Below are 68,809 nucleotides of genomic sequence, written 5' to 3'. Positions count from 1 at the left end.
CAGATATCAATTTAGGTCACACTCGGACCAAGGCCGTTCATCCTCATTAGGTGCTCTGGCCAATATGTAGATTATTTTAAAATATGCTTGTATTTTATATCGGATGCAATTATCTTAAAGAGCACGACACCTGGCGGATCTTTTATTCTATATACCATCTTTTCTTGTGTGTCCTTTTTGACATTCAAATTAAAGTTTTGATGATGTAAGATATTCCTTTAGATTTTTTATGTCGTTTTTATATGCAATTATAGGTGGTTTTGGGAATAGTTGCTTTGTAGTTTTATTTTTCTCAATGATGTGATAGTGTTTTCTTATCATTCTTCCAAGTTGTTTAAACAAAGGATTGTATCTAGTTGCCAAAACTAGAGGTGGTGCTATACGTTTTTTCTTCTTTTTTATAAATCAATGTACCATGTTTGGATCTTTTTAATGTTTCCTTTATAATCGGTTCAATTTCGCTTTCTTCATATCCTCTTTGTATTAATTTATTTTTGAAAAGATCTATAATTTCCTGTTGTCTGTCGATTTGATTGTTTGACGATCTTATTATTCTTATTGTTTCCCCAATAATGAATCCTTTGAAGACAGTATAAGGATGAGAGGAGGTTTAGTCTAGGTATTGGAAGTTATCTGTAGGTTTCCGGTATAGTTTAACATCCAAAATGTTGTCTTCAAAGAATCTCTTCCCCTTATATATTGTTACGTCTAGGAATTGTATTTCAGTATTTGAAATAGTATGTGTGATCAACTTAATGTGTGGATGAATGCTATTAGCAATTTTTTATAAATTCCATAAAATGTCTTTCGGATTTATTAAAAATAATAAACCCATCGTTCCTGTACATTGAAATCATTAGGATGTCCTCCGAATATTGGAATCGATTTAGTATGTCTGATATTATTTCAATCATTCTCAGATCTGTTAGGCATGGTGCGGCTGATATTCCTATTGGGACACCCACTCTCTGCCGAAAAATATTTCCGTGAAATTCAAAAATATTATTTTCAAGAACTACTTTTAGTAGTTCTAAAATTTCTGTTTTAGGTGGAAGTTGGATTTCATATACACATTTATTTAGTTTAGGCCAAGTACGATCCACAGCCTCAATAATTTCTTCATGACGCCTATTTGTGTACATAGAAGAAATACCAAAAAGAACACATAATTATTTCATGAGGAAGTTTGATTTTTTCTAGTTTGTTAATAAAGTCAGTGGTGTCTTTAGTGAAAGTCCAATGTTGTTTTACCACCGGGTCAATGAAATAATCGAGGAATGTCCCTATTTTTTCAAGTGGGCTATTGCATAATAATACAATAGGTCTTCCCGTAATATTAATATTGTCCAGCCACTCTTTGTTAACTTTTAGTTTATTTCTGTCTTGGTCATTCACTTTGTGCATTTAAGTTGGAAAAAAAGTCTTCCCAGTCTTGTATTTTTAGGAATTGATAGATATTTTAGAGTAGTATCGTAAATGTAAGATTTCCGGTACAGATTATTTATTTTTTCATTGAGAATCTTTATAAGTTCTTCAAAGTCGGATTTATCCACCTGTTCACACTGAATTGTGTCATTCAAATGATCCATGGCTAACTTTTCATATTTATTTTTGTCAAGTATCACTGTCGATTTTTTTTAAATTATGATATTCTTGTTATTCCTCAAAGCCGATAGTGCTATTTTTTCTTTAATTGGACATGTTTGATTTGATTTTTTTAGTATTTATTTTACCAATTTCAATCCTAGTAGCAAAGATGTAGTCTTCAATTGCAGTATTAGCAAGAGAAGGATTATATCCTGCTTTCTGTTGAAATGGATGAGGGATAAATTTATTTGATCCGTCGTCAAACTGATATTTGCATCTCATTTTTCGGGCTAGTTCTTCAAAATCAATGAGAAGATTAGCCTTTGCATTTTTTATGTTTGGGTTAGGAACGAATTTTAACCCTTTAGCAAGAACTGATATTTCGTTCTCGTTCAATATATCTTTCAGTTTTCTTTTGTTAGATTTCCTACGTTTGTTGTTTTTGTTTTTCCTTTGTTTGTTTTTCTAAAGTTTCCTTTTTTATCCTGGTTTCTCGTGCGTCTTCTTTTATTATTAGGCATATTATGTAATGTAGCACAGATGCTCAAAAGTCTTTCGCTTTTCAATCCCTTTTATTATAAGTATATCTATATTTAATTTTTCTGTATATTCTGTATATGTACTTGAGTCAATAGCTAAATGAAGATGTATTCCTAAACTCATGTATTCTTTTCTTCAATATTTTCCTTTAATATTGCTTTGTAAGATTATATAAATAGCTATATATTTAGATAGTTAATTGATTGTTTGAGGAGTTTTTTTCTTTTAAAACACCTCTGTCTGTATACAACATTTAGTCCTAGATGTTTTCTGTAGCTCTATATCTGAGAAGGTTATTGATTGTTTGAGGTGTTTTTCCTTTTAAAACACCTCTGTATGTCTACAATTTAAAGCTATGTGTATCTGATCTGACCATCGAAGTGAGTTATGTTCCCTTAAGCTTGGTGAAACCGAACGCAGTAACATAGACAGTTTTGATTGGATTTGAAATATTGACATCTTCCCAGAAGTAACGCGTTTATATACGCGTATCCCAGTCAACAGACTAACAGTGGGCCAACGTTGGAAAATTGTCGGTCTGTTGGTCGACCGTTGGTGTTGGCTGCACAACATTGTCCCAACGTTGGCAAATTGTCGGTCCGTTGGTCGCAAGTTTATCTTGGCTGCGCAACATTGGCCCAACGTTGGTAAATTGTCGGTACGTTGGTCGGACGTTGAATATCATTACTGTAATAAAAAAAAATGTATATCGTAAACATAGATACAACTGGATAGCATAGCTATTATCTGATTGGTCATTGATATAAATTTATTGATTGACAGGAAGTAACGAAAAATCTTGGTAGTTTAACACATCTTTATATTGGTAATTATCCCATATGAAAAATATCAAAACCATAAAATTCTTTATCATTTTCATCATGCGTTATGGAACACAAAAAGCGACTAAGTAATGTCTGATAAAAAATGTCTGATAAAAAAGGTTAACATACCATTAAATAAAAAATCAATCTCAATGTGAAAAAAACATAGTCTGTCAAATAATCACGTTCAAAATTTTACGCACTCATCCACTAAGTATGAACAATATGTTCATGTTTACACAGTATATTACACAGTTAATTAGTATGGTATTTCTCTCCTGTTGTTGCCCTTTTCGAAATGGATGTTGGAAGAGTGATAAAAAAGGTTAACATACCATTGAATAAAAAATTAATCTCAATGTGAAAAAACATATAGTCTGTCAAATAATCTCGTTCAAAATTTTACGCACTCATCCAGTAGGTATGAACAATATGTTCATGTTTACACAGTATATTACACAGTTAATTAGTATGGTATTCCTCTCCTGTTGTTGCCCTTTTCGAAATGGATGTTGGATCTCTTCCATGTAGGGATGGGTTGTTTGGCACGTATGTCGGTTTTGAACTCTGATATATCCTTCTCCTGGCGTTCCTTCATGTCCAAGAATCTCTTGGCTAAATCGGATCGAGCTAAGCTGCCACATTTAGTTGCTACACCAATGATAGTTTTGGTGTTATCTAGTTTTTTTCTTAATTTCCCATTCACTGTCAGAAAGTTTATGGTTTAAGAATTTGACGGACTCTGTAAGGAGGGTCGTTTGGTTTCCTTCAGTTTGGTTGTCCATATTTCTACGAGTTCCTTTGAATAATCTCTATTCAGGAAGTCCAGTCTACAATCAAGAAGGATTTTGCAGAATGGAGGAATGTTCCCATTCTCTTGAAGGCCACAGTCCCTCTCTGGTCTTAGCTATGGCCAGTTTGCTGTTCATAATAGTCCTCAAATCCCTGACAGCGCCAGATACCACATCCGAGAAGTCACTTTCAGTTTTGTCCCCCTCCTTCTTCGGTGCCGACGAAATATTTGTCAGGGGAAGAGATGGGTCAAAATCCCCCGTATCAATAGAGTCCTTGAAGGCATCCTGTGTTGGGGGAATTTCCTCCTTTTTGGATTTTTTTAGAGACAGCCTACTCATCTTCTCTAAAAATGGCGTACAGTACATTCAACGTTCAAAGTATAAATGACCAAAGTCTACTAGTGTCAAAGATCACTAGAATGGCAGGAAGTACTTTGTCTTATAGGATCTCATAAATCTTATGAGGGTGAAAGGGTGAAAGGGGGACCGGCAAAATAGACAAATTTTTCAACTTGTTGGTAATAATAAATGTGTTGCGGTTGAAATTTTCAAAGGCCACCGAGGCACTATCAGGTTGGTTTGAGCAAACAATTAACTGTAGTAAATTACAGTCATGGAGTCTTTGTTAAAACAATAGAGCTTATAACATGGTTTAAATGTGTATTCTGATCTCTTTGTACATATTACAATTCAATGACATTAATTGAGTGAAGTATGGGAAAACCGGATAATCAACTAAATGATTGTTCTCGGGTAAGTTCCGGAGGGCAAAAACCCAACATAAACAATTAAAATAAAGCGAAACCAAACGTCCACGACATTACCCGACCCCAGTCTTAACCATACTTGACTGTACTCATTTGTACTTGACCCTTATCGTTGTCATTGACAATAGTTTGAACTATTACTCGACCAAACTGAAACAGTCTTAACCCATTATCGACCTTGACTCGACCTATTTTGTCAGTCTTAACCATACTCGATGAAAGAACTGAACAATACTCGATCAAAGGACTGAACAATACTCGACGACAAGTCTGAACCAATAACCTCTACTTTTCTTTTTTTCAAATTTTAACTGGGTTTTTTTTCTGATTAGTGGTAAAGTATGAAGTTATGTCTTCTGCTGGGGACAAACTCACTAAAAAGATCACATCTAGTCAGAATGTAATACATAACATCCATTCAAAATTGCAACATCCTGTAAAACTTAATTCACCAGGCCTTTTGTAATACACGAGTTTAAGAACTAGAGGCTCCAAGGATCCTGTGTCTCTCACCTGATATTTTTATTTACAATTGATGCATGATATAATTCAACCGTTATACTTTTTCTTTAGTTTCAGAGATATAAAAAAACTGAATTTTACCTCAATGTTCTAATTTTTGCCATGTCTGCCATGTCGGTGGGCACGCAGGGTCATCGGACACATTTTTAAACTAGTGATGACTGTGGCTAGGTATGGTTAAATTTGTCTCAGTTGTTTCAGAGAAGACTTTTGTGAAAGATTACAAAAATTTTCGAAAAATTGTTAAAAATTGACGTTAAAGGGCAAAAAGTAAAATCACAAAAATACTTAACTTAGAAGACCAGGTGTGATATCATAAATACTCCTTATGGGGTCATTTGATCATTTTGGTCATGTTGACTTATTTGTAGATCCTACTTTGCTCAATACTATTGCTGTTTACCCTTTTTTTTCAAAAGGCATATTTTGTTAATAATCAACAAAAGGGAAAACATGCTACACAGAGGAACAAGTGATCAGTATGCTGGGGTTTCTTATAGACAACATATTTGTTGAATTTGAAGGTAGACTTTTTAAACAAATTGACGCAATTCTTATGGGAACGAACTGTGCGTCTCGCCTTCCCGACCTCTTTTTATTTTCATATGAATCGGAATTTCTTCAGACACTTGTAAAAAGCAAGAAGATCAAAGAAGCCAGATTATTTAATTTCACTATTAGATATATATATATATATATATATTGATGATGTTCTTTCCATTAACAATCCGAACTTTTCTGATTAAGTTCAATTAATATATCCCACCAGAACTAGAAATTAAAGAAACAAAATAGACACTGCTTCCTCCGCCTCATTTTAGACTTATATCTTGAATTTGACATACACAGTCATCAAAGTACCAGAATCTATGACAAACGAGACATTTATTTTTATTTTGGAATTATCAATTTCCCCCACCTTAGTAGAAATATACCAACTTCACCTGCATATGAGATAAACATTTCTCAACTTATTCGATATTCCAGAGCTAGCAGCTTCTACTCAGACTGTGTGAAGTGTCACCAGTGTCGAAGCAGAAAGTTGACGAACCAGGGGTATGTCAAAAAACGTCTCGTCCTTTTTCTTAAAAAAAGTTCATCGGAAGGTACCAAGACCTTGTAAATAAATATTCCTTATCAACTTCACAAATAATACATGATGGTCTTGATGTATAGATTTTGCGTACTAACGTTGTTTATCATTTTAATAATGTGTTATATTGTTCTTTTATTTGTCTTTGTTATATTATTAATATTACGTTTACTGTTGGGTCTGTTTTTTCTGATATTCATTTGACTTGGCTCGGTACTTATACATCCCGTCAATGTGTTGTTTGTATTATCTTTCATTATTTGTTAGCGTGTTTCGTACCTGTGACTTTTTGCGGTCCTGTAATACATATGACATTGCTCTGTACTTTAAAAGTTCCGATTATGTGTTTGTTCTATTTAAATGCCATAATGGTATTGTTCTATAATAATTTTGAAAATACTTTGAGCGATAAAATTATTTTTCTCGCGTAGTGGGATTAACCATATGTGGATTCTTAAAGATTCTTAAGAACTTCTGGATAATTTTAAATCTTGGTCTTTTTCTCAAATTAGTTCTAACAAAACTTTTGACTTTTCAACCCTGTATACCACCATTCCCCACGTGAAATTATAATTTTGAAAATACTTTGAAAGAAAAAAAATATTTTATATTGAATTTTACATTCTAACACCAAATACGAGACTCGAAATGAATGTGGTTGTTTTTGATAAATGCTTCTTGTGCTTTTTTGTTAAATATTTGTCTGTTTTTGTTCTAATTTAGACCATGACACAGTGATGACTGCTGTTTCCCGATGTTGAAAATTTTACCTTGACGTCTGTTTTGTTCACTCATCGTTGTAAATATAATGGAATATGATGCTACTGTCCTACAAGTGAGAGGGTTAGCGCTATACAACCAGGTTCAATCCACAATTTTCTACATTTGGAAATGCTCGAACCAAGTCAGGAAGATGACAGTTGTTTTCCATTCGTTTAATGCGTTTTAATATTTGATTTTGCCATTTGATTAGGGACTTTCCGTTTTGATTTTTTCTCGGAGTTTATTTTTTTGGAGATTTTACTTTTTACTATCTATAATTGTATTCAAGATAATAACCAAAAAATTGCAAACTTTTCTTAAAATTACCAATTCAGGGGCTGCAACCAAACAACGGGTTGTTCGATTTATCTGAAAATTTCAGGTCAGATAGATCTTGAACTGACAAACAATTTTACCCCATGTTAAATTTGCTTTAAATGCTGGAGTTTCAGAGATATTAGCCAAAATTTTCAGTTTACCCCTATGTTCTATATTTAGCCATGGCGGCCATCTTTGTTGGTTGTTCGGGTCATCGGACATATTTTTGAAACTAGATACACCAATGATGATTGTGGCCAAGTTTGGTTAAATTTGGCAGAGTAGTTTCATAGAAGATTTTTGTAAAAGTTAACGACGACGGACGACAGACGCCGGACGCCAAGTGATGAGAAAAACTCACTTGGCCTCTATTGGTTCAGGTGAGCTAAAAATAGGGCTTTCTTTTTTTTTTTTATCTATAAAACATATGTACTTAGATAATTAAACCTTATTAAAGGTCTTCTTATGCCATGTCTTTAATTTTTACAAAACTTATTTAAATCTAATCATATTTTATTTACAGTTATCAAGGATTGCTATGGAAGTTCTATTATCATGATTAAGTTAAAGTGTTTAGTTTTACAGAACTAAGATATCAATTTTTGAATATATTAAGTTGCTTTATATACTATTTTATATATATTCTAATAAGAAGAAAAAAATCACTGCATAAAAAACTAAAATAAACTGACACAATTAATCTATACCAGGCTTTAGTTAATGGTGAAAGTTGTCCAGTAATCATAAAATATATATGAAACATTCAAAAAATTTTGAATAACATTAAAAATATTTGTTACAATTCAGGTTTGAGATTACTTGATCATCTTGTTTCATCTTTATTTTAAAGGTGATATATATATATATGTCTGTATATAAGGGTTGATAAACATGGTGTTTAATTCCAAAACTAAACGAGACTTACCTTGGTAAAAGTTGAAGTTCAGTTGGAATTTAACGTAGTCATCTTTAGTTGTAGGGATCAGATGAGATGTTCGTGCGCATGTGTAGCTTCAGTCTTCAAAGTCGAAGGGTTAGTGCATACAAAAGTACTAAGTACAACATCACAAAAAAGAGGGAGGGATATCGGGAGGGCATCTGATCCCTACAACTAAAGATGACTACGTTAAATTCCAACTGAACTTCAACTTTTACCAAGGTAAGTCTCGTTTAGTTTTGGAATTTAACTACGTCATCCCGTTTCCGGGACCAGATGAGACTTCAAAGAGCACAAGCCCTGAGATAAGTCAAAAAGTTATATTAAAAACCTCCAAAAAAAAAAAACAACAAATATATCCCTCCTATATACAAAGTTCATTTACAAATAAAGTTCTATGTACTCAGAACAGCTCTCTGAAAACATTGTTCATCTGACTCGATCGGCTTCTTGTAGAATTTAGCAAAAGTCTTTTCACTGGTCCAACCAGCTCTTCGTAAAATACATTCCACAGGAATCAGATTATGGAAAGCCTTAGAAACAACTGCTGATCTAGCGCTATGCGAAGAATAAGATTTTAAATTAATTCCTGATTTAGACATCACAGTTTTGATCCATCTGCTAATTGTTTCTCTTGAAACGGCTTTAAACGGTTTCACATAACTTATAAAAAGTTTCTGACTATTACCACGAGCTTGAGCTGTTCTCATCAAATATTCTTTTAAAACAGTAAAAACACACAATCTCCTATCTGGAGGATAAGCAAAAAGTTCAACAAAATGTACATTAAACCCAGGTCTATTCTGTTTTAATAAACCTGAATAAAACAAAGTATAACTATCCTTTCCTTTAACTAAATTGTCTAAACATAGCAAAAACAACGACTGTGTCCTACAAGCCGTGGATAAAACAATTAACATTACTAACTTCAATGTTAAATCTTTCAAATAAATATACTTTACGGGAGATAACTTCCGTAAAAAATTAAAAACTTTAGATACGTCCCAAGTTTCACTATATCTAGGTTCTGAAGGTCGCAAATTATAAACACCTTTTAAAAATCTGATGATTGTAGCGTTAGAGCCAACTGTCACTCCATTAAACATTATTCCTAAGGCTGACAATGCAGATCTTGCACAATTTATCGTACTATAACTTAATCCTTTATCAAAAAGCACTGTTAAAAAATCTAAGACTTCATTTAAAGCTGGTTGAAGTGGATCAATTTTCCTTTTACTACAGAAACGGAACCATTGCTTGACATAAGTTGAGTATTGCTTTTTCGTACTGTCTCGCCAAGACGCCAAAATGATTTTGGAAGCCTTGTCTGAAATGCCTTGGTTTTCCAAATTTTTCCTGATAACCGACAAGCAAGAAACTTTAACTGATTGTGAAGAGGATGAATCTTTTCCGTTCCTGGAATGGACAGAAGTCTTTTCTTTCGAGGCAACATTTTTGGAAAGTCTATCAACATTTCTAGTAAAACTGGATACCATGCCTGAGTCGGCCATAATGGTACAATCATCAGAACCTCTGCACTGTCTTTCTGAACTTTCTGTAAACATCTACTAATTAGAGAAAAAGGGGGAAAAAGATAATAAAATACCTCATCAGACCATAAAATACTAAAAGCATTTACAAATACTGCCTCAGGGTCAGGTTTCCACGACGAGAAACTCTTAACTTGACAATTTAATCTAGAGGCAAATAAATCATGGTCTGGAGTACCCCAAATCTCCACTAATTTATGGAAAACTTGCTTATCAAGCATCCACTCTAAATGATCGTCAATTTTTCTTGATTCAACATCTGCAGCGTTATATTTACCAGGAATATGTTCTACTGAAATCCATAAATTTCTTTCAATACACCAAACCCACAAAAGTTTGGTTATTTCATTCATTTGCTTGGATTTTATACCACCCATATTGTTAACATAAGCAATTGCACTAGAATTGTCACAAAAAATCTTCACATGTATATCTGAATAATTTTTACAAAAAGCCTTCAGAGTATAAGAAATGGTTAACAATTCCAGAACATTTATGTGATAAGTTTGCTCAACATCATTCCATCTTCCTTGAATTTTTTGGTCTTTAAATAAAGCACCCCAGCCTTTTAATGAGGCGTCAGTTGTCATAGAAAAATCTGGATTTTTCCTATTAATGACTCTTTTCTGACAATGTAAGTTTTCAACCCACCATTTTTAATCTGCTTTCATGGCAAATGTTATAGTCATATTTTGATCAAAATTCCCAAATGAAAATTTTAAAGCCTGAATCTTTTCAATTTCTAAATTTCTGTAATATAAATGACCAAAATCCACAGCTGAAAGAGTGGATATTAGCAAGCCTATAACATGGGCAACTAACCGTATACTAGCTACGTTTTTCTTGATCAGATTCTGACATTCTAATACAATTTTTTCTACTTTTTCTTTTGGCAACACAACTGTCATAGATACAGAATCAATAATATTGCCTAAAAAGACAATTTGTTTAGCAGGCTTGAACACAGATTTTCTTTCATGAATTATAAAACCAAGCCACTCCATTAAATCATTAGTATTTTGTACATTTTCTATGCACTCATCTTCAGTATCTCCAAGCAAAAGAGAGTCATCAATATAAGCTACATTCATATAACCAAATTGCCGTAAAGTTGCAAAAACAGGCTTCATTAACTTTGTAAAGATTCTAGGTGCTGATAGCAAACCATTTGGTAAACAGGTATATTGAAAAATAGTGTTTTTCCATATAAAACGTAATAGTTTCTGATGTTCCTCTGCTATAGGAACAGAATAATATGCATGACGCAAATCAATTGAACTGAAAAAACAATTTGGTTTCACCAATTTTAAAGCCATTTCAAAAGTGTCCATCTTGAAATGATGGGGAATAATAAATTTATTCAATTCTTTTAAATTAAGAATCACTCTATGCTCATTTGTATTTTTCTTTGGAACTGTAAAAATTGGAGATATATATTGATCTGTATCAAATTTAACTTCCACTATTACACCTAATTTTTTCAAATTTTCTATTTCGTCATTTATAATCTTTTCCTGGCCTTTATCAAAAATTCTTTGATATGGTGTGAGACTTTGAGTGGGTATTGAATTATCAATAAATTCAAGGTGACAATGTTCAACTGTATCCAAAATAAATTTATCAGAAGTAATTTTTTGCCAGTTTTCAACATAATTTTTCAATCTACCTGCTGTAAAAGGTTTAATATCAGAGACACCCGCTAAACTTACCTGTTTAGCATAATTTACTTCCTCAGGAAACTTGGAACACCTCTCAAGTTTTTTGAACCACCTTGATCATTTGAATACTGGCCTCTACCGCCGTAACCACGGCCTCGACCACCTCTGTATCCACCACGACGAGACCCTGCACGGCCTCTACCAAAACCTCGTCCTCTACCAAAACTACCTCCTCGAGAAAAACCATTTCCTCTACCTCTTGCATTATTATTATTATTTAAATTTCGACCAAGTCTGTTCATGTCTTGAATTTCTTTCGACTTTTGATGGACATTGTCACCATAAAGCATGTCAGTGAAAGGAATTGAGGGTGAACTTAAATGATGATATTCAGGACTTAAATCAAATCTTTGATATTCCTTTCTTTTTATATTAGTCATCTTGTTATATTGTGACAGTAAAGCTATGGAATCAATCCCCAAATCTATGCAAGACTGCATTTCTTGTTGACAGTCGTCACCCAATTCAGATTTTAGTTTGCACAACATATTTAATAATTTTGTAATGTTACATGATGCTTTAACAACAGTCTCTTGATGTTGTTGTATGACCGAATCAAAAGATCTAGTTTGAGGAGAGAGTAAATCCCAAATGAGCTGATTTACTCTAGTCCTTGTAAGAGAAACACAATTCTCTGGTCTAGCTACTGATTTCATCAGTTCATTGTATTTTTCATCAGATATTCCCTCACGGAAAAATTCATTAACCGTGTCAGCTAAAGTGTCATCTACACTTGTATCAACATTATCTTTTGACCTATAAGCTTGAGCAGCAGCTTTAAAAACATTGTCACCCTCTTTGTCAACAGTTTTTTGTTTTTTAGCTGGAGGTTCTGCAACCGCAGTATCACCAACATGATCATTATTGTCATTATTATTTTCATCATAAACCTCAGGGTCTGCACCCTGGCTTTCATCGTAACCCTCAGGCTCAACGTAATACAATTCGTCGACCATCGACTTGAGAGACACAAAATCAGTTTTTTGGGAACTCTGTTCCTGTTGCATGTTCTTCAGAACTGAAAAAACCTCAGCTAAAGTGGGCTCTTTACTAGCTTCGCCAGTATTTTGACTCAGACCTTTAAGTCTTGAAGCAACAGTTCCGGCCTCGCCGGAGCTGACAATTTTTGCACCACTACTACAACTATTTGTATCGTCATTCTTTGAACGAGAATCATCACCGGATGATTTTCTTTTAGGATTTTTACCTTTTGCCTCATTTGAAGCACTTGAACCTTTCTTCAAGGATTTTGAATCAGTTTTCGAGAGCATGGCATCCGCCATTGTTTACACCAAAAAATATCAACTGCCGTAAAACGGTCTATTTATCGTAAATTTACAACAGAGAAAAATATAAAAAAATTAATATAAACAATAAACCCCTCGAGTTTATTTACATATTAAACAACAAAAAAAATAACTACCTCGTAGTTATTGTGATAAAATATTTCATTATAGAAGCTACAATTACAGACCACGTCTGCCTTCTATGAAATAAAGCTACGAACTGAAGCTACACATGCGCACGAACATCTCATCTGGTCCCGGAAACGGGATGACGTAGTTAAATTTATATTATGTTTATTGGGGAGTTTTGATATCAATTCTATATTTAATATATTTTCAATTTCAAATTGTTGTTAAAACTTCTAGCCAGGGCAAAATAGGTGTTGATAAAACAGTTCCTAAATTTATGAAATACAAAATAGATACATACAATAGGTCTAGGTTGGTTGAGACTGACTTGGTCGAGCGTAGTTCAGACTAGGTCAAGTTTGTGTTAAGACTAAGTCGAGCATGGTTCAGACTAGGATTGATATGGTCAAGACGTGTATAAAATGGTTAAGTACTGGTTGAGTAAAGGTCGAGTATAAGTTCAGATTGTTAATAGATATAGGAAGATGTGGTATGAGTGCCAATGAAACAACTCGTTATCCAAGTCATAGATTATAAAAGTAAACCATTTTAGGTCAAGTATGGTCCATGTAAAAGGTAATCAAACATATATATTTGGATTACCTACCTTACACTGCTTTCTAATTGTCTTAACAGTACACTAACCAGGAAACCTCATTTTCCCTTCTTTTTTGCCCCTTATTTCTAACTTGTGGTATAATTCAGAGAGATCCATACACTTAAACACAAGCTAATGTCTGGAAACTAAAAAATGCTTATTTGTGCCTCTTTTTGGCCCTTAATTCCTAAACTGTAAAGACCATAACCCCCAAAATCAATCCCAACCTTCCTTGTGTTTAATTTTCATAGATTTCTATTTACTTACACTAAAGTTATTGTCCTGAAACCAAGTGTCTTCGGAGGATGATGAAGTGATACCAATATACCACCACAAATTTTATGCCGTAGTATAACCAGATGCTCCGCAGGGCGCAGCTTTATACGACCGCAGAGGTTGAACCCTGAACGGTTGGGGCAAGTATGGACACAACTTTCAAGCTGGATTCAGCTCTAAATTTGGACTGTGATTAAATAGTTGACACAGCATAGGTTTCTGACACAGAATGAATGTGGTCTAATGAACTTAAAATGTTTGTTTTGCCTTTGAGCAATTCACTATGCTGTTGAATATTAATCCTCTCAAAAAAATTGAAGAAATAGCAATAACTACTCATTTAAATACATCATAAAATATTAAAATGTAAAAAAGTGCTTGTTATCACTGAATGGTAAAGATTGTTTTAATTTATCAGTTGGTAGTAAAAGTAAAAATATACATTGTATATTGTATAAAACAATGATTTAAGTTGATTCAACTACTATTCTGGACAAAGAAAGATAACTCCAATCAATTGAAAATTTCTTGCTATTGCACAATATTGTGCAATTAGATATTTCTTGCTATTGCGCAATACTGTGCAATTGAAAATATTTGCTATTGCACAATACTGTGCAATTGAAGATTTCTTGCTATTGCTCAATACTGTGTAATTGAAAATTTCTTGCTATTGCACAATACTGTGCAATTGAAGATTTCTTGCTATTGCTGAATACTCTGCAATTTTTTGTTAAAATCAAGCTAAGTTTAATTTTGGACCCTTTGGACCTTTATGTTGACCAATTTGAAAACGAGACCAAAAAATAAGAATCTACATACACAGTTAGAATCGGCATATCAAAGAAACTTAATTATTCAATTTTTGATGAAATCAAACAAAGTTTAATTTTGGACCCTGATTTGGACCAACTTGAAAACTGGGCCAATAATCAAAAATCTAAGTACATTTTAAGATTCAGCATATCAAAGAACCCCAAGGATTCAATTTTTGTCAAAATCAAACAAAGTTTAATTTTGGACCCTTTGGACCTTAATGTAGACCAATTTGTAAACGGGACCAAAAATTAAAAATCTACATACACAGTTAGATTCGGCATATCAAAGAACCCCAATTATTCAATTTTTGATGAAATCAAACAAAGTTTAATTTTGAACCCTTTGGGCCCCTTATTCCTAAACTGTTGGGACCAAAACTCCCAAAATCAATCCCTACCTTCCTTTTATGGTCATAAACCTTGTGTTTAAATTTCATAGATTTCTATTTACTTATACTAAAGTTATGGTGCAAAAACCAAAAAAAAAGGCTTATTTGGGCCCCTAATTCCTAAACTGTTCGGACCTCAACTCCCAAAATCAATCCCAACCTTCCTTTTGTGGTCATAAACCTTGTGTTTAAATTTCATTGATTTCTATTTCCTAATACTAAAGTTATTGTGCGAAAACCAAGAATAATGCTTATTTGGGCCCTTTTTTGGCCCCTAATTCCTAATCTGTTGAAACCAAAACTCCCAAAATCAATCCCAACCTTCCTTTTGTGGTCATAAACCTTGTGTCAAAATTTCATAAATTTCCATTTACTTAAACTAAAGTTATAGTGCGAAAACCAAGAAAATGCTTATTTGGGCCCTTTTTGGCCCTTAATTCCTAAAATGTTGGGATCAAAACTCCCAAAACCAATCCCAACCTTCCTTTTGTGGTCATAAACCTTGTGTTAAAATTTCATAGATTTCTATTTACTTTTACTAAAGTTAGAGTGCGAAATGAAGTATTCGGACGACGACGACGACGCCAACGTGATAGCAATATACGACGAAAAATTTAAATTTTTGCGGTGGTATAATAATGAAGCAGAAGAAACCGTCTTGTTTCTTTTAATTTCTAGTTCTAGAGGATGTATTAAAGGAAACAAATCAGAAAAGTTTGGATGTTCATGGAACAAACATCAATTTATCCGAATGTGATATTTGATGGTCTTGCTTCTTTTATCTTCTTGTTTTTGACAAGTGTCTGAAGGAACTCAGAACCATATGAAAATAAGAAGAGGCACACAGTTCGTTCTCATAGGAATGCTGACAATTGTTGAAAAAGTTTACCGAATTCAACAAATGTGTTTTCAATAAGAAACTCCAGCAGACTGATCACTATTTACTTCCTCGGTGTAGCATGTTTTTTTTTTTACTCACAATTAACAAAATATGCTGTATGGTATATCAAGGTAATGAATTTATAGCATATGCTACCATTTTTATGTTGAATACCATTGTGTATTTTTTCTTTAGACAATTTTTTTTTAATTTCACATTGGGAATGGTGGTATACAGGGTGGGAAAAATTAAAGTTAGAAATGATTTCATAGAAAGATCAAGATTTAAAAATATCCATTAGAGTTTTTTAGAATCCACAAATGGTTAATAATACCACGCACTGTGCCAGTCAACAGTTTCACAGTATTTCTGAAGACCCTCATTTAATGAGAGGAATCTTTGTCAATCTAATGGACAATTCTTTAGTCTAACATGCAGATGAGCCAGCAATGTACTGTTGTGTGTATGGAATTTTGTAAAGCTTAGGTATCCAATAAAAAAGTCTAAAACAAAGAACCCAATTTGGTAGCAGACAACAGAATGTAAGAGAAAGATTACTTAAGGGCTATTCTAGAAAAAAAATGTATGGGGGGGGGGGGGGGGGGGGGGGGTTGGAAGGCAGTTTTTGTCAGCACCCGCCACCCAGACAATTGTAATTGAGAATTATAGTGCATTATAGTGTGAAAAGTTGCTCTGATACCCATCACCCATGTATTATTAATACAATGTGCCTTCCAACCCCCCCATACATTTTTTTCTGGAATAGCCCTAAGTAAATAACAGAATATCAATTTTTTTATCATAATAAAGACACAACATAATTGGTAACCTGGAGAAATTGTTCAGAAAAAATACGAAAATGAGTAACATTTTTTAATGTGTAAGAGATCAACAAATTATATACACATTCATCTTGTTTCTATACAATTTGTGGTATTGAGATCAAAATGTTTATTTATTGATCTGTTGTTTATAATATTGCACTTTAAAAGTAGACCATTGTTTTGCCCAGCAATGATTATCTTATATAAACAAAATCAATCCAATTTGAATTATATTCTTAAATTCATCGGGAAATTTATGTCAGTAGATTTACTTCTACATGATCTTCATTATTGTAATCTTCGATTAAAAATATCATAATTCATCTTCTGTAAACCTAACATCTGTTTTTTATGCACAATATAGCACTGAAGAATTTAAAATTATCACAGTCTTATAAAATTTCCATGTCTTGGGTTGTCATAAAAATTGTTGTGTCAATATATATCTATAGCCTCATGCCAATAATTCATCAATTTCCCTGAGAAGGTCATCATCGTCGGCAGGTTCACATCCTGTCATGTCTAAATCTTCTTTACTGAACTCTAACCATGAGTCATCACTTGTCTTCTTGGTAGGTGACCTGTAATGTTATCATAGTCACATTAATTGATATATTCATTGTTGAAATAAATGTAAAATTTTAGTATATAATAACAATGACACAAAGATTTGTACATTCAAGCAGTTGTATACATTACTATTATTGATGTTTACCTCATCTTTTGAAGTCAAATTGTAAGACAAGTAATATGCTCAATTCTAATGAAGGACCTAATATATGTCATGCAAGTTCTTTTTTGAAGAGTTTTATGCTCACAAACACTTTACACCTGCCACATTCTGCAATGCCTATTGATGTCTGAAGCATTTTTTCAGTGGTTGTTGTTGACTGCTGTGAGTTATATTTCTTTATACTTTATTGTTTTCGTCATAATTCAGGCAGTTTGTTTTGTTGTTTCACATTTTGTTACTTATCATGTCTGTTAAAAGATAACTATAAGATTTGACAATGGAATTTACAACATGTACAATGACTACCTAAAACCTTTGCAGATATAAAATGGTCTGGATGGAAGGACCTTCATTTCTTAATTCATTAATTTTTGGATGATTTTTTGTCATTGTGCCTATTATTCTCTTTTCTATACATTTTAGCACACCATCATTCTCTATTTTGTATTTTTTTCGTCTATTTTTCTGCTCTCTTTGTTTGTCTCAAATTCGAAATATTTCTGTACTTTTTTTCCATCAATCTATTCGTTAAACCCTAAAAAGACCTTCATATAAATGCTTAATAAAAAAAGGTTGTAAAAGTCACCACAAACTGTATGTTCAATTAACAATTTACAATATGAGTGTAAAAATTCTTACATTTCAAGAAGATCGTCAGTATCTTCTTTGGAATTTTCAGGAACTGAAGTTGAAAACAATTCTAAATGCTCTGTAGAACTATCAACTTGGTCAGACTGAGCTGGATTACTAGTATCAGTGGTTTCTTGAAGAGTAAAGCTGAATGAGTCCAACAAACCACTCTTTGTATCTGGTACCTCTGTTTTTATTGGAGACTTCTTTGGTTCTGCTATTTCATTCAAAATCGTTTCTGTAAATAAAAGTATTAAAAGTTAGAAAGAAATAAAATATTAAACATACATGACACCCAGGGAAGGAACTTTAATAACACAGTAACCACCCATAGATGCAATTTGAGAGTCCTGCATACATTTTAGGTCAGTCCACAAAATATTTCACACCACCAATTGTGGCAAATTAAAGTTGCCTTCCCTGGGTCCCATGTAAATTATTTGGAACAACTCTAAATCTGTTTTCATGGTTTTGCGATAGTTAATACTTGTATATTTGTAAGTGGTTGAACATATAAATTTGATTCTGTGCCAGTTGATCTCTTTATATTAAAAGTTGTTACTCATTATCTTATTTCCTCTTTTCAATATCTCAAGTTTACCAAACATGTTTCTGTTCTATTTAAGGAGGTAGACCTTGGTTCAGGGAGATAACTCTTTAAATCAGTTATGTGTTTGTTAAAGTCAAGTTTCATCAATGAATTTTAAGCATTTACCTGAAACAGATTGAAAATAATCTATGTAACCTAGAAGCTTAGAATATATTTTTGAAAATGGTTGACACAAACGTATTGATGATTTTAAGAGTTGTTTCCCTTAACCTAGGTCTACCTCCTTAAATGGTGATACTTTGTTATTCTGTAATTTACAGTAGTACAGTCATCTTTCTCTTATGCATCTATATAAAAATAAAAGATGATATGATTGCCATTGCGACAACTCTTCACTAGAGACCAAATGATAAAGTAGTAAACAACTATAAGTCAAAGTGCAGCCTTTAATAATGAGCAAAACACATACAATATAGTAATAGCAGGTCCAGAAACGACAAATCTCTGGTATCCACGAAATCAAACAAATACCACAGTAAATAAATTAAAAAACGTAAGGAACTTTACCCTTTTTCACCAACAGGTGTATGACAGAGTGAAATTACAGGATTTGATAAATGAGAGTAATATGAGTTTCCGTTCACATGTGTTCCTACAGGATTTTTTTCCATACATGTATGTGTAATAATTCAGTTTTTATTTTACTTAGAAAACAACATTTCATTGCAACCAATGTAATAAAACATTGATCTTTTAGACAAAATTTTCTTCGTGAATTTGTATCGGAACCTTTGACCTATAACATTTAACATTTGACATGTATAAATGTTTCACTGTGCAGCAATTTAGAGATAGACGTACTAACAATATGTACAAGACAATAATGTCTACTTTTGAAAAGACTCAATATATAGATAAATATGTGGAACAAACTTTATAAGTGTCCGAAGCCTATAGAGTCAAAGAAAGGATTATTTAGTCTTGGAATAATATTTACAAGCAGAAGATTCTTTTAAATCTATCTAGAATTATTTATATACAGATTAACAGTAAGACTATGAGAGAAGGGGTTGTGTATAAAAAAAAAGAGTTACCATTTTCCTTATCACTGAAACCAATAGGAGTAATTTTCTTTCTTTTAGACTTTTCTTCAGTTTTAGCCTTCTTTTCTCTTTGTTTCTCAAGTTTCTTCCTTTTTTCTTCCATTATCTGAGAATATGTCTTGATACTTTCTGGCTCAGATTTCTGTAATAAAAAATGTTAATCAGTCAAAAATTCTATACTGTATACTAATAATTGAATATTCGAAATACAAAATCTGCACTAGGAGCAATACAACTTTTTTTCTATGCAAAATTAAGTGCATATTCACATTATAAAAATGGAGGCTGTTGGGGTTAAATAAATATTTATTTTTTTCCTAAAAAGAGATGATAAATGATATCTATGATTTCTGAACCTATTAAAAATATGCATCTTTTTCTTATTCTTATATCCTGTTGGGGCTGTAATAATATGACCACTGCCCAAAATACTGTTTTTGCCTCCAATGGCTCTTTTAGAGATTAACCTATGATATGCATTTTGAAATTGATGCTTGTTCTCTCAACCATAAACTTTTCATTGTCATGTTTCTCAGGTTAAAGGTGCAATTCGAGCCCAACTATGAGCTTCAAAATTGAAATTCGAACCAGATGCTTTGCAGGGCGCAGCTTTATACGACCGCAGAGGTCGAACCCTGAACAGTTGGGGCAAGTATGGACAAAACATTCAAGCGTGATACAGCTCTGAATTTGGATTGTGATCAAATTTTTGACATTATATGGGTTTTTTACACAAAACAAATGTCAAGATTTTACAAATCAATTAAAGATTTCTTCTTCAAACTTATTTAAATCTAAAATTAAATAGTTGACACAGCATAGGTTTCTGACACAGAATGAATGTGGTCTAATGAACTGAATTTTTTTTTTTTTGCCTTTGAGCAATTCACTATGCTGTTGAATATTAATCCTCTCAAAAAAATGTTTGAAGAAATTTTCTTTTTATTTATGAAATCTGAAATAAGAAAAATTTAACCCCCCACCCAGTTTTGTTTTCACATCCCCCTTTCCCTTTTTCCAAAACTGATATCAATTCAAATTTCTAATGGAGTTTGCAACAATAACTACTCTTTTAAATACATCATAAAATATTAAAGTGTAAAATAAAGTGCTTGTTATCACTGAATGGTAAAGATTGGTTGGTAGTAAAAGTGAATATACATTGTATATTGTATAAAACAATGATTTAAGTTGATTCAACTACTATTCTGAACAAAGAAAGATAACTCCAATTAAAAATTTCTTGCTATTGCACAATATTGTGCAATTAGATATTTCTTGCTATTGCGCAATACTGTGCAATTGAAAATATTTGCTATTGCACAATACTGTGCAATTGGAGATTTCTTGCTATTGTTGCATACTGTGCAATTGAAAATTTCTTGCTATTGCACAATACTTAATATAATAATTTTGGATCCTGATTTGAACCAACTTGAAAACTGGGTCCATAATCAAAAATCTAAGTACATGTTTAGATTCAGCATATCAAAAAAGCCCAAGAATTCAATTTTTGTTAAAATCAAACTTAGTTTAATTTTGGACCCTTTGGACCTTAATGTAGACCAATTTGAAAATGGGACCAAAAATTAAGAATCTACATAAACAGTTAGATTTGGCATATCAAAGAACCGCAATTATTCAATTTTTGATGAAATCAAACAAAGTTTAATTTTGGACCCCGATTTGGACCAACTTGAAAACTGGACCAATGATAAAAAATCTAAGTACATTTTTATATTCAGCATATCAAAGAACCCCAAGGATTCAAATTTTGTAAAAATCAAACTAAGTTTAATTTTGGACCCTTTGGACCTTAATGTAGACCAATTTGAAAACGGGACCAAAACTTAAGAATCTACATACACAGTTAGATTCGGCATATCAAAGAACCCCAATTATTCAATTTTTGATGAAATCAAACAAAGTTCAATTTTGGCCCCTTTGGGCACCTTATTCCTAAACTGTTGGGACCAAAACTCCCAAAATCAAACCCAACCTTCCTTTTATGGTCATAAACCTTGTGTTTAAATTTCATAGATTTCTATTTACTTATACTAAAGTTATGGTGCGAAAACCAAGAATAATTCTTATTTGGGCCCCTTTTTGGCCCCTAATTCCTAAACTGTTGGGACCTCAACTCCCAAAATCAATCCAAACCTTCCTTTTGTGGTCATAAACCTTGTGTTTACATTTCATTGATTTCTATTTACTTATACTAAAGTTATTGTGCGAAAACCAAGAATAATGCTTATTTTGGCCCTTTTTTGGCCCCTTATTCCTAAACTGTTGAAACCAAACATCCCAAAATCAATCCCAACCTTCCTTTTGTGGTCATAAACCTTGTGTCAAAATTTCATAGATTTCTATTTACTTAAACTAAAGTTATAGTTCGAAAAACCAAGAAAATGCTTATTTCGGCCCTTTTTGGCCCCTAATTCCTAAAATATTGGGACCAAAACTCCCAAAATCAATCCCAACCTTCCTTTTGTGGTCATAAACCTTGTGTTAAAATTTCATAGGTTTCTATTCACTTTTACTAAAGTTAGAGTGTGAAAACTAAAAGTATTCGGACGACGACGACGACGACACAGATGACGACGCCAACATCATACCAATATTCGACCAAAAAATTTTCAATTTTTGCGGCCGTATAAAAATCTAAATACATGGTTAGATTCAGCATATTGAAGAACTCCATATATTTAATTTTTGTTGAAATCAAACAAAGTTTAATTGTTGACCCTTTGGACCTTAATGTAGACCAATTTGAAAACGGGACAATACTGTGCAACTGGATATTTCTTGCTATTGCGCAAAACTGTGCAATTCAAAAGGACAAGGTTCACTAATGGCACAAAATGGCCTAAAATATCAACTTTATCATAAAACACAACAAAGGTCTCAATTTGATTCGTAAATGGTTGTATTTCAAAAGTCTAAATGCTAAATATATCAGTTCTTTTCATAAGAGAACATAATATTCTCCAAAGTAAGCCTATTTTGGACATTTTGTCAAAATATGATGGTTTTGTGCATTTTTGAAACCTCAAAGCTTTAAAAACACCTTGGCCGCCACCTACGATCCAAAATGTGTTGTAACCAAAAGATTCCAATTTTGATATAGATTTCATCAATATAAAAACTTTTTGGATCGTAGATGGCGGCCAAGGTTAGTTATGCCAAAATCATTTGAAAATTATGGAAAAAAGTACCAAAATTGACCTTTTAATACAAATTATGTTTATTTAAGGGGTCATAGCTCCATAAATTGTAAAGGAAAGTGCTAGAAACTTTTTGTTAGTCTTAATAGTATTATCACAAGTATTTCTACGTGAAATTTGTAATATTTTGGCCCGATTTAAAAAACATTAAAAATTCAGGGCCAATTTAAGCCTTCGTGAACCTTCTCCTTTCTTGCTATTGCGCAATATTGTGCAATTAGATATTTCTTGCTATTGTGCAATACTGTGCAATTGAAGATTTCTTGCTATTGCACAATACTGTGAAATTGTAGATTTCTTGCTATTGCAGAATACTGTGCAATTGAAAATTTCTTGCTATTGCACAATACTTAATATAATAATTTTGAAGCCTGATTTGGACCAACTTGAAAACTGGGCCCATAATCAAAAATCTAAGTACATGTTTGAATTCAGCATATCAAAGAACCCCAAGAATTCAATTTTTGTTAAAATCAAGCGAAGTTTAATTTTGGACCCATTGGACCTTAATGTAGACCAATTTGAAAACAGGACCAAAAATTAAGAATCTGAATACACAGTTAGATTTGGCATATCAAAGAACCCCAATACTTCATTTTTTAATGAAATCAAACAAAGTTTAATTTTGGACCCTTTGGGACCCTAATTCGTTGGGACCAAAACTCCCAAAATCAATCCAAACCTTCTTTTTGTGGTCATAAACCTTGTGTCAAAATTTCATAGATTTCTATTAACTTATACTAAAGTTATTCTGTTATTGTGCAAAAACGAAGAAAAATGCTTAGTTGGGACCTGTTTTTGGCCCCTAATTCCTATACTGTTGGAACAAAAACTCCAAAAATCAATCCCAAACTTCCTTTTGTGGTCATAGACCATATTTTAAAATTTCATAGATTCCTGTTTACTTATACTAAAGTTATTGTGCAAAAACCAAGAAAAATGCTTATTTGGGCCTTTTTTGGCCCCTAATTCCTAAACTGTTGGAACCAAAACACCCAAAATCAATCCCAACCTCCCTTTTATTGTCATAAATCTTGTGTTAAAATTTCATAGATTTCTATTTACTTTTACTAAAGTTACAGTGTGAAAACCAAATGTCTTTGGACAACGACGACGCCAACTTGATACCACTATACGACCAACAAATTTCAATTTTTGCGGTCATAAAAAAACTGGTATTACTGCATGGTAATAGTGTTTGGCACACACAATACAGAGGCTTAATACTGCCAAAACAGTGCAAAATCTCGAGTGTATAACTACTAATTGAGTTAATTATAAAAATATGCTTTGGGAGTGAATAATCTCAGTCAAGGTGAAGCCAAAAATTCAGTAAAAATTGGAAAGTCAGGATTTTTTTTATGGAAATGACCTTAAGTCTGCTGTACCCAAATCACTTTCACCCTACTTTCATGGCTAATGTTTTTATTGGATGCACAGTAGGATATTCTATTAACATCTCTCAATCTTGCAGGTCAAGAAATATGACAGAAATTGTCAAAATTGATGTTTTTTGCACTAGATTAACTATTTTGGGGCAGCAAGAACCAATCATATGGTGATGACAGAAAGGTTTGGCTACAGGGAGACCACAAAATAATTGGTTTGTTTTTGTTTTTTTCCTTCAAGAATCATTTAAAATTTTGAAAATTTTATATCGTAGGCCATATCGGTTTTCATAAAGTGAACCCAAACTCCTTCTTCCCCACACACATGACACGCTCATCCTATTATGGAACACCTCTTACCTTTTCCTTATGTTTTTTATGAGATTTTTTAGGAGGTGAAATACTGCTGTCATCATATTCTTCTTCATAAGAAGTAACTGAAAAATAAATCATGATCATGAACATAATTATCAAAACAACATGGTAAAAACAATAGCATTAGATGAACTTATATTAAATCAGACCTCAAAATATTCATACAAAATAATATAGGAAAACATTATTTTATATGTTTACAGCCATATTCTGTCACTGAAAAACAAATCAAACAATAAAACATGTATATCAAATCCTGACTGCTACAGACAATATCTTAAGAACGACTCTTTGTTTCTTTTCAGCTGAGGTACTTTATTGTGTTTACCCTCTTCTTTTTTGATATATGCACATGATGCATTACTCTTGATTCATTCATTTTTTATGGATATTCGATTTCATGGTTTTGCCATTGCCTGCTTACAAGCCTATGAAAAATTTGAAATTCTTTGAAAATTTTAAAAAGTTTATGGTTCACTCGTTATATTGAAATCCAGATAATAATGACTCCACAGTATACCTTCTTTCATTTGTTGGTCGTATACCTTCTTTTACATTTGTTGGTAAACTTTTAAAACACATATATTCATTTTTTTCTTATCTTACATGTGTCTATAGCTAAGGCAAAGAAAATCTTAAATCCATTGTTTTAATTACTACACAGTCTGATAAATATTTTGTATGTTTAAATACCTGTACGTTTACGAGCAGGAGGAACATATAATGCCCTTTCTATCTTTGGACCTTTTTTAGCTTCCTTTTTAAACATTCCAGGCTCAGCAGCCAAGGAATCATTACTGGAGGAATCAAACAGATCTACAATAAATTATATTAATACAATATTAATTTGATTTTTTTTACATTTTCCCCCAAAAAAATCTTTTTTTCAAAATCTAAACACCATACAATCATGACAATACTCCAATAAACCTTACGTTCTATTTTTCTAAAACCAAAGAAATGTCTGCCTCAAATTTTTTTGAAGTGAAAATCAGTTTGACCTTTACAGGGATCCTGAGGTCATCAAAACAGAAAGTAAAATAAATGAATGTCAGTCACTTCCTTGAAAGCAAGGCTTTGACACATAATCTGTGTTTTAATCAAATTGGTCTTTTCTTCATACATTAGTTGTCTCCCATTTGTGTAAAAGTTAATTTTCCATTACACACTCAACTACATCTATTTTTTAAATTACTGTAAATTTGATCATTTTCATCGGAAACAATTTTTGCGTTTGAAGTTTGAAGACATATCTGATATTTAGAAGGACTCAAAAGTAGTAATCCATCATGTATTTAAATTTGTGGTTTTCTACTTGCTACAAATTTATCATCCCACAAATATTTCTTTAAAATGACGAAACCAAAGCAGTGTATGCATGATACTACATGTATTCGAAATGCGTCAATTTAACATGTGCTTCTTGAAAGGTTTTTACTTAACAGTACCAAACCATGAAAATCAAATTATCACATACCTATATTTGACTCTTTCTTTGTAGGTGCAACAGCTGCAATAGTTTCTGACACTCTGGAACTCCAGACATTAAGTTTACCTCGACCCTTGTTAAGGGTCCCAGGTTCCTGAGTCACTTTTTTGTCCTCAATGATTTTATTGATACGAGATAATGTACTTTTAATCTGACTTGTATTTTCATTGGACGATGATTGTACAGGTTCCCTCATCTCTCTTTGTCTATTTCCGTCTCTAGAACTGTCCTCGTCACTTAAGTTACGGACAATGACGATCTTTTTAAGATCACTATCTGTAACACTTGTGTCACTAGCACTATCACCGAGCCTGCTTTTAATCGACCCTTGACCCCATCTCCGTTTTTTCAATACCTCTTTCTTAACCTCATCTTGTTGATCATTTTCAATCGTCCTTTTCATAGAAATTTTCCTGGGCTCTAAGCTTATTGTGTCAGATTTTGAGGAAGAAACATTTGCACCAATGCCCAGACGACTTTTTATACTACCAGTAGATAATTTTATAGTTCCCCTTGTCAAATTGTCAACTTTTTCCTCAGGTTTTCCTTTTTTCGTCTCAAGCCTAGATTTTACACTAGCTTTGATCAGTGATCTCTGAAGATTGCCAACTTTAGCTTCAACAGAGTCACGAGACAGATGTGGTTTAGCATGTTTAGTGCTTCTAACATCAGGTGTATTTAGTTTACGCCCTAATCGGCTTTGAACACTGACTTTAGTTGTATCTGCAAAGAATAAGATCGTTTAAACAGCTATAGAATGGAAATGTGAAATCACATTCATATCTTTTGTTCATTAGTTGTTGTTTTTTGGTGTGATTTATAAGTGTTTCTTGGTTTTTTTTTTATATAATTTAGACAGTTGGTTTCCCTGTTTGAATTGTTTAACACTAGTAATGTTGGGGCCCTTTATAGCTTGCTGTTCAGTGTGAGCCAAGGCTCTGTGTTGAATGCTGTACTTTGACCTATAATTGTTAACTGTTTATACATTGTGACTTGGATGGAGAGTTGTATAATTGGCAATCATACCACATCTTAAATTTATATATATGTAGATACAGTGTTCTCCCCAGAAATTTTGGATAGCATCACATTTTGCGTAAAAAAAAATAACGTCATTTGTCGTGTCGCGTTGATGCTCTATTTCCTTTATATGTTTAAGTTTATATTGTTCAATTCATTAATACAATTAAACTATAACAACAAACAGTTGTTTCAGTTTATGTTTTCTTTATTCATTTATAGTTACAGAATTATTTTTTTCCTCTAGTGCCAAATAAAAATAAATATGTGCTTTCAGTTACCCATCAATAAGTCAAATGAATGAATGGTTCATTATAGTGCAACCTGTATATATATACAAAACTAAATATCTAGTACACAAAATTTTATCATGTTTATGAATTTCATTGTTTCATGGCACTGAATGAATTAGTCCCTGTTGTTTCTTATCTTTACATCAAAATGATACATACTTTTAACAAAGTTATCTAACAAATAGTCTATTAATGCGTAGTTTTCTCTATTGGTATATTTTTTCTGTCTACCGTCCGTCTGTTGTCATTATCGTGAAATTGCGGATTTTTGTCATATCTGGTCCGGTTCCGATCCGTAGATTACACAAAAATGTGCAATGGCGGCAGTAGAAAAATTAAAGAAAATGAGTCTTAGAATAAACATTGTTTGACAAGAGATTGTGAATGAATAAGACGCTTTTAATGCATTAAATGAATTAAACATAAACTTAAGCCAATTATGATAACTTTTTAAAGAAGTATAAAACTTATTTTAGCTCAAAACCAAAATTCTCGCTCTCGTATTACCGGAAGAGAAAGAAAGTATTTTTTTGGAGAGTTGCACAAATAAACGACCTTTTAAAAAAATAATCGTTTTTGAATTTTCGTTATACAAAACAAAGATTTCGAATTGTTTTTGTGATTGCATTTTTCCATGTCGAAATTGGTGATTGCAGACACGTGGTATTAGTCATGTCACAAGTGTCAGCTTGGGATATTCGCATCCAAACAGTTATCACCCTGAGGGCAATTAACACCTGGCTATTTAATCTCTTAATTGCCTTTAGTGTCCGACTTAAAGGGATTACAATTAAAGGTGATATAATTTTTATGATCATAATCGATAATAGATGAAAATTGAGGACAAGTAATATAGCATTTAAACAGCCATCCATCATCGTCATAATCTAGTTAATTCTATAAACTGATTTCAATACCACTAAAAAAATCCTATAAAACTCTAGGAATTATTTAATGGGTACCTCTTATTTCTTTACAATTAAAGAATTGATTTTATTCTTTCTTACAGATGTGAGTATGCAACACCTTCTTTATATCAGATCAGATTTTATAAATAATGATACAATTTTCAATAAACTAATTCCTATTAAAATCTTATTTGTATTAGATTGTTCAAATAGCAAAGTTAAATCTTGAAAATCTAGTTTATTTTTCGTTTTTTTTCCCATCTTCCTCCCCTATTTCAATTTCTAAAGAGGTGTAAGATTGACAGTTTTCCTTTCAGGGTCAGTGGTTATCTCTTGGCACTCTGGCTTCTTCACACAATAAAAACACAACACCACAATAGTGCTGAAAGTGGCATTTAACACCAATCAATCAATCAATCAATATATTATGAAGACCTGTTTATGAATTTATAAACAATGTTTACCTTTGCTTTTCTTTTCTTCTTCATCCACAATAACTTTCCTTTTTCTTTTTACTTGAGAAGTTGTGTGAATAATCTTTTTCTCTACATCTTCTATCAAATAAAAAGCAATACATTTATGTTTATAAATATATACATTAAAACTCAAACATGCTGAAAATAAGTATTTAGTCAGAAATTTGATACTGATCCATTATTCTGTAAACTTGGATTTTTCTGAAGTCCCCCTTGAAGAAAAAAGAAAGAACTTTAAATTAAATCCAGCGTGTTGAAGATTCAAAACCAGAAAACATAATGCCCCTACTACTATCGTAGACGGGGCATAAAAATTCTGAAAGAAAAGAAACAAGAATGTGTCCTCAGTACACGAATGCCCCACTCGCACTATCATTTTCTATGTTCAGTGGACCGTGAAATTGGGGTAAAATCTCTAATTTTGCATTAAAATTAGAAAGATCATATCATAGGGAACATGTGTACCAAGTTTGAAGTCGATTGGAGTTCAACTTCATCAAAAACTACCTCGACCAAAAACTTTAACCTGAAGCGGGACAGACGGACGAACGGACGAACGAACGAACAGACGGACGGACGCACAGACCAGAAAACATAATGCCCCTCTACTATCGTAGGTGGGGCATAAAAAATATTTTAAATTTAAATTCAAAGTACTGAGACAAATATTCAAGACCTATGTTTTATTTTACATTCTAATATGACGTGCTTCTTTTGCTTTGTGAACAAACCCCTGCTCTAAATCCAATAAAATTTGTTTGCACATGCGTATATTGACAGAAGAATGAATTTTATCAAATCATCATGCACTTATATATTTCCTTAACTTTAAATCACTTTCAAACTCATAAATGGTGCACATCATCGCTATCGCTCGGGCAAAAATAATCAAGAATATAATGCCTACCCATGTTAAAACTACAATATAGTATAGCTTGCATCAATTATTTCTTAATCAAAAGGACTTTCCATTAGTGACTCGTCATTGTGTTTGTGCAAGAACTGATTTTGTGTCATGCATTGATACTCCATATCCTTTATTTTTTATTATCAGCTATACTCCCAGTTAGATGTTTTGATAGATTACCCTTTCTGACAGCCCTTCTTATATCTTGTTGATACTGTACAGGTTCATACTCAGACTCCTCTCCTTCTTCCTCCTCCTCTTGTTCTGATTCGTCCTCGACCTCTCCATCCTCTTCCTGTGACTCCTCCTTCTGGAATTCTTGTTCTAAAATATTATATTCAACTATGTTAGAAAATGGATCACAAACTCATATGACTAGCAGTGTTCTCCCCAGGCCGTTTTAGCGTCGCGGTACCGCGACGCTATATTTTATCACCGTGATGCTATAATAATTCCCGCGACGCTATAATTATTTTGAAGATGCTATTTTACCTGTCCTCAATTTCGAACTTTCATCTATTATCGATTATGATCATAAAAGTTATATCACCTTTAATTGTAATCCCTTTAAGTCGGACACTAGAGGCAATTAAGAGATTAAATAGCTAGGTGTTAATTGCCCTCAGGGTGATAACTGTTTGGATGCGAATATCCCAAGCTGACACTTGTGACATGACTAATACCACGTGTCTGCAATCACCAATTTCGACATGGAAAATTCAATCATAAAACAATTTAAAATCTACGTTTTGTATTAAGAAATTTCAAAGCTTGAAACGATTATTATTATTTTTTAAAAGATCGTTTATTTGTGCAACTCTCCAAAAATTACTTTCTTTCTCTTCCTGTAATACGAGAGCGAGAATTTTGGTTTACAGCTAAAATAAGTTTAATACTTCTTTAAAAAGTTATCATAATTGGCTTAAGTTTATGTTTAATCCATTTAATGTATTAAAAGCGTCTTATTCATTCACAATCTCTTGTCAAACAATGTTTATTCTCGGACTCATTTTCGTATATTTTTCTACGGCCGCCATTGCACATTTTAGTGTAAACTACGGATAGGAACCGGACGAGATATGACAAAAATCCGCATTTTCACGATAATGACAACAGATGGACAGTAGACAGAAAAAAATATACCAAGAGGGAAAACTACGCATTAACAGACTATTTGTTAGATAACTTTTAAAAAAAATACATATCATTCTAATGTAAAGATAAGAAACTACTGGGACTGATTCATTGAGTGCCATGAAACAATGAATTTCATAAACACGATAAAAAAAAGTTTTTAAATTGATTTTTTTTTGCTACTTTTAATATCTTTACTTAATATAATATAAAAAATAGTTAATTTTGTGTACTAGATATTTAGTTTTGTATATATACAAGTTGCACTTATAGGTATAATGAACCATTCATTCATTTGACTTATTGTTGGGTAACTGAAACCACATATTTATTTTTGTTTGGCACAAAAGAAAAAAATTAATTCTGTAACTATAAATGAATAAAGAAAACATAAACTGAAACAACTGTTGTTGTGGTTATAGTTTAATTGTATTCTCAGTTATGAATTGAACAATATAAACTAAAACATATAAAGGAAATAGAGCATCAACGCGACGCGTTAAATGACATTAAAAAAAATACAGTTATTTTTTTTAACGCAAAATGTGATGCTATCCAAAATTTCTGGGGAGAACACTGACTAGGTTGTAATATTTTTCAATACACATGACACACAAGAGTTTGTGTTGAAGGCTGTACTTTGACCTATAATGGTTTACTTTTTACAAATTGTGACTTGGATGGAGACTTTTCTGGCACTCATACAACATCTTCTTATATCTAGATAATTTCAATTTTCTACTTTTTATTAATTACAACATCAATTCTAAATCAAACATTGCAAATTCCTACTTTTCATGTATGCTAAAATCAAGGTACTAAATTTCATTAAATTTATTAAAACATAAATATAAAAATGTTTTTTCCCATATTTTGTGGGCAAATACCATCTAAATATTTCAATATACTCTAGATGAATATGAATTTTGTATAGGATTATTTTTCTTCTATTAATGAACAGTTCTTTTCTAAAGCATAATTTTATAAAATTGGTGGAATATACTTTTTTACTTCAAAAATATATCTAGAATTCTATAAAACAAAATTATGGAAAATGTATATTACCCTGAAAAACAAAATCTCCCTAAACACTTGAATTACCTTCCCACTCCTCTGTAGCCTCACAGATATCAATTTCTGGTTCTTCCCCTAAATCATCTCCATCTTCAAAGATTTCTTCTTCTTCTTCTTCCTTCTCCTCCTCACTTTCTTCTTTCTTTTCAACTTTCTCCACCTTTTTCACTATGGCTTTTGGTTTCTTTTCAACTTTCTTACTTTTGGCAGATAATTTCTTGACGATTTTCTTTTTCTTTAGAGGTGGTTTCTTCTCTTCTTCTGCTTCCTCCTCCTCCTGGTACTTGTTTGCTTCACCTGTAAGATAAATGCAAAAAATAAAATTGACTTTTTTCAACTGTTATATATACGTAGCATATATATACAGCTATAAATTATCATAAGATTCTGGTGAAATATATTTAAGCTGATAAAAATAACAAATCTGCAACTTTTTTACACATCAAAAGTTTAGTACACTGCTACTTTTGCATAGGTACTATTTCTGTACCAAAAATCTGTAGTATTGGAAATCTACTTTTAGTATTCAGTACTATTTTGTTACTTTAAAATTATTGTAATATTTAGGTACCTTTATTTTACAGTACTTAATTTGTACTTGAAATTTAAGTACTACAGATTTTTGGTTGCACGGTTACATTTTCAGCCTTTTGAAAGTTTGTCTTTTTTCAATCTCAGAAAGATATGATGTTCAAACATGGAATACTGTGATTCTTGTTGGTAATATTTTTGTACCAATATTTTAAGTACAAATCAAGTACTGGAAAATACAAGTACCTATATATTACAATAATTCCAAAGTAAAGAAATAGTACTAAATATTAAAAGTAAATTTCCAATACTACAGATTTTAAGTACAGAAATAGTACCTGTGCAAAAGTAGCTGTGTAGGATGGAATTTGTTTCCCTTTTTTATTAAATATTTTCTAATGAGAATTTTTTATGTTTTCTCCAAATTTTCTCTTATTTAAATTACACATTCATTTATTTGCAATATACATGATATATGCACATTGCTCAAACATGTTTTAAACTTTCTTGGCCCCATACATTCAACAAGATTGCTGCAATATTTTACTCTATACCTCAGGAATAGAATACCTTAGCTGTATTTGGCAAAACTTTTAGGAACTTTTGGATCTCAATGATCTTCAACTTCGTACTTTATTTGGCCTTTTACAGATGTTTTAAACATTTTTGATTTAAACGTCACTGATGAGTCGTTTGTAAACGAAACGCGTGTCTGGTGTAAGTGTAAAATAATAGTCCTGGTATCTATGATGAGTTTATTTATATACTTACAAATTTTGACAATTTTTCCACTCTTTAGTTCAATTAATCCCATTGACAACAAGGCCTTTGCTCGCTGTATCTCCTCTAATGATTTGACTTTAATGTTGTCCTCTTCACTCTCTGTAAATGTAATGAATAATCAAAACATAAACAAGTGTAATCTAAACACATTACATCAACAAACAAGAATGTGTCCATAGTACACGGATGCCCCACTCGTACTATCATTTTCTGTGTTACGTGGACCGCGAAATTGGGGTAAAAACTCTAATTTGGCATTTAAAATAGAAAGATCATATCACAGGGAACATGTATACTAAGTTTCAAGTTGATTGGACTTCAACTTCATCAAAAACTACCTTGACCAAAAACTTTAACCTGAAATTTGCACTATCATTTTCTATGTTCAGTGAACTGTGAAATTGGGGTCAAGACACTAATTTGGTATTAAAATTTGAAAGATCATATCATAGGGAACATGTGTACTGAGTTTCAAGTTGATTGGACTTCAACTTCATCAAAAACTACCTTGACCAAAAAACTTTAACCTGAAGCGGGACGAACGGACAGACCGAAGGAAGAACGGACCCACAGACCAGAAATCATAATGCCCCTCTACTATCGTAGGTGGGGCATAAAAATGATCATTTCCTGTAGTTGTCTTTTGATCGTCATCAACAAGCAGTATTATAGATAAATATTAAGTCTTATTGATAAGGACTCTGAAATACATAGCTTTTAAACCTTTAAATTTCAATCTGGTTAAGTATCAATAATACCATGAAAACTATCAGAGATAATATCTATTAAACATGTTAAATTTTATGGATATATATACCTGTTTTATCTTTAATTTTACTGAGATTGATTTTTTTCTGTGGAACACCTGCAGGTCGCCCCCTGTTTAAAGATGTTGATGGGTAATTCCTATCTCTATTTAAACGTTCATGGACGGGTCTTCGATTTGGTGAATAACTGTCCTGAGGTCTGAATACTGAATTTTTAGGAGGAGTTCGCCTTCTTGGAGATGTACTTCTGTGTCGTGGAGAGGGACTTCTGTACCTGGGAGACCATCTCCTCGGTGACCTACTACGATCTCTTGAGTAAAATGGGGATCGTCTTCTCCTAGGTGAAGGTGATCTTGATTGTCTTCTCCATGGAGACAAACTTCTAGGGGTGGGAGATCTGCTATATCTGCTGTCATAACTTCTTCTGTCTGGACTAGAATCATATTTTGGAGATGATCGTGGAGGGGACTTATTCAACTTTGGTAAAAACGGTCTGCCAATAAAGTAGTCTATATCTGGAATACTAGCAACCGTTGCCTGCTTAGATACAACAGGGATAGTCTGCACTGTCTGTGGTAATACCGGCTTTATTGAAGTGATGGCCTGAATTGAAGAAGGCTGCACTGATGTGAAAGCTGATTTGCCTGACTGAATTGGTGTGATTGTCTGGGATGGAGCTACGGCAGTCAAGGTTGACTTATTAGGAGCAGTGACTGTTCTCAAAGATGACTGGTTAGATACTTTGACTGTTCTCATAAATGATTGATCAGAAGTTGTGACTGTTCTTGATGATGACAGATTGTTTGTGTCAGTTTTAGCTGAATCTAGTGACTGTAATTTCACTTTAGTACTTTCTGGTTCTAAGAGTTTCTTACTTTTCACAGGTGAATTCTTGTCACTCTCAACTTCAGAATCTACAAAAATTAAAAAGCATATATATATGAAAAATTTATCATGACAACTTCTTAAGATTTTAACCTTATTATTTATATTGTATACGTATATTAATAGTACAGTGGTGCCCTTTTTCGACAAAAACAAATGAATCTGAGAAAAAAATCTGTCTGCATGAAAATCAATAAAAAAAAATTGTGAAATCATCTTTTGGAAAATTCAGAATACACTATTTGTACTAATTATTCAGTCTTGTCTTTTTCATGTTAAATAAACTATCAATTATCATTTATTTTTGAATACCAATAGTGTACCAATCAGATGTTTAAACTTGCACTGATATGTCTTTTTACTTGTATCACTAAATAGCAGACAAGCTGAGTGTGAACATAGTTTGTTGTGAGCAATAATAATTATGTGAAAGCATCACTTCATTTGTAGAGCTTGGAGCTAACTTTCCGAAGCACCATAGATTTTTCATGATGCTCATGTTGCTCAGTCTTAAGTATTCTATGCTTTGCCAGTTTTTATTATAGACCTATCATGCTTATGAATTTAAATGTTTCTTTGCTCTAGAGCTTCAATCCTCATTTTCAATATCCTATGCTATCATATTAATACCACAACATATTTCTACAAGTTACTCTTAACCTTAGAAATCTTAATTTGTGGCAGTAAAACTGGTTACCTGCCTACGGTTATTAAAAGTAAAGTGCAATGCAGAAGTAGGTGACTTCATGAGCAAGGAAGAAGTTTAAATGAAGTTACCAGCCTTGGTCACATGTATACCATGGAAGTGAAAAACATTAGTTTGTCTAATACATGTCATAATGCTAACAGTATGACAAATTATTTGCCTTCATGAATATCCAATAACAAAATGTTACATGACTTGTCCCCTTCCTGGGTACTTACCTGAGAAGTGAACAACAACAGGCTGTATGACTGGTGCCCCAGGTATTGCAGTTAGTTGTTGTGGTGGCTGCTGTCCAAACAATGGTGGAGGAAAACTGGTATCTGGCAACTCTTCTGTAAAGAGATTTCAATGAAAGATATTTTTTTGCATCAAGAGAGTGCCTTATATGTGTGGTAATAAGATACAATGTAAATAAGGGCTATTCCAGAAAAAAATGTATGGGGGTGTTGGAAGGCAGTTTTTGTCAGCACCTGCCACCCAGACAATTGTATTTGAGAATTATAGTGCATTATAGTGTGAAAAGTTGCTCTGATACCCATCACCCATGTATTATTAATATAATGTGCCTTCCAACCCCCCCATACATTTTTTTCTGGAATAGCCCTAAGGATTTTTACAATTTTTTGTTTATTTACATTTAAAGATAAAAACATGGGAAATTTGAAAGATTTGATTTTTATTTTTTTATTTTTTATTTTTGGTGTTTTAACGTCACTTTCAAGCACTGCATTTAGGCTATTTTATGGCGGTCAGTTTTTATTGGTGGAGGAAGCCAGAGTGCCAGGAGAAAACCACCGACCTACGATAAGAAAACTGACAATCCTAGTCAATTCAGATTAGAGTTGAGGGAAATTGGAAAGAAATTAGATCCTTAATATCAGTCCTGTATAAACCTATTGGTTCAAAGTATTACTACTTCAACTACTTCATTCGCCAACAAGAAAACGGAAGAGTTGGAGATAAAAATCCTGTTAAGATATATATGTAACCAAATCAAAACATTTAAATTATGTCACATTTATTTCCCTTAGTCTTAGCTTTTTTTACAGTTAACAAAACACAAAAAAAATTGATAAAATACAGGAACATTTCATATATAATAATAAGTTCAGTTCTCTTTATCTCTTGAAGTATGCAAATACTTATACTCTTGGTTTGAAAGTATGTGGGTTGGAGCATTACTGATCAAGGTAATTCTAGAAAAGCCTTTTCGACCTAGAAATTTATAAAGTTTTATTTTCATATAAGATCCTACTAACAAATTGATGTGTCGAAAAACTACCCTTCCTGGCGTCTATCAGTATATTAACCAATTTGCTAATCAACAATATCTCAGTTTGTTCTTAATTACCTGATAAAATCGGCTGAGTCTGCAAAGGTGGTGCACCTGGAACCACTGGTCGAGTTTTAAAATGTTGGTACTGACAATTAGAACGGGTACAACCTACTGGTTGGTTCTCCCAGTAACATGGTATGCCTTGTCTATTTCTCTAAAAATAGAAAGATTTTAAGTTGAATACTAACAAGGTTATCATGCATTTCTAGACATAAAAGGTAATGTCTAATTGATATCATTTTGTATAAAATGTTTAAAAGACAATTGCATTTTGTAACAGTCAATTTGATTTTGTTAATATATATAAACTATGCCTAGTCCTTGTAAAATGTTGTAAGCACTGAAGGGTTAAGATTGCTTAAATTTATCAGTGGGAATTAAATTAAATATTGCATTGTTTAAAGCATTGGCTAATTCTTGACAAAGGAAGATAACTCAAATTCTTAAAGATGACTTTAACAATGACATCATTGATACTTTTCAAACAGATATGAGATTCCTGCTCCTTGCAAAAGTTATATATAATTTTCTAGACAAGTACAGCATTTTTTTGTGACTTGAATATCTGAACAGTCATTGATTTGACATAGCTGGGGTTTGAACTCATGATCTTAGACACACATTTTTTTTTTCAAACTACCACAGGCCTAAGGCCATAGTTTTTTTATTTTTAGTTTTACGAATCAGCTGACCCTAACTTATGCCGAATTGGAAACAAAAATTAAATTGGAAAACAACAATTTAAAAAAAAAAAAAATTTCGGCCCACCGCGGTGCTTTGCTGTACAAAAAAATAATTGGTTTTTAGTTGTATCTTTCGATCCGAATATGTACAGCGCTTGAAAGAATAGGAATTTACGCTTAGCGATCAATGTTAGAAAGGACTTGAATGTCGCGGTGGTTCTGTCCATAGTTGTTTTTGATTTTGATCTTGTGGTAATCAAGAACAAATTTGTAAAAGGGCAGTCTGATACATCTATTGGCCAAATAATATCAAATGAACTTGAAGGTGTAAGTGAGAAGCCAATCAAGAGTGCTTACAGCAGTGGATCGTTAGAGGGTATGTCATCTGTTTCTCATGTGGGAAGAGACGTGTAGTATACAGTGCTGCAAAGCTTACCATACAACAGGAAAGAGCATTGATCAGAGTCCAAGAGGAACTGCTTTATGTGTGTGGGAGTGTCCTGTTTCCAGGGTGTGTGTATCAAGACAAAGTCATTGTCAGGGAGTCCTTGTCCTGTGAAAGTCTGATGGAGGTGACTTATTATGCAGGTATGTAGTTTTAAATTAGAATTTCATCAAGACGAAAAGCAATTCTTAAATATGAAAGTATGCAACATTTGTGTGTTGGTGAAATGCATGTAAACACTATTTATAGCTGTGATTTTGTAGTAGTTTCTGTCTGAGATTTTTTTCTTATGTGAAAAAAACATATTAGTAGCCAATAGCAAACAGTCCACTCTGACTGAATCTTAGTTACTTAGGATAGTCTGTCCAACTTTGCCCCAGGATATCATTTGAATTGTCTCCTAGAGGAGGGAATCAAAACCCTCATACACAAACATGATTGGAGTCTCAAACAATTTTGGAATCTAAATTGTTTTTTTCAGTTTAAAACAAAATTCCTATTATATATATATAAATATATTAAAAATGTACAAGGCAGAAAAAGTGGTATGATATGATTGAATCACTGGCATAAATAAAACAATTTCTGAGATTTTTTTCATTTTTCATTTTAAATAGGTATCACACAGGTTTTCAATGATTTTTGCTTTTTTTGCGGGGACTTTGAAGACATTGCAAACAATCCTAAAATAGTTTAGCTCAAGGAAGACTTCAGTATTGTGTGGCCCATATGTGAAGGATGCATTGGTAGAGGAATGAAACCTGCAACTAGGAATGCCAAAAAAGTTAAAAAGTCCAAAAAATGAACATTGAACTGTCATTGTCATGTCTGTTGTATTGTAAAAAAAAATAGATACTGACATTGAAGAGTATTAAATCAATCCATGGTCACAGCACAAGCGCATGTCATCATTTGTGAAGTTCTGCAGTTTGTTTTTGGAAGGTCTTCTGTTTGGAAGTTGTTTTTTCTTCTTCTACCCATTCTTTTCTTTATAGGTGTCCGTAAAACAAAATAAAAAAAATAAAAATAAAATCTTGAATTTTTTTTTATTTTTTTTTTCGTCTTCCTACCCATTGGTTTTGTAAGAAAATTTCGTAAAACTAAAAATATAATAACTATGGCCTAATTAGGTCTATACAAATGTATATTCATCTAATCCAATATACCTCAAACACATCAGTGGGAGGCAGATCTGCATGTCTGTATGGACAATTTGCTTTTGAGCAGATTCCTTGTTGCCAGAATGTACATGTCACCATTGAACTCTTAGCTGCTTCACAATGTCTAAAGGCACAATTTTCACCCTGGAATCATTCAATATACATGTACTTGTAATACAATACAAATTTCTAAAACCTGCCCAAATTAAACTCTTCAATTAGGAGGGTCAGGTACTCGCTTATAAGAATTTAGTTTTGATGTTAGATCTCATTTCCCTGTTGACATCACTAACAATTTTTTTCTGAGCCCGACTAAAATGTGTCTTTAATCATGTTTATTTTTCTGAATTTAACCTGCTTGCTTGGTTCAATTTTTTTTCTTTTCAAAGTTATACATGTATATTGTAAAAATTATATAAAAATTTAACAAGTCAAAACAATTTTAGTCAAGGTGTATAGTACCATGCATTTATATAAAAAGTACAAATAAAGCATGATTTGTTTCCCTTAGATTAACTCAAAATAACATGAATAAGTTAATATGTTCAGATGTTTTTTTGGGTTTTTTTTGTTTGTCTTTTATAAAATTTGGCATCAACATATGCATGATTAAGGGATATTCTTGCATATATATAACATGTATAAGTTTTGTCATAGAGAATCTTTGTTTTATTATTTTCTTGCTTTGTGTCAATCTGTTTATATATTATAAACCTCTCATGCTGACTTTTGCAGTTTGTATATATAAATTTGACACATGTACATGTATAACACAAGTTAGCGAAGGTTGAAAATGCACAAACAAGTTAATTGACCATCACTTCTTAAATGTTTTGGTGGTTCAGTGGTTGTCTTTTGTTGCTTTGTACCATATATACATAAATATATTATTTTTGATTGTTCTAATATTGGTTTTCCGGTTTTTCTTGTTGTTTTGCCGTGCCATTGTCAATTATAGCTCATAATAGCTTGTTGAAGGCTGTCGAAGTACTGTTATTGGTCAAAGTCTTGATTTTCTTTTTATTTAAATAGCAATCATACTTAACACATCCTAAAAATATATAAAGAGAGCATTATGCAATGCATTTTGAATATATGTAGATTGTATATAGTACTCATGTATATTGAGTAAATACATGTTTGTTAACATGTTAGAGTTAGACTAAACATGGTCTCTAGATGTCCTAGCTATGTTTGTGCTGCTGGATTTATACTGTCTAGCTTACTTTTACCCCAATGCAAACCTTAAATAAATATATATACATGTATCTATAAAAGTACATGTACATCTAAATAAAAAAAGCTACTTACCTTTGAACAGTTAGAATTGTAGTAGAAATGACAATCGTTTCCATAAGCAGACATGTTGAATTGTCACTGTTAGAAAAAGTTCTTCAAATATCTTGTCCTTGAATGATTCTCCAACACAGAAGGTTCCTTGAATATTTTAACAGTCTTTCTTCAAATGTCAAATGTCATTTTTATGATATAGTCTTTAAATTCTTAATAATATTTTTTTCTTTTTATTCACAGTACATCTTTTTCTGTATAAAATTAAACTTATTTTTATATGCTAAATACACAATGATTGCATATAATTATAATAAAATGCTGAAAAGAAATTATGATCAGTTAAAAAATACAAACAAAGTTTTATAAATAAATTATTTCAGGGATCCTTGCAACTTTCCTATTAAAATGAGTCATCAGCTTACTAAAATTTCAAAAATATATAAGAATCTTACATTGGTTGTTTGAATCAAAAATTTTCAGAATTGTGTCATGAACTCAACTTTCTAAAGTTCAAAAAATGCAACTATCCCTGGTATTGAATACACATAAATAATTTTTTAACCCACCTAGTTGAACTAGTTCATGTAGTTGAAAGGTATTCAAATCAAAGTTCAAACCAAACCAATTTGTAATCGCTCCTTTTTCTTAATGGTGACCAAATTCACAATGCTATTCACAACATTGCCTCATTTAACCACCTTCACCCTTTAATTTTCATTTTGTCAAAGTGACAATACAGTCTTGACAGAGATTTTTCATATACATATATACACGATATATCAATACAGAGCAAAAATATTAAATGCATACACATTATATGTACAAAAATGAATTCAACATTTTTAATCTAGTGTTTAAAAAATTTCAACAGCAAACAGTTCAAACGTTGATTTTTTTCTTTAAGTTAAGCTACTATTTTTTCAAAAAATGTTAGCTCAATGTGCATGGTGTGTTTTGGTTTTTTTTGGCGGTGCAAGGTGCCCGTGGTTGTTTAAGTGCAGCTGCAATTGTACAGCTGATGAAGTTAAAAATAGGAATTAACATGTGTTTCTATCAATCAATCCTAAAACACAGGACTACCTCATTTGTTCTTGATTAGCTCTTTTTAAGTACAGTTAAATGTGTATTAAACAATTAGATATGTACACTTGTCCACATGAATGACATAATGTCACGAGCATTGTAATACATCATATCACCTCCATACCCTCCTGAAAAGCAAGGCCATCTGGCATTATTAAATAATTGAAACTACATTGTATCATAAACAGTATGTGTATACAGACAGAAACAATAAATGTAACTATTTTAAGAACTTTGAAAAATATTACATGTATGTGCTGAATTTTTTCTTCAATTCAGTGTTTTATTTTGACGACTTTTTTATGTATTTAAAATACATGTACAGAAATCAGACATGTAGTATTTTACTGTTTTAAAACAATTTCTGATGCTACAAAATGAACACAATATTTTGAATGAACATGATGAAATCATATAAATATATGTGTAGGAGCCATACATTTTGTACATCTTTATAAATGCATGATGTATGGTTGAATTATTACCTTTACAAAAATACATTGCCTTTAAAATTTATACTTTTTTTTAACAATTACGTCAAAGAACTTTAAGTTTAACAATTCTACTCTGACACCAACTTATCCTTATTTAATGTTTTTTGTATTTAGAAGATTTAGTAGGAATTTCTGATCTTTTTAATATATACAATGATGTATATCTATTTTAAAACAAACTTATCACTATTTACTAAAAATTGTAGGGCAAACTGCTTAAAATTATCATGATTAAACTAGACATGCTAGAAAAATGTATAAGACTCAAATTGAAATCAACCTGCCAATGCTAATGAAAGACTACACATATGACATAATTATTTTTTTGAAATATTCATCATGTTCATTTGAATTATTTAATTCAAGACAGAATTATTTTTTTATTTTTCACAAAAACCCTAAAGCATTCAATTGAATTATTCCAACAAAATAAAATGGCTCATTTGACCTGTTTGAAGGAATATTAAAAGGATCGATCAAGCAGACTTGTTTTTTTTGTCTAATTCAATACGACATTTATATAAATATGTTTTCAGAAATAATATAAAGAATGTTGGTCAGTTAACATGGTTAAACACAAAAACCTTTAACATGTATCTACTTGCCAAAAAATAAATGGGAATTGAAAATTAAGACTGAAAAATAAATAAACCTGTTATTAAATATGATAATGTAGGGTACTACAAATACAATGTATAAATGTATAATGAAAAATCCACAAACAACATTGAAGGTCAGGGATACAATTGTAATTATGTTCAAGTACATGTACAATGATGTACAAACATATATCTATAACAATCTCCTTCACTGCCCCTTTCTAGCGTCAGTTTACATTGCATACAAAGCTCATACATCACTAACATGATACAAACACACATTAAACAAAGTTCATTCTATCTTCTATCTCCAAAAACTTCTCTGGTAAGTTTCGGACACACAGAAATAATCTAGCTCTAAATAATGTACTAGGGATCAGAAAAAATAATATGCTAATGTTCTTCTATTGTTACTTTAAGGAGGTAGACCTAGGTTAAGGGAAATTACTCTTAAAATCATCAGTACGTTTGTGTCAACCATTTTCAAAAATATATTTTAAGCTTCTAGGTTACATAGATTTTTTTCAATCTGTTTCAGGTAAATGCTTAAAATACATTGATGAACTTGACTTTTACAAACGCTTAACTGAATTAAAGAGTTATCTCCCTGAACCAAGGTCTACCACCTTAAAGGAATACAAATGTCCATGGTCATTCTTCATTTGTTCATAGAGATACATGTACAAAATGTACTTTGAAAACATAAAAATAAGATCATGAAGATGTGGTATGGTTGCCAATGAGACAACTCTCCATAAGAGATCAAATTGACAACTATAGGTCACTGTACAACCTATGTTTCCAAATTGTTACTGAAATATGTCAACAGAAAACTTCCCGTGTGTCTTTTACCATACATGTAGCCTTGCCCTTGGATCCTGACCAAACCCTTCATTTTTTTCATAAGTACAATGAGGTACAGCTACAATGTTCATATACATGTATACTGTTGAGAATTAAGCCATGATCACAGGCTTATTTTGTAAAATCTTGGTAGGTTTATAATACTTCAGTGTTTTCATTCTTACTAGGAATCGGTGTAGGATGTTTAAATTTATTGGGAGTCTCCCTCTGCAACAATATCGATCTTAACCAATTGAAAACCAACTTACAGTAAGGGTGGTAACATTTTATGTGTAATTATTGTTGTATTTTGCCCCTTTCCTTGATCTGACCAAGCCACATCACATTAGAAGACAATCTAGGGACCTATACACCTTATCACTAATCCCGGCTGATCCAGCCGCTTGAACCTTTGACGCATACCAACAATCACTTTTCCATTGTGGCGTCAGATATTTTGTTTTAAGACGTCAAAATTTAACGGGAACCTGTATGTTATCCAGCAATGGCGGACAAATAGCGATGAGGTGTATTTACTTCAGATATGACAGAAATTTTGGCAAGTGTCTTGAAATGGAACAAATAAAAAAGCAAGGGGCAAAAACATGTTTCATCCATATTCCTTCATATTCCAAATTTCTCTTAAAAATGAAGCTTTGCTAGATGTTGACATCAAAGACTTCAAGTTCTAAGACAAAAGCATCATAGAATGATAGGATACACAAATTTTTTGACAAAGGATCAGTGTACATGGTTTCTTTTAAATCATGGCTACCATTCACGCCTTTTCACCGACAGCATACGTTACCTGTTTATTAAAGAAACGTTTTTGTCAACAAATATTGACAATAACAAAGGTAACTTGTAATGAATTAATTCTCTAATTGTAAAAGGTTGTCTATGGCCATTTCTGATTTCACAATGCATGAATGACGTCACAATCGATTATAAACAAAGAGTCGGTTTCGGGACAGGGGGTTGAATATTATCCGTGAATGCAGTTGTAGGTTCAAAATAACAATCTTATAAAAGGGCAATACATAAAAAATCACTTTGATGAATTTTTATACATATTTTGTCATTATATACAGCTGAAAGACGTTTTTACTTAGTTATCAAGTTTTGATCTCTAAGAAAGCAATCATCGACCGGAAATTTGAATGTATGTCCGGGATAGATTTTTAAATTATTAAAACTAGATTCTAGGTTACTTTTGCGGTTAAAGAGATGGACGTATTTAGTGATATTTAGACAACACTAAATAACACTGATTTTAATATTTTGAAGGTGCAGGAATGGATTTGCAGAAAAAGAGAGAAGGGAAGCGACAGTTGAAGGCTGAGCAGTACAAAAAATTTAAAGGAAATAAAAAAGAAGGTATAGTAACATCAATACCTACTGTTTACGTGAGGTTCATTATAAGAAATGGACAAAAATGAGATGATTTACACCCAAAAAATTACTCTCAGTACAGACATACCTGTCCAGTTGGAAAAGTTTAAGGCTTGGCATACACTTAACATATGATAGTTAAATGCATTTTGTGTTTCCAAAAGATTAAATCTTTTTGGGGATTTTGATGAGCATTTTTGTTCCGTTCCTGCAGAACTACAGCTACAATTACCCTCACTGAAAGACCGTCGTACACACAACAGATTAATTCTTTTCTGCAAGAATATACATGGTCAAGCAAACTTAACATCTGACCAACTGAAAAAACCATCCCGTACAACCAAGAACATGCACAGTCAACATTTCCTCCGACTTCAAACAAAAACAGACACGTTAAAATACAGTTTTATTCTAAATACCATTAAAGACTGGAACCTACTATCACAAGCTATCTTCACTAAAATTCAGACAGCAGAAGAACCAGCTAAAACCTTTAGTGAAATTGTAAGGGGGGCCCAACTTAAGTAAATTACTTGACGCTCGCGCGGTGTATTAATATCCTTGGATGTATCACCGTAAACCTATCAAGATCAAGATAAACTTGCCAGAAGCCGAAGGTGTAGTTTCTCTTAGAACATGTGATAGTAGTCCGAGATTACTCTGCTGTCCAACCTGGACCACGACCCAAGCTTGTCTGGCAAAAGAGCCGTTGGACGTCAGAGTAATCTCGAACTAATGTGATAGATACTAAAGTCAGCCTTAAGCGGTTGAGATAGGGAAGTAATTCTTCAGCTCAGTCGGTTAACATGCTGCCTTGTATAACACAGAGGTCCTGGGTTCGAGTCCCGATGGAGACAAAGATGATTTTGTAATGAATCATGCTCTCCCGTTTCATTGGTGCCTAACTAAAAAATCTAAGGTGGTTAAAGAGGAATATTTGTGTTAGAACCATAATGGTAATATGAGGCAGGCATTACCTGTGAATGGGGACGAAGTCTGTATTTTTTTTTTATTCAAACATGTTGATAAACGGAAATACCGTAACGTTTCCGATGTTAGGGATTTAGTTGTGACGTTATTCAAGTTATGACGTCATATTCAATGTAAACAAAGAAACGCTGTTATCCAGGTAACATTTTTTTCATATCAAACAATTATTAAAAATGATTGGGTATTGAATTCCTTCCTATATTTGTTGATATGTTGATAAATATACATTTTATTCAAAGTCTCCTGAAAGACCAGAAACGGAAAAAGACCGGAAACGGAAGTAGATCTGAAAAAAAGTTAACGATTTTGAGTTTATTACATGTACATGTATTAGTAGAATGAAAACTTCGGGAAATTTTCCCAAATTTAAAAAAAAAATTTTTTATTGATTTTTCTACCGTAATTGGGGACTTCGTCCCCATATGATGACTCTTAAGGTGGGGGGAGTGTGACAGGATTGCTTCCCTTACAACATGTGGTAGCTACTCAGTCAGTGGTAAGCGGTTCAGCTAAGGAAGTACTTCTTTAGTACAATTAAGTTCGAGTCCCAGAGGGGACAAAGATGATTTTGTATGTTGAATCATGCTCTCCAGTTACAACTGTAAAACCACTTAATTTACCCATGAATATATTGGCATAAGATGGAGCCATTTTTGTACCCATAGCAGTGCCATTTGTCTGTAAATATTGTCTATTTACAGACAAATGGCACTGCTATGGGTACAAAAATGGCTCCATCATAAGATGGAGCCATTTTTGTACCCATAGCAGTGCCATTTGTCTGTAAATATTGTCTATTTACAGACAAATGGCACTGCTATGGGTACAAAAATGGCTCCATCTTATGCCAATATATTCATGGGTAAATTTGAAAAGCAACTGCTGGAGTGCTCCATCGAAAAACCGCTTTCCTGGTATCGATTTATTGATGACGTTGACATGAAATGGGACAAGGGAGACCAAAAATTACAAACTTTTATAACAAATGCTAACAATCAACACCCTACCATCAAATTCACCCATGAAACATCTAATTCCACCATAAACTTCCTTGATACATCTAGCACCCTCTCTGTAGGTATAATAAACACAGATATATACTCTAAACCTACAGATACTCATCAATACTTGTCGCCTGAAAGTTGCCATCCCCCACACTGCACGAAGAGCATTCCATACAGCCAAGCTCTAAGAATAAGGCGAATCTGCTCCTCTGAAGACACTGCAAAACAACGTCTGGGGCAGCTTAAAGGACATTTGAAAAGAAGGGGATATAAACACAAAAACATCAAAAATAGTTTTCGAAAAGCAGAATCCATCCCCAGAAGCAGTCTGCTAACTTACAAAGATAAACAGAAAAGTAAAAGAATCTCATGTGTGCTCACCTACCATCCATGCCTGAGAAATAGTTTCAAGACCATTCGTGATCATTGGACAGCAATCGAGAAACATTCGAAGTTATCCAAAATCTTTCCTGAGCCTCCCATGATTGCCTTCAAACAACTTAACAGCCTGAGAAATATACTTGTCCGTGCTGACCTTTCCAAACCTAACCATACTGTAGGTAATTGTCAGCCTTGTGGGGATAAGCGCTGCAAATGTTGCAACCAATTGCAGCATTCATCAACATTTCACAGTAAGACCACAGAAAAGACATACAAGATCTTCTGCAATGTTACAAGATCTTCTGCAATGTCAACTGCAAAAGCTCAAACGTGATTTACGTTCTTGAGTGTCCTAGATGTGGTCTCCAATATGTTGGTGAATCTATGCAGCCATTTCACAAACGCCTCAATGGCCACAGGAGTGACCTCACAAAAAAACCGTATATTCCTGTCAGCCAACATTTCAGGTTACCAGATCACAATCTGAAAGATTTTGATCACATGAAGATCCTTGTGATCGAACAGGATTGTACATGGCAACATAGGCAAAGAGAAAATCGGGAGAGGTTTTGGATAAAAACACTGGGTGTCCTCCATCCAGATGGAATCAATAGAAAGAAATAATTAAATTTACAGTCTAGTGTTTATATTATTATATTCAGGATTTTGGATTTAAATCAATCGACCAAAACTTACCTGTATTATTAGTGATCTATGTTTACACCTTATACATTATATCTCATTATTGTTAAAACTTTTGTCACCGAAGAAGGCCATTTGTTGAGCCGAAATATTTGCAATTATTGTATAATTTATATCATCTGTTCAGTTTTTCCATCTTTGTGCAATGATATTCAACACTTTTTAGTGTTTTGTTTTCCATCTATTTATCGGTATTGTTACACAATCTTTCAGACTCATATATATATATATATATATATTTATATATATATATATATATATATCATTAAAATTTCAGTTGTATTTTTTAGGACAGGGTTTTGCAGATAAAAGAAAAAAGAAAGTACAATATGAATATCTTAAGATGCTGAGAAAAGAAAAAAAGAAAAGAGAAAGGACGGCCTTGCCACACACAAGTATTGAAGACACAGACATGACAGAGGAAAAGATCGGAAAAGAAAAGTAAGAATCACATAAGAAATGCTTTTCAGGGGTAAAAATATTACTTTCAACAAAATATTTTTTTTAACTATTTTTACAAAAAAATATCTTGGAAGAACCTCTTGAGCTGCATATAAAAATACAGATTTTTATTGATTCACGAAAATTGGTACCAATTATTGATATAAATTGATTAAAATTGAAATTCTGACTGTCCAATTCTGTTAACAAATTAATTAATTTTGAGGATTGTTATGACTCATCAGATAAGTAGATAACATGTTACAACAAATTATGACACCTGTTGTGACTTGATTAGCATAGGGTTGTTAACTTATCATAAATATGTTGCCAGATTAAATTATAGATTTTTTAAAAATGATCAGAAAAACTTCAAAATCGATGATAACCAATAGTTTTTTCAGGTATATTTTATGAAAATTGGGATTTTGACTTGTTTTACTATCCTGATTACAGGATTCTGGTTGAGGCATGAAAATTGTGATGATACCGCCAAAATTGGGACAGTTGACAGGTCTGCAAATGTAAATGAATTGATACACAGTACATTGTAGTTGACAAGTTTATTTTCAATTTGACAAATAACATGTATTTATATTTTTATGACATCTTTTCAGGAAAATAGAGGACAGTAGCTCAAACACTTACAGCAAGTCGCAGAAACAGTTTAGTAAGAAAAAAATGGACAAAGAAAAGAAGAAAAAAGTAAGATAAATATTTGGAAAGAACACTGTTTTTTTTTGTATTTAAGTAGTTTTAAAAAGAACAGCAAACAGATGCATACATGTAATAATTTCAATTATCACATTAAGGTGTTCTAAAAATAACCAGATGTATTATAATTGCCAATGAAACAACTCTCTACCCATGCTACCAGTGACCAAATGTCATAAAAGTTAACAACTGTCGGTCATCTTACAGCCTTCAAGAATGAGCAAAACCCATACTGCATGGTCAGATATTAAAAGCTTGAAAAGGGCAAATGTCAAACAATTCAAATGAGAAAGTAATGGCATGATTTATGTTAAAACAATGAACAAAATACAAATGTGACATACATTTTGTACAGTAACAAATGACATCCACTGAATTACAGGCTTCTGACATAACTTATTTAGCTCACCTGGCCTAAAAGATGGCCGCCATGGCTAAAACTACAACATAGGGGTAAAATGCAGTTTTTGGCTTATAACTCAAAAACCAAAGCATTTAGAGCAAATCTGACAGGGTAGAATTGTTAAACAGGTGAAGATCTATCTGCCCTGAAATTTTCAGATGAATCGGATTACCCGTTGTTGGGTTGCTGCCCCTGAATTAGTAATTTTAAGGAAATTTTGCTGTTTTTGGTTATTATCTTGAATATTATTATAGATAGAGATAAACTGTAAACAGCAATAATGTTCAGCAAAGTAAGATCTACAAATAAGTCAACATGACCAAAATGGTCAGTTGACCACTTTAGGAGTTATTGCCCTTTATAGTCAATTTTTAACCATTTTTCGTAAATCTTAGTAATCTTTTAGAAAAATCTTCTCCTCTGAAACTACTAGGCCAAATTTAACCAAACTTGGCCATAATCATCATTGGGGTATCTAGTTTAAAAAATGTGTCCGGTGACCCGCCCAACCAACCAAGACGGCTGCCATGGCTAAAAATAGAACATAGGGGTAAAATGCAGTTTTTGGCTTATAACTCAAAAACCAAAGCATTTAGAGCAAATCTGACATGAGTAGAAATGTTAAACAGGTGAAGATCTATCTGCCCTGAAATTTTCAGATGAATCGGATTACCCGTTGTTGGGTTGCTGCCCCTGAATTAGTAATTTTAAGGAAATTTTGCTGTTTTTGGTTATTATCTTGAATATTATTATAGATAGAGATAAACAGTAAACAGCAATAATGTTCAGCAAAGTAAGATTTACAAATAAGTCAACATGACTGAAATGGTCAGTTGAACCCTTTAGGAGTTATTGCCCTTTATAGTCAATTTTTAACCATTTTTCGTAAATCTTAGTAATCTTTTATAAAAATCTTCTCCTCTGAAACTACTTGGCCAAATTAATCCAAACTTGGCCACAATCATCTTTTGGGTCAGTAGTTTGAAAAATATGTCTGGTGACCTGGCCATCAAACCAAGATGGCCGCCATGGCTAAAAATAGAACATGGGGTAAAATGCAGTTTTTGGCTTATAACTCAAAACCCAAAGCATTTAGAGCAAATCTGACATGGGGTAAAATTGTTTATCAGGTCAACATTTATCTGCTCTGAAATTTTTAGATGAATCGGAAAACCCGTTGTTGGGTTGCTGACCCTGAATTGTTAGTTTTAAGGAAATTTTGCTGTTTTTGGTTATTATCTTGAATATTATTATTGATAGAGATAAACTGTAAACAACAATAATGTTCAGCAAAGTAAGATTTACAAATAAGTCAACATGACCGAAATGGTCAATTGACCCCCTTAGGAGTTATTGTTCTTTATAGTCAATTTTTAACAATTTTCATAAAATTTGTAAATTTTTACTAACATTTTCCACTGAAACTAATGGGCCAAGTTCATTATAGATAGAGATAATTATAAGCAGCAAGAATGTTCAGTAAAGTAAGATGTACAAACACATCACCATCATCAAAACACAATTTTGTCATGAATCCATCTGCTTCCTTTAATATTCACATAGACCAAGGTGAGCGACACAGGCTCTTTAGAGCCTCTAGTTTCATTATATTTTTAATAATTGTTAACTTAAGGTTACCATGGTTACGTTTGTCAATATATAAGATTAAGAATTAGGTCATGCTCTCAGTAACTGTTTGAAAATGCAAATTAAATATATTAAGTCCAAAGATTCATTGTCATTAAAATAGTGTTTAGGAGTAATAAGAAACACTAGTCACCTTAGAACCAGAATAATGTGCCTGGGAATTATAACTTTGAACTAGAACAATACAAATCATGTTCAGCATGTCAATAAAATACAAAGCAGGGGTCATGTGACATGAACATGTGTTGATATGCATGTAATATCTGCCACTGGACATTTCACATCAATTAACCCATCCATCAAGAATATCTTTGTTTTCCTAAGGATAATCCTGAAAATGTTCTTCCGTTACAAGAAGCACTTTACCTCAGCAACTATAGAAGAGAGACTTTCTGTCTGTCTGTCCATTGGTCTGTTATTCTTCTCATCTGTTCTTCCCACATGTGTTGTGATGTTATAATCAAATCAACTTGAAACTTAATTAAATATTTTCATAGTGTTGTGAACTTTTAAAATTGGTTGCCAAATGTTTGTTATTGTTAAACCCTTGCTTTACAAAAAGTGGGGGGCATACTGTTTTACCTCTGTCGATATCCATCTGTCCCATGAATATTTTTCATGGCATCTTTCTCAGGAACTACATCATAAGGATTTCTGAAATTTGGTTGCAGGGTTTATATAAGTCAGCTGTACCGTGTGATGCGTTCTCAAATTCATCACTCAGCAACATGCAGTTTACAGAACACTTACATATTTTTACATTATTAAAATTGGCCAGTTGTGGTGGTGGGGGGGTATCATCATTGAGTAGAAGCTCACAGTTTCACTTGTTTAGACTCCTAAGTTACATATATCAGTGACAAAATGTTATATTTGATTAACTTTTTACTTTTTCAGGAAGTTTTAAAGCAGAAAAGAGAAATTGAGACTGCATTAACCAATTATAAAGACAAGAAATCTAAACAGTATAGAAAGTTGTGTAAAAAGACATACAAAGGACAGCCTGTGATGAAAAATCAGATAGAAATACTTCTACATAAAATTCAATCTGGAATTGATCAAACGTAATAAAAATGTAAAATAATTCTGTAAGAAAATATTTGCCATGACATCAGTTATTTTTTTAGTTTGAATGTCCCTTCTGTATTTTCTGCCACTCTTTGAGGTGCCTGTTTTCTCCAGATGAAATTTGCTTATAGGCAAATTAAAGAACAAGTAGATCTTTGTCCTGCTTGCAACAAAAGTGGCAGAATGCGATACATTAGAATACATCCTGGGCGAAGGTGTAAGTGTCATATTTAAAGCATTATATTTCTGAAGGAAGAAAACGTGAATGCTACATACTTCGTATGCAGACGCCTTATGTTACGAGATTTCTGTCTGTCATACTTCTATTATCCTCTATTTTCTTGGTTCAGTAACTGCTTGTAAACACAGATAGGTTTTTTTTTGTCATGTTAATTTCTTACTCATTATGAGTAATATAACTATATGTTTGGTATTTGGGTTAATTGCAAGGTCTACATGTCTGTCAGACGGGGTTTAATTGATCCTGACCTCGGATGGATCATGATCAGCAGTCACGGTTTGGTTTTACTTTTCATGGTCAAGGTCATATCTCAGCTGATACTATATGTAAACTGAAGTTATATAGAATGATAACGTCTACATATCTAACTGGCAGGTTTCATCTGACCTTTACCTCATTTTCATGGTTGATTGGTCACTGTTAATTTCTTTCTGATTTGGTCTATTTGTCAGATACTATAAGCTAAGATCAACTATATTTGGCAAATAAAATAATTGTTAGATGTTCTTCTGGCAGGGTTCATCTGACCCTGACCTTGCTTCATGGTATATAAGTCATTGTAAAGTTTTCACGGTTATGTTTGTTTCTTCAAATACTGTATGTTAATAGGTCAATTATATTTGGTGTAAGGAGTAACTGCATGTTGTATATCATTTTTATGACAGGTCTTACTTTGACCTTATTTTCATGGTTCATTGGTCAATGTCCAATTCTCGTAATTAGATCTGTTTCTATGGGTACCATAAGCAACTTTATTTGGTGTATCGTAAGATTGTAAGGTGTACATCTTTAATTGTCTTGGTTTATCTGACCTTGACTTCATTTACTTTTTTCATTATTAACAATATATATATATTTTTTAAAACTTAGTAAAACCTTCATATCACACTCTTTCAATATAAATTAAATCATGATACGCAAAAGCAGTCAAGACATTCAGCGTGTGCACACTTGTTGTATATATGACATAACAAAAAAGGCTCTGCACTTATATTTTTTTTAAATAAAACTGCTGTCAATGTTTTATTCCCTTTAAAAATGAAGATGCCAATGCAATAATTATGTCAAGCACTAACATCTCACTGAGGAATTTCGGTTGGTTCTTTTCGGTTTTAATACCAGTTCCCTGTAACGATCAAAATGGTGTGGCCACGCATATTCTTCAATTTAAATTTTCTTTATATTGCACATATAAGATGATATTTACGTCAAATAAATAAAACATAACTAATCAATAAAAAAAAATTACGGTTGCCATGGTAATTTAATCAAAACAATTTCCTTCCATTTTTGCCTTGCAAAAAGGCAGAAAATGGCATTTTTGTGTTCTTATTTTAAATATATTGTGTTTCTTTGAATATTTTCATCTTATGTTCTTTCAATAGACTTTGTCCTATTCTTCAATAAATTCAAAATGAAAGATTGTTACATCTTCATAGTTCTTGAATAAAACTACACCAAAAAGACTTAACTTCCATCTTTATACGACCGCAAATTTTTTTGCGGTCGTACATTGGTATGACGTTGGCGTCGTCGTTGTCGTTGTTGTCCGAAGACACATTGGTTTTCGCACTATAACTTTAGTTTAACTATTATAGAAATCTATGAAATTTAAACACAAAGTTTATGACCACAAAAGGAAGGTTGGGATTGATTTTGGGAGTTTTGGTCCCAACAATTTAGGAATTAGGGGCCAAAAAAGGGCCCAAATAAGCATTTTTCTTGGTTTTCGCACGATAACTTTAGTATTAGTGAATAGAAATCTATGAAATTTAAACACAAGGTTTATGAACACAAAAGGAAGGTTAGGATTGATTTTTGGAGTTTTGGTCCCAACAGTTTAAGAATTAGGGGCCAAAAAGGGGCCCAGATAAGCATTTTTCTTGGTTTTCGCACCATAACTCTAGTATAAGTAAATAGAAATCTATGAAATTTAAACACAAGGTTTATGACCATAAAAGGAAGAGTGGGATTGATTTTGGGAGTTTTGGTCCCAACATTTTAGGAATGAGGGACCCAAAGGGTCCAAAATTAAACTTTGTTTGATTTCATCAAAAATTGAATAATTGGGGTTCTTTGATATGCCAAATCTAACTATGTATGTAGATTCTTAATTTTTGGTCCCGTTTTCAAATTGGTCTACATTAAGGTCCAAAGGGTCCAAAATTAAACTTAGTTTGATTTTAACAAAAATTGAATTCTTGGGTTTTTTTGATATGCTGAATCTAAACATGTACTTAGGTTTTTTTATTATGGGCCCAGTTTTCAAGTTGGTCCAAATCAGGGTCCAAAATTAAACTTGGTTTGATTTCAACAAAAATTGAATTCTTGGGGTTCTTTGATATGCTGAATCTAAACATGTACTTAGATTTTTGATTATGGGCCCAGTTTTCAAGTTAGTCCAAATCGGGGTCCAAAATTAAACTTTGTTTGATATCAACAAAAATTGAATCCTTGGGGTTCTTTGATATGCTGAATCTAAACATGTATATAGATTTTTTATTATAGGCCCAGTTTTCAAGTTGGTCCAAATCGGGGTCCAAAATTAAACTTTTGTTTGATTTCAACAAAAATTGAATATATGGGGTTCTTTGATATATGCTGAATCTAACCATGTATTTAGATTTTTGATATTTGGGCTCGGTTATCAAATTGGTCCACATTGAGGTCTAAAGGGTCCAAAATTGAACTTTATTTGATTTCATCAAAAATTGAATTATTGGGGTTCTTTGATGTATTTAGATTTTGGATATTGAACCATAATAGGTAAATGTCCATTTTAAAAATTTTAAGTTTAAGTTCTTAGACCACATTCATTCTGTGTCAGAAACCTATGTTATGGCAACTATTTAATCACAATCCAAATTCAGAGCTGTATCAAGCTTGAATGTTGTGTCCGTACTTGCCCCAACTGTTCAGGGTTCAAACTCTGCGGTCGTATAAAGCTGCGCCCTGCGGAGCATCTGGTTTGCCATAAAATACCTACTTAATGCATAGATAGATAGATCTATTAGATTTTTGAATTTTGAAATATTTTGGCCATGAGGATCATTTAAGAGACATGTATAGTCAACATGGGGATCAAGACAAGGTTCCGTGCCACATCTTCTTATTTATATATGTTGCATACAAGTTATCATTTTGTACAAATCATAATTTTATTTATACACAGATATTGTACAAATTATAATTTGTATTTTTAGTTTGTACAAATTGCACTTTGTTAAGAAGTGCCTGTATAGATTATAATTTGTACAAAATTCAACAATTTTTGTCGAGCCTTCAACTTTAGTCGAAAAAGCGAGACATAGCGATCCTGTATTCCGTCGGCGTCGTTTGTGGCTGCGTCCACAAATAGTCACTCTGTGGTCAAAGTTTTTAAAATTTAAATAACTTTCTTAAACTATCCTGGGTTTGTACCAAACTTGGACAGAAGCTTGTGTATGATCATAAGATAGTATCCAGAAGTAAATTTTGTAAAAACAAAATCATTTTTTTCGTATTTTACTTATAAATGGACTTAGTTTTTCTTCGAGTTAACACAACATACAGTCTGCAGTCAAAGTTTTAAAACATTTATAAGATTCATAAACTATTCTCGAAGTTTACCAAACTTGGACAGAAGCTTCTTACAATCAAAAGATCGAGAAGACAAGGCCGTAACTAGGGATCTTATTTTAGTGAGGCAAAATAATTGAGCCGAGCAAAGCGAGGCGAAAATTTTTTTTGGAGGGTATGAAATGAATGGTGCAAAATCCTGCATTCTAGGCATTTTTTAGAGAGTTTGATAATGTTTTGAATTTGTACACTTTTATATAAGTTTTTCATATTTTAAGACTTTTACTAACACCAAATTTTTAACAACTTTATTTAAATTTATATGTAAGATAATCATCCAAATATCACTGATTTGAGTCTGCTGCCAGAACATAAAACAAACATCGATTCAGTAGAGTTTGCCACATTTTTCTATGGCCGGTTCAGTCAAATCGTTTCAGAATCATGATTTGGTCTGCTGATATCCTTATCGCGATGAACATGGACAATCTCTCGCCACTCATGTATGCTCTTTTCCAAGTTTTCAGTCGTTTCAGGGCAGTCTGTGTTTCTAAAGGTAGCACATTATCATCAATACAATGATCAATGTCTTCTTCCAATTCCTTCTCCATCAGCAATTCGGTAGCAGCTTTTGTTTGCAAAAGGGAATTAAGCTTTCCTGTAAGCACCATCATACAGTCGCAGTTACAAATTATTAAACTCGCTTTTATGCTGACAAAGAGTAGACAAACTAGGGATAGAATGAGATAACATACATGTATATGATTCTATTTATAGAGTAAGTATATATGATATGGGTACAGGGGAATTGGAATGGAGTTTTTGACGTTTACATGTAGTTCCGTAATTTCAAATTATTTCTGGAAATAGTTGGTGGTATTTTAGTTCCAGAATCTATAAATTTAGGGGTTAGGGGTTGGATGTGTCCGATTCCGAAACCCCGAATATAAAGAAACGAAATTCCGTAGTCCCGAATATGTAAAGACAAAATCCTGTGTTAAAGGTTCTACCATTCCTCAATAATATCAAGTTGGAATATGGGATATTTTTTCAATTTTTAAGGTTAAAGAAACATGGGTAAAAACTAATCCATGCATTCGTGTTTCATATTATTTATATTTTATTTATCTGTAAAGAGAAAGATTATAGTTCGTGAAATGAATACGCAGATAGGACTGCCCCCTTGCGATGCCCAGTACTTGATTTGTCAAAAGTTGGTGAAACGGAGAAACGAATACGCAGACAGGACTGCCCCCTTCCGAAGACCAGTACTTGATTTGTCAGTCTTCTTATCGTTTTTGGAGTGTTCTAATGAAGTTATATGCAATACTCAGACTCTGTTCACAAAAAAAAAACTAGTTTACTAGAATTATTCCTTCTTTACCTTCAGTGTCGCTTTTCCTTTTTCTGCAAGAGCCTGTTTTTAACTAAAGATCCATGATGATTATCGTTACTAGGTTAAAGTGTAATCGAGAAACATCACCCGTTGAGATGCTGAGTTATATCCAGAAAGAATAGTTTAAAAGGAATGATGACAAGTTATAGCAATTGAGGTTGTGACAGAAAAACAAATGACTATTATATTTATATATATGTATAAAAAAAATAATCAGTGTCGAAATTTTAGTGAGGCAATTGCCTCACTTGCCTCAAGGGTAGTTACGGCCTTGGAAGAATATTGTTATTGATTTTTTTCCTCATTTTTGTTGAATGTGCGATTAACAGCAAAAGTAGACGAGACACTGGATTCATCGGAACCCTTATGAAATTTGTTATAAACAAGCATAAACCAACAACTTTATGGATACCCTGACTTATGAGAGCATGTCGACAGGATAACCATTTTGAATTTGTTCAATGGGAAAGACGCAATCAAAGTATACATCATGCAACCTTAAATTATTCAACGATAGGTCATACCTTTTATAGCAGAACATACATTAAAGGGTAAAATGCCAGCATCTGTTCACCCTTTCCGATAAGTTCTTCTATGGAGTATGTATTCTAGGAAAAAACAGTTGAATTCAAATAGGAATGTTGTTTTGAAAAACTCCACCGCTAAATATGTTGTCCGTAAAATGATTAGGCACTCAATCTTGATCATGCAAGTTAAAGAGAACTTTTTGCGTCAAACATCTTGGGTTTGCAATAGAACAGTAACCTGGTATTCAGTCTAAAAATGCATCCCTTTGTTGTTTCAACAGTTTTTAGTATTGAACTTGAATTTTATGTACATGTACAAAATTATAGTGTCCGACATCGATCATTAGATGCGAGTAGCGTAATTGTGTGCGAAAACATACCGACAACATGACCATAGACATCTTGTTTTACATAGGAACCTGACTAAAAAACTTAACAGGGATAAAATCACAAAAGTATCATCTTTTCTCGATCATCATACGCCATTTTTAACAGATCGCATTGCAACAAGACCAACAGCACATGGTTGTTTCTTTTCACACAGCCAAATGTTGATGTGGTGGCGTTGTTGGCTGTTTCGCTGTTTTGTCATGGTTGTAGTTTATTGTGCACGACTTGGTGTAATGTAACTCTACTGTAGTACTATAGCCCCCAATACCAACTTATTAAATATTCGTAGTTAACTTAGAGCCATCATTACAAACATACTACAAGAATTAACTATCATCGGTAACCATCCCGTAAATGCTTCTAATTAAATGATGAGCGTTCCTGATGAAGATACATAAAAAAGCACATGGGTCGCATGACATTAATAAAGATTATTTCATTTTTCGGTCCTTGTTCCATATACCGCTGGTGTTAGACTATCAGTCCCCAAAGTTGGACATCAGCTCAGTAGTCAGTAATTCAAAACTGACATGATTTATAATAAAATTCTCTTAAATTGTCTGTTTATAATTAAATCGTAAAATTAAAAAAAAAAACTCTTAAGTTTAAATTTCCTCAGTCAACGTTGACTTTATATGGATTTACCTATTATTTTTTGTCGAGCCTGCAACTTTTGTTGCAGAAAGCTCGACATAGGGATAGTGATCCGGCGGCGGCGGCGTTAGCTAACTTCTTAAAAGGTTTATATTTTAGAAGGTGAAAGACCTGGATGCTTCATACTTTATATATAGATGCCTCATGTTACGAAGTTTCCGTCGGTCACATGTCCAATGTCCTTGACCTCATTTTCATGGTTCAGTGACCACTTGAAAAAAAAGTTCAAAATTTTTGTAATGTTGAATTCTCTCTTATTATAAGTAATAGGATAACTATATTTGGTATGTGCGTACCTTGCAAGATCCTCATGCCCGTCAGACAGTTTTCACTTGACCTTGACCTTATTTCATGGATCAGTGAACAAGGTTAAGTTTTGGTGGTCAAGTCCATATCTCAGATACTATAAGTAATAGGGCTAGTATATTTGGTGTATGGAAGGACTGGAAGGTGTTCATGTCCAACTGGCAGGTGTCATCTGACCTTGACCTCATTTTCATGGTTTAATGGTTATAGTTAAGTTTTTGTGTTTTGGTCTGTTTTTCTCATACTTTATGTAATAGGTCTACTATATTTGTTGTATGGAATGGTTGTAAGGTGTACATGTCTAGCGGGCAGATATCATCTGACCTTGACCTCATTTTCATGGTTCAGTGGTCAAAGTTAAGTTTTTAAGTTTTGGTCTTTTTATCTAATATTATATGCCAAAGGTCAACTATATTATGTGTATGGAAATATATTATGATCTATATGTCAGTCCCGCAGGTTTTATTTGACCATGACCTCAATTGCACGGTTCATTGCACAGTGTTAAGTTTTTGTTTTTTTGGTCTATTTTTCTTAAACTATAAGTAATAGGTCAACTATATTTGTTGTATGGAAGCTTTGTTAGCTGTACATGTCTGCCTGGCATGGTTTATCTGACCTTGACCTCATTTTCATGGTTCATTGGTCTTTGTTTAGCTATCTTGGTTAATGTTAAGTTTATGTGACAGTTGTAATCAAGCTTTATACTTAGGACTATCAACATAATATCAATGATTAGTAAAGAAGGCGAGACATTTCAGTGTGTGCACTCTTGTTGTCTTATAGGTCTTCAGCTTTTTCAGTTCTTATACATTATTGACTGTTAAGTATTCAGACGCACATACTGCAGAGTTTTGAAAAGGTATATCCAGAAAAGCGCTTCGGACGATCGCAATTTATCATAACACCATCCACGGAGTTGGGGTGACATATTGTAAGTCCACGTTTCATTTTTCGGATAAGATTGCTGTCAAGCAATCTGTAGACTTTAACCATTGACTCAGGACCAGACCTTCACGTCATCCGTTTTATTCTAAATACCAAGGAACATCTCATATTCTTAAGATTGTCTTGCTTTAAATGTAAAAACAAACAAAAGGATTGAATTTAAACAACTGTCCTATAAATCTATGTCTGTCTGCTATTGAGGGTTATTGTTGTTGCATAATTTTAAATCATATATGCAACATTTAAATCAAAATAAATGTAGTCCACAACGTAAATGTGTAACTAGAACACTCCTTCAGCCGAAATGAAGTCTTCCATGTTATCGCTTCAAATTGTTGCCCTTTAACTTCCATCAGAATCAAAATACGACGATACGTCGAGAAAAAATAACTCGTTCTGTCGTTAGACGTCGTGTTATATTAAAAGCAATTGCAAATTAAACAGAGGAATGTGCGCGGAAATGAGTCATGCCCATTTACCTAAAGGAAATTAAATAGTTAAAGAGTTAGAAATGGGGTTCCCCTAGAATTCATGTGAGAAAATATGTGATAAGGTACGAAGTGAGATACCTTTTCTCACTCTTAGTGACTGCTGTAGAAATTAAATTTGGAATTGATAGTAAAAAAAGTAAAACACAATAACTACATTGTTCATACACTTTAATATATCGAGGCTCATAATTGGCTATTTTCAAAGTTGATAAACTATTCAGATTACGTAAATCAAATAGAGAGCATTTTACATGTGCAGTTGAATTATTTTTGAGAATAATACTAATATCAATGAAAACAATGGCAATCGTATCCCTCAGAGCAATCATACTCTTTTATTCCCTATATTTTTCTTCCATTTTTTTTTTATCTAGCTTATATATCTCGAATATTACTGAACAAATTTTAATAAAATCTACAATAATGTTAACCAGCATATGCAGATTTGCAATCGGGGTATGAAATTTTCAAGATCGCTGCCGTACGTTACCATGGAAACATGCATGGACCGTCAATATACGCATTTAAAAATAGGAACATAGCGTCAATATACTTAATTTTTTGGAATATGTGAACATGTTTCAGATACATGACATATTAATTGAAACAAGTGATCGTTACATCCAATGAAAACAGGAGAATGCTACACCATATGTAATATTGCCATATATATAGAGTTGTCTGACTGCTGTCTTTGATTATACAATGTATATTCAATATTCATTTTTCATCCTTTTCGTATTGATGAAAAGAATAGTTCATCGTATATTTAAATATAAAACATTATCTTACCTCCTATACATTTCCAGGAATATGATTGGTTAAAAGCGTCCGCGTGCAAACCGTGTATATTTGATATTAGGTTAGTAGGGAGGCGGGGCTTATCTCATACACGGTTAGTAGTGGAGTTACGTCCCTTTATATGCCTTATTGGGTAAGAATGGGGCGGGGCTTATTTCATACACGGTTAGTAATGGTGTTATGTCCCTTTATAAAAAACAAAACGGTACTGAGAAAAAATCTTAAAAGTTCCAACAGACGAAGAAATTGATCATTAAGATTGAAATAAATTCATAAAACACATTTAAACCTTACAAGTCGTAATTGTTGGCATAACGATAGGATCAATGGAAGTATTTTCTGAGTGCTAACAGTATTGAAGACTTGCTCATTTTGAGAATCACTAGTCTTAATTTCACACGTTAAGATAGTCGGTAAGATAAATTCGTTACATAGTGTGCTAGTGACGTAATACGGTATATATGGGGTCAGTAAATTCCATATGGGGATTCGAGCTTCGCTCTCACCCCATATGGAATTTACTGACCCCATATATACCGTATTAGGTCACTAGCACACTATGTAACTAATAATATAGTTTAAAGAACTGTTAAAAAAGGTATACAGATCAAGCAATGGATCAGAATTTCTGATTGTAAATATATCGATTGTAATATAATAGCACAATGATCATGATATTCATCTACAAAAAATAATTACGCTTTAAAAATTGTAAATTATATAGCACATAAACAAGAACATGTTAGCTATCTAGAATGAATGAAAGCCAATCATTGTAGTTATTTTGACAAAATAAGTTGCTTTTGAAATTAAATGACAACTCTTTTAATAATATAAAAAAGAAGATGTGGTATGATTGCCAATGAGACAACTGTCCACAAGAGACCAAAAGGACACAGAAATTAACAACTAAAGGTCATCATACGGCCTTCAACAATGAGCAAATCCCATACCGCATAGTCAGCTATAAAAGGCCCCGATAAGACAATGTAAAACAATTCAAACGAGAAAACTAACGGCCTGATTTATATAAGAAAATGAACAAAAAACAAATATGTAACACATTAACAAACGACAACCACTGAATTACAGGCTCCTGACTTGGGACAGGCACATACATAAATAATGTGGCGGGGTTAAATATAATAAATAATAGGTAGGACTGTAAAATGAAATAGTTCAATCAATGATTTATTCAACAAACTATTTTCACTTATCAGACCTTTAATGATCTTTAATAAATACACTAAATGTAACTGCATCAATATATCTGCACCATATGAGTTATTAGACAATAAATGCCTTTATAGTAATGCTCCACGCCAAAATATTTTAAAATCTAAAGCTTCTCAGAACAAATAAAAAAAGTATGCCCCTGTACGGAAGTACTATCTAAGGTTCCATACATGCTCCGCAATACTGCACTTTGAGTGTAGTATTACAACGTATTGAACGGAATGAATATGATCTCTGAACGGGATATTGGAATATACGGCAACCTTCTCTCTTTTTTAATGCTGTATGCAAAAAAAGTGCTGTTCTTGTGACCATTATGTATTGATTTTAATTTCAAGTTGTTTTGTTTTGTTTATGATTGTGCTAAGAGTTGAAAGACAATAACAATCAAAACCAAGGAGTAAACAAAGACTCAAAACCAAAGGACATTTACATTAACAGTTATAGAATGAAATTCAAAACAGTGTGGCTGTGGCCATTGATTGACACATTAAATTCATCCATTGACTGGGACAATTTAGGTGAACGTTTGTATGTAACGACCACAGCTCACTCTGTACTTTTTAAAGACACTTAAACTATGGGGTCACCAAAGGTTCTCAACACCTTAATAAAGTAATTCGAAAAATTAATCAGAAATAACACGATGTTTTGATTTATATCAATTATATAAATCAAAACATAAAGGTTATTCCTGATTAATTTTTCGAATTATTTTATAATTAAAGGCGTTAAGAAACCTTTGGTGATCCCACAGTTTAAATGTCTATCGTAGGTACGTCGTGAACAGTAGTCGTTACAGACAAACGTTCACGTAAATTGTCCCAGTCAATGGATGAATTTAATGTGTCAATCAATGGCCACAGCCACACTGTTTTGAATTTCATTCTAAGTAATAAATAAGAAACAACACGAACTCCACTAAAAACCGAGAGTGAAATCAGGTACTCCGGAAGGGTAATCATTTCCTGCACCGTATACGGCACCCGTTGTGTTATTTCTTTGTTCAGTTCGGTAATGATGGAAGACAATTATGACGGAGGAAGAATATCAGATATGATTTCTGACACACTTTTGTCTTAATGGCCAATTATTAATTTACGTTTTTTGATTGAGTTAAGCCTGCCAATTGATATTTTATCGTATGTTTTTCTATGTTGTGATGTTATGCTATTGTTTCAGAAAAAGGGAGAAGGTTTGGTACCATTAAAACGTTTAATCCCGCTGCAAATGTTTGCACCTGTCCTAAGTCAGGAATCTGGTGTACAGTAGTTGTCGTTTGTTATGTAATTTATACGTGTTTCTCGTTTCTCGTTTTTAGCTCACCTGGCCCGAAGGTTTACATTTTGAACTTCTTCTAGAGAACCACTGAATGGAATGAAACTAAACATGGCATGAATGTTCCTTATGAGATGCTGACAAAGTGTTGTTACTTTGAAGCTGATCCATCATCCAAGATGGCCGCCAGCGGGAGACTTAGTTTAACATAGGACCCTATGGGAAATGCATACAAATGACTTCTTTTAGAGAACCACTGAATGGAATGAAACCAACATGGCATGAATGTTCCTTATGAGGTACTGACCAAGTGTTGTTACTTTGTAGCCGATCCATCATCCAAGATGGCCGCCAGCGGGGGACTTAGTTTAACATAGGACCCTACGCGAAATGCATACAAATGACTTCTTCTAGAGAACCACTGAATGGAATAAAACCAAACATGGCATAAATGTTCCTTATGAGGTGCTGACCAAGTGTTGTTACTTTGTAGCCGATCCATCATCCAAGATGGCCGCCAGCGGGGGACTTAGTTTTACATAGGACCCTATGGGAAATGCATACAAATGACTTCTTCTAGAGAACCACCGAATGGAATGAAACCAAACATGGCATGAATGTTCCTTATGAAGTGCTGACCAAGTGTTGTTACTTTGTCTCCGATCCATCATCCAAGATGGCTGCCAGCGGGGGACTTAGTTTAACATAGGACCCTATGGGAAATGCATACAAATGACTTCTTCTAGAGAACCACTGAATGGTATGAAACTAAACATGGCATGAAGGTTCCTAATGAGGTGCTGACCAAGTGTTGTTACTTTGTAGCCGATCCATCATCCAAGATGGCTGCCAGCGGGGGACTTAGTTTAACATAGGACCCTATGGGAAATGCATGCAAATGACTTCTTCTAGAGAACCACCGAATGAATATAACCAAACATGACATGAATGTTCCTTATGAAGTGCTGACCAAGTGTTGTTACTTTGTAGCCGATCCATCATCCAAGATGGCCGCCAGCGGGGGACTTAGTTTAACATATGACCCAACGGGAAATTCATACAAATGACTTCTTTTAGAGCACCACTGAATGGAATGAAACCAAACATGGCATGAATTTTCCTTATGAGGTACTGACCAAATGTTGTTACTTTGTAGCTGATCCATCATCCAAGATGGCTGCCAGCGGGGGGACTTAGTTTAACATAGGACCCTATGGGAAACCATACAAATGACATCTTTTAGAGAACCACTGAATGGAATGAAACCAAACATAGCATGAATGTTCCTTATGAGGTGCTGACCAAGTGTTGTTATTTTGTCTCCCATCAATCATCCAAGATGGCTGCCAGCGGGAGGCTTAGTTTAACATAGGACCCTATGGGAAATGCATACAAAAGTCTTCTTTTAGAGAACCACGGAATTGAATGAAATCAAACATAGCATGAATAGTCCTTTCTTTATGAGGTGCTGGCCAAGTGTTGTTACTTTGTAGCCAAATTTTATCTGTTTTTATATGATTTCAAAAACCCAAGTAGAGTCAGGTGAGCGATACAGGCTCTTGAGAGCCTCTAGTTTATATAGATTAGATCGTTGGTTTTCCCGTTTGAATGGTTTTACACTAGTAATTTTGGGGCCGTTTATAGCTTGTTGTTCGGTGTGAGCCAAGGCTCCGTCTTGAAGGCCGTACATTGACCTATAACGGTTTACTTTTTTTTTTAAATTGTTATTTGGATGGAGAGTTGTCTCATTGGCACTCACACCACATCTTCCTATATCTAATCAGCTCATCATGGCGACCGTAAAATTTCTTGAGTGATGACCTTAATTTGATTGATTCATAGCCCTGTCTTAGCAACTTTAGAGAAAGCAGTATTCCTCGTTCAACAAAATCAACGTACTTTGAGCTACCTCTAGAGTAACGTATCAATTGAGACACATATACTCCATATGATGTTGCCGCTGGGAACAGAGGGAAAGTTATAGACAATTTCTAATTCCCCACCCTGCTTGGCGTTAGGGCATTTAGGAAAACAGTTTGTCTTTAACTTCAAAAATACAAATTAATTTCATCAGTGAAAATATATATTATCTAATAAATCTTGACCAATTATTTACAAAATTAAATATGTTATGAGGATTAAAATTTGTTTTGTTTAATGATTTGAGAATAAGTTTGGGAATTTAAGATTTCTTTGGATTCTTTGGATTATTAGTATTCAAGTTTCTACACATGATTACCCCATAACCTTTGTTTTCCTATTAGATACAATTTATATAATTTCCAGTTTTAAAGCTGTTGCATTCAGAGTGGCACATGTGTCATTTGATTATTGTCAGAATTTAAAACGTTTTTATTTTGATGTTTTTCTATGATATTGTTCTAGTTTGATGAACATTTTTGTCCTGTTTAATTTTTAAAATTAAAAGGAGAAGTCCTTCATAAAGTTAAAATCAATACTAGATTGACATGATTTATAAATACTTATGTTGCATTTGCTGACTATTAATACCATTTTTGATGAAATTAGTAAATTTATTATCTTCAATATAAATGTAAAATATGAAATCTTGTTAGAAATTTGAAAATAACTGTTCCATATTTTCTGTTAAAACACACTCTATGTATACAGCAATATTTTTGAGGTATGGGTTTACTTTTAACTATTATATACATTGATTTTTGTCCTAAATTTTTTAATACTAAAAGTTTTTAGTTTTCATATTTTGGATAATATACAAGAAGATGGTATCGCTGTGAAAAGCGTAGAAATGATATATAATGTAAAATGGCAATGACTGTTTTATAAAAAATAAATGAAATGTGAATTCATACTATATTTGCAATCATGAAGCATTTTTAAATCCACAGTCATGGACAATTTTTCGTTTGTTTGTTTTTATACAGTCTAGCTTTAATAGAATCGTAAAATCTAAATAACAATACTGTAACTGTTGTACATTTACATATGTAAATTTTTAAGGTCATTTCAGTGTGACCTCAAGGTTGTCACTGTCTATTGTGTACATACCAGTTGTGTATTTTGTGGAATGTTATTTTGTATAAATGTACAGGTTGATACCAGTATGTACAATGCATTTTGTAAATAAACCAAGGAGGTTATTTACTCCTAAAATTGTAATATCTTGTTTCCTTTTCAATATCATCCATCCCAAAAAGTTGAAAATTGATACTGTGGAATTATTATTATTTGTTGGATACCAATTTTCGTGGGTTTCGTGTGAACAGGTGAACTATGAACTCAAATGTTCAACGAATTAAGTATCTCTTTAGGATTTGTATGTAGAGATTGGAAAAACCACCAATAAAATATCAACAAAAATGCAAGTTTTTCTAAATTCACAAAAATTGATACCAACGAAAATAAAGGAATCCACAGTATTAAGAGTTGAATGTCAAATTCGTCTGACTAACCTCTGTTAATACTTCCACAGGCAAAAGTTGACATGACAAACAAAAGTAGGTCGCTTTTATCATATTGCTGATTGTTGAAATTCTTTTGAAATGTTGTTTTGTGTCTGCTGCCCTCTATTCTTGCAGATTTATATTTAGAGAAAAGGTATGATTCAAATAAGGTGTCTGAAGCATCTGTTTAAAAAATACTGATAACATCACTATTGAATGAAGGCTGGGCCACAATTAAACACCTTTGAAAATGGCATAGTGAGGCACTTGAAAACCCTAAAAGTTTTGTGTTTGGTCTTTTTTGTAGTACTCTGTAAAAGTTTAACCATATTTGTTGTATGGAAATGTTTTACAGTATACATGAAAATCTGGAAGTTTTATTTGACCTTGACCTAAATTTCTTGGTTCTTTGCTCAATGTTTAGTTTTTGTGTTTTTTTCTTTTTCCTAAACTATAAGCAATAGTTCAACTATATTTGTGTATGTAATGATTGTAAGGTGCATATTTCTGTATGGAAGGGATCATCTGACCGTGACATAATTTTCATGGTTCACTAGTCATGTCAAGTTTTCCTGCTTAATTTTATTGCTTAGATACTTTAAGCAATATGTCAACTATATATGGTGTATATAAAGATTTTAAGGTGTACATGGCTGTCTGGCAGGATCATTGGCGAATATATAGTTTTCATGATTTGGTCTATTTTTGGTATACTGTTAGCAATAAGTCAACTATATTCGACATATTGAATGATTGTAAGGTTTTACATGTAGTTCTGGCTATGTTTGTCTGACCTTGACCTCACTTTCCTGGATCTTTTTAAGTAATTTAGTTTATTTCACTAATCACATGTCATAGAGAATAATAGATTGTAACGCATATCACGTTATCTATTTTTGAAAAGGGATGGATTCAAATTCAAATATCGACTCCGACATTGGCAGGATCAACTATGGGCCTGAACTACATGAAATCATATAATTGAAAGTCTTTGTAAAAACACACACAAGACTATGCATATGTGACCAATGTGATTTTTAAAGGATTGTTTTGTTCTTTTCTGATCATTTGGTTGCTGTTTATTACCATACGTAGGCAGACATACAGTGGAGATCAGTTCTAACCTCTCATAAATTCTGTCAGAATCTGTCAGGAGAACTGTTCTAGAACAGTATGTAGAACTGTCAGCCTGACACCTTTTAGTCAGTTCTAGGTTAGAACTGTTCTAGCTAGAACTGATTTGGTCAGTTCTACCTAGAACTGATTTGGACAGTTCTAGCTAGAACTGATCC

At 32.8% G+C, this 68,809-nt stretch overlaps 2 protein-coding genes across 2 annotated transcripts; one reads left to right on the top strand and one right to left on the bottom strand.

Annotated features, from left to right (window-relative positions):
* Positions 1 to 16,647: 16,647 nt before the first annotated feature.
* LOC143083370 (uncharacterized) lies at positions 16,648 to 40,716 on the bottom strand. The gene is made up of 15 exons (XM_076259625.1): positions 40,524 to 40,716; positions 39,219 to 39,356; positions 36,940 to 37,078; positions 35,807 to 35,920; positions 34,048 to 34,911; positions 33,219 to 33,329; positions 31,944 to 32,213; positions 29,889 to 30,032; positions 28,790 to 28,879; positions 26,093 to 26,827; positions 25,309 to 25,431; positions 24,601 to 24,677; positions 19,620 to 19,770; positions 17,985 to 18,213; positions 16,648 to 17,193 (listed from the first exon to the last, which is right to left on the bottom strand). Exons 1-15 carry the CDS (start codon positions 40,575 to 40,577, stop codon positions 17,067 to 17,069), a joined length of 3,366 nt encoding a protein of 1,121 aa, XP_076115740.1. The 5' UTR covers positions 40,578 to 40,716; the 3' UTR covers positions 16,648 to 17,066.
* A 4,030-nt stretch (positions 40,717 to 44,746) lies between these two features.
* On the top strand, positions 44,747 to 52,282 carry LOC143083369 (thyroid transcription factor 1-associated protein 26 homolog). Its single transcript, XM_076259624.1, has 4 exons — positions 44,747 to 44,901; positions 48,284 to 48,434; positions 49,052 to 49,139; positions 52,096 to 52,282. The coding sequence occupies exons 1-4, from the start codon at positions 44,820 to 44,822 to the stop codon at positions 52,264 to 52,266; spliced, it is 492 nt and encodes a 163-aa protein (XP_076115739.1). The 5' UTR covers positions 44,747 to 44,819; the 3' UTR covers positions 52,267 to 52,282.
* The last annotated feature ends 16,527 nt before the right edge of the window (positions 52,283 to 68,809 follow it).

This window comes from Mytilus galloprovincialis, chromosome 7 (assembly GCF_965363235.1).
Source record: "Mytilus galloprovincialis chromosome 7, xbMytGall1.hap1.1, whole genome shotgun sequence".
NCBI lineage: Eukaryota > Metazoa > Mollusca > Bivalvia > Mytilida > Mytilidae > Mytilus > Mytilus galloprovincialis.
Note: the sequence above shows the minus strand (reverse complement) of the source record. Positions and strands in the feature narration are given on the sequence as shown.

Bases quoted from the DNA above. Each gene is read 5' to 3' on its own strand.
- LOC143083370 (XM_076259625.1), bottom strand. From the start codon at position 40,577: ATGTCTGCTTATGGAAACGATTGTCATTTCTACTACAATTCTAACTGT. The intron at 19,771-24,600 runs GTAAGAGGTGTT...TTTTTATTACAG, and splicing joins ATAAAAAACATAAGGAAAAG to AAATCTGAGCCAGAAAGTAT. The intron at 17,194-17,984 runs GTAAGAATTTTT...ATAACATTACAG, and splicing joins ACTGACGATCTTCTTGAAAT to GTCACCTACCAAGAAGACAA.
- LOC143083369 (XM_076259624.1), top strand. From the start codon at position 44,820: ATGGATTTGCAGAAAAAGAGAGAAGGGAAGCGACAGTTGAAGGCTGAG. The intron at 44,902-48,283 runs GTATAGTAACAT...TGTATTTTTTAG, and splicing joins TAAAGGAAATAAAAAAGAAG to GACAGGGTTTTGCAGATAAA. The intron at 49,140-52,095 runs GTAAGATAAATA...TTACTTTTTCAG, and splicing joins ACAAAGAAAAGAAGAAAAAA to GAAGTTTTAAAGCAGAAAAG.